Consider the following 72,089-nt stretch of genomic DNA (forward strand, 5'->3'; position numbering starts at 1 on the left):
ATATATGTATTAAAACATATTCTTGTACTCGAATAAATATATATATTATTATTAGTAATATAATTGTTATATTTATTACTTTATAAGTTTCATTATTTATTTATATATCTTCACTATCGTACATAAAAATTTTAATATAATTAAGTTGTGTATATAAAAGATATCTTTATATATATAATCTTCAATCTTTATACTTACATTCTTATCCATACCTTTTAAACTTTTATTTTCCTAATTATAATTAGTTTATTAATAATAGTATAGAATGTACTGATAATAATAAAAATGATAGTTTTTAAGGATTACAAAAATATAATTTTTGTATAACTAATATAAATGATAATAACTTTTAGTGGTAACAATACCTATAATGAAAATTCATAATAATAATATAAATGATATTATTTACAATAATAATGATACGAGCAGTAATAATACAATAATAGTAGCACTAATAATAATATTATTAGTAATGATAATACTAGTAATTTTTAAGATTTTAACAAAATTTATACTTATTGATTTTTATATAAATAACAATAATAGTAATAACAATATTAACGAATAACAATACATTTAATCGTAATCATGTTAATAATAATAATAATACATAAAAATGATAAGATTATGACGATAATAATTTTAGTAATAACATTAATAATAATAATAGTCATGTTTATAATGATAATTATGATAATAACAATAAATGATAACTACTACTTATTTTTGTAGAAAAAATAATAATAATTTTGATAATTGTACTGGTAACACTAACAATCATTAATAATAACAATAACAATAACAATAACAATGATAATGATGATAATAATAATAATAATAATAATAATAATAATAATAATAATAATAATAATAATAATAATAATAATAAAATTAAAAATAAAAAGGTATACCCTTAAGAGCTTTGTGTAAAAAGATTTGCCATGGACTGGACTCGAACTCGAGACCTCTCGAAACCCAACACCATCCCTTAACCATTTCTCCAGCCTAGTGTTTCTGATTTAATACGCGTATAACTTTATTTATTCCTATTCTCATGTTCTATCTTCTTCATCATCATCATCAAATAATTTCAACCATTTAGCCACAATAACAACTAATAATGAATCTATGATTGTGTTTAAGACTCGTAAATAAATAGATAACAATAACATGTGTTCTTGATTAACAAAAAAATAAAAACAGCTCCTGCCTTTCGTCGCTGAATATATAAAAAAAATTTGATTTTCGCGATATATAATGATATAGCTAAAGGTTATAACATGAAGTAGTTTGTAAATCATTAATAGAAACTACTGAAATCGTCCATTTAAATCAAATCATCACAGAAATTATTAATTTGATCATAGAACACAGTTTGACTTTTTTTGTTTCAAAACTTTGACTTCGAAATTCAAATTCGTTTTGAGAAATTAAAGATTGAGAATTTACAGAGAGATTGAAGAGATGATTCCTAAGACATCTGCATTTAAAGATTTTAAAAATTGGTTTGAAATCGAATTTTGGCCAAAAAAAGAAAAAATTGTGGAACCGTCGGTTTAAAAAAAATTTAAAAAAAATAAAATCCCTTCTCTAGTTCTGATTGTAGATGGCAATGATATAGAAATATTGTAGTCGACATTTCCAAATAGAAGAGAACAAAGTTTAAAAAGCTAAAAGGGAAAGATGACAAAATTTTTACAAATTTTAACTTATTAAAATTTATAATTAATAATAATAATTCCTTTAATAATAAATAATAATAATTCAGAATATTGTTAATAATAATGACATAATAATATTGTTTATAATAATTATCATAATATGTAGCATATTGATATTAATAGTTATAGCAATGTTTTCAATGATATTATTAATGATAATATTAATAATAATACTACTAATATTAATACTACTAATTATATTATTAATAATAATAATAATAATAATATTAATAATATTAATAATATTATTTATATATATCAGATTTTATAAAAAATATTAAAAATATTAATATTAGAAGTGGTAATAATATTACCATAGTAACTATATAAATTTTAATATCTTTGTAATGTAATATATAACATATACTGAATATTTAATATTTACACCTTTTGTATATATATATATATATATATATATATATATATATATATATATATATATATACACACACACACACATTTAATTACCAATAATTGTTCGTGAATCGTCGAGCACAGTCAGAGATTAACTAACAATAAAAATATTTTCATGACGAATATGAGTTGATAAATTGAGTTTTATCATCATTGAGTAATACTGATAAAATAATTCGATTATTCGAAGAGCACGAATGACGCTAACACAAAAGATTGAAATAGAAAAAGTAAAGGTTTGTCTTAACTTTTGACGTGGGGGTTGAATTCTGGAATTCAAGGGGTTTAAAGAAAATCTTCGAAATTCGAAAGATTTGATTTTCGGCGAATAAGGAAATTAAGATCTCTATAATTAAATACGGTGATCTGCCTCGGTTACTCTATCTGATATTCCCATTATAAATTAAACTCTTCCGTTCCATTATTCTCACCATTCCTATACTTTTCTTCTTGTTTCATACTTCCAAAAGATTCTGAAAATGCTTAATCCAGTTCTGATCCTTGTCCTCATCCTTACTATCGCAACAATCATTCTCCTTTTCCAACTTCCATCAGAGGAATCTGCTTTCTTCTACTTCGCCCTTGGGATTATAATGTTTTTAATTCTCCTGTGTCTTTATGTTGCGATAAACTTTAATATACACGGTTTGTAATTTATGTGTTGTTATCGGGCTTTATATTCTCCCTTATATTTCATAGCTCTATGCTTTTGTTTTTCTCTTTCCGACTTCAAGTTAAGCGAATAATGGTCCAGAATTTGTAGATATAGAGTTTCGAATGATTATAATGTTCTAAGCAGGAAGGGACGTGATAGCACAATTTGATTTTCAAATTTATCAATATCACGGAAGATAGAACCATCAAGAATACATTTTCTAAATTTGTTCAGGAGTTAAGTAGAATGAAAGAGTTATGTAACATGGCACATGATGACGTTATGATCTGTCAATCATCACGTCCCATTAGAAACTCAGCATGACTTACTGTAATATAATCACGTTGATCAAGTGTCATTATATTATACTAACTCATGCATCAATTCCTAACACTACTTCAAAACATTCATAATTTAAACTCGAAGATTTTACATAAGTTTCCAATATAATGAAACATAGGAAGCACGAAGAGGTATATAATTTCGAATGAGAATATTTATGAAAATATCCTAAGAAATATCGAAGATATTTCTTAGGATATTTTAGAATTTCCAAGTTTGAAGGTTGATGAAGAAAAATTTTCCGCAAGATCTTAACATGACTTCGGAGCAAGATATTCTCTAAAGATTTTAACGGATCCAGAATTACCTGGATTCTTTGAATATAGGGTATGGTCCTTGTATTTGTCCTTGGTCTCCTTCATGATTAGCTCAATTCGTTTTCCAGTTCCAACTTTTCTGAGTTTTTCCAACATACTATTCTTTATCATCAAACTTCTGATGATTAAGGTCATTTATGGTTGTCTACGGTTTCTTTTGCTTCATTCAACTTTTCAAAATTCAGAGTATTAATTCGCAAACTGGGTGCTTTTCAGAATTTCAGAATGGAAGATCATAGTTCTAAGAGATAAATATTATATGGATACATATAACTGTTGGTGTGGAAACATTGCGAGACTCACAATACAGATTTGCTGATTCCCGGTAATTGATATGGCAATTCTTGTTACAAGATGCGGATAAGTACATGATAGGGTTTTAATGAACAAATATAATGATTCTTCGAAGAACTTAAGTCGATGAGTAATGAAGTTGCTGATAAGTTTCTGTTAATGTGGTGAAATTTAAACAGTTCCCCGGTAACGATGACGAAAGGCAGGCTTATAAATCAAGTTATAATAAGTTTAATCCGAACGAAAGTCAAAGTTGATTTGTTGGAGCTATGACAAAATTGGCTAATTGGGAAAGGAATTGTAAAGTTATTTTCGATAGTAACAATGCCAAAGGAGCTAGCACAGATACGTGTTAAACGTTTACTCAGGTTCTGAGTGTTTTCAGGTGCATAACTATATGCATCAATCTTTTCTTTCGTTGATGAAGTGCGGTTGGTTCATCCTCTCGATTGAGGTGTTTTCAAGAATCATGATAGGTTTGAACGCAGATTGGAATCGTCAAAATACAAATGAGGTTTAGGATTAAATCAAGTGGCAAACTTGAAGAATTGTTTAGTTTCATATGTTATAATCGATATTTTAATTCATTTTAATTGTCCAATGTTATTAGTCCTCAGTCGATAGTCCACAGTTGACAGTCCAATAATTCATATATAGTTTAATATATAATATTCGAATTAATTAATACGTATCGTGACCCGTGTACATGTCTCAGACTCGATCACAACTCAAATTATATATATTATTGTAGAATCAACCTCAACCCTGTATAGAGAACTCGATCATTACTGCATATAGAGTGTCTATGGTTATTCCAAATAATATATATAAATGCGTCGATATGATATGTCAAAACCTTATATACGTGTCCCGATATTTAAAGTGCGTAAAATAAATAACAGAAATTAAATAACGATAAATAAAGTGCGTAAAGTAAATAACAGAAATTAAATGACGATAAATAAAATTGGGAGAATGTAAATTGCGATAATTAAATTACGATAAATAAAATGTAATCAGTTAGCTAGGAACAATTAGCTAGGAACAGTTAGCGTGGATTCTTAACAAAATTTCTCATAGTTAATTTGTTTGTTTCTAACAAATTTTATTTTGTCAAATGTTTTCTTCATTATGCCACTTGTTGGATTCTGATAAATCAAAATCCAAATATGAAATTGAATGAATATAGTTATTCTGTGGTGAACGGATACGTATATCGGTGGATGTAAATAGGATAATAAATGACTGTTAAATCAGATTTGAAAGAATGTACAGTGTAACTTTTTAATGTGAAATATAAATGTTCCTCGGGTATTACCTACCCGTTAAAATGTTTTCACCATTAACAGCCTGTACAAAAGAATTTTTAATTACAATCTTTATGAAAATATATATACATATATATTTCTTCAGATGTAATCATGGATTTAATGAGTTAATATGATATTAAACTCATATGATTTTCGGTTTGAGCTAGAATAAGTAATCTCTAAAACTATTAGGAACCACATATTCTTCGCAGAATATTAATGAAGTTATGGATCAATACTTCATCGTTAATTGTTGTTGGTACTCCTTGGTATCTATGGTGTGTATGATGTTGATGTTCGTGGGTCAGATTGTGATGTTGAGGCATGGATTATTGATGGTACTGGTGCTGTTATTGATGGTACTGTTGGTGCCGGTGATGTTGCTGAAGCTGGTAAATTTTACACCATATTCTCCAAATTGATTACTCGAGCGCGAAGTTCGTTGACTTTTTCTATCATTCCGGGATGATTGTCAGTCGGAACGAGCGGATAAATAAGGTTTAGAATCTGAGTTATGATATAGTCGTGGCGAAATATTCGGGAAATGAGGGTGAAAATGGTGTTTCGGATAGGTTCGCCGGTAAGTGCTTCGGGTTCTTCACCAAGAGGTGAATTAGGTTGGTGGAAAGGATCGCCTTCTTCTTGTCTCCAATGATTTAGTAGACTACAAACCCATCAGATGAATTGGGAATGGCTGATTGGTTGATCCATTCCGGTCACACTGCTTTCGGAGCTCGAGTGAAAATTCATATCGGAATAGCTGTCGGAATCCGAGGAATTCGAACTGGTTGAGGGATTCATCTCGTACGATCAGATGAAGGATTTTCGATAAGAAATAGATTATAGAATGTAGATTAGTACCCTGCAATACATAATTTACATATGCATATATAATACTAAAATCCCATAAGTTACGGAGGAATCTACGAAATCTGTCAGGCAAAGGTAACAATAACAGATACGCTAAGATATGAATTAGTAGATATGCTAAGATATGAATTTTGTCTATACACTATTCATGCAGTCAATGCAGTATAACGTGTCTAGACTAAGAATGATAAGCAAGTAATTTTCGACACAAAATGATAAGAAAAACTTTTTGACATGCAGACACGGTCGAAGTCCAGACTCACTAATGCATCTAAACAACTATCAGTTAGACACACTAATGCAAGACCTGGTTCGCTAAGACCACCGCTCGGATACCAACTGTAGAGACCCGTCCTAATCCATCCGGACGAAGTCCATATCGATTATAAACGATTCACAACAGTTGATTACATCGTGAGGTACTTGACCTCTATATGATACATTTTACACACATTGCATTCATTTTTGAAAAGACAATCTTTCAGTTCATCGAAAGTTGACGACATGCATACCATTTCATAATATATCTAACTATAATTTACTTAATAATAATCTTGATGAACTCAACGACTCGAATGCAACGTCTTTTGAAATATGCCATGAATGACTCCAAGTAATATCTCTAAGATGAGCAAATGCACAGTGGAAGATTTCTTTCATACCTGAGAATAAACATGCTTTAAAGTGTCAACCAAAAAGTTGGTGAGTTCATTAGTTTAATATAAATAATCATTTCCATCATTTTAATAGACCACAAGATTTTCATTTCTCATAAATATACGTCCCATGCATAGAGACAAAATATCATTCATATGGATTGAACACCTGGTAACCGACATTCACAATATGCATATAAGAATATCCCCATCATTCCGGGATCCTCCTTCGGACATGATATAAATTTCGAAGTACTAAAGCATCCGGTACTTTGGATGGGGCTTGTTGGGCCTGATAGATCTATCTTTAGGATTCGCGTCAATTAGGGTGTCTGTTCCCTAATTCTTAGATTACCAGACTTAATAAAAAAAAGGGCAGATTCGATTTCGATAATTCAACCATAGAATGTAGTTTCACGTACTTGTGTCTATTTTGTAAATCATTTATAAAACCTACATGTATTCTCAGCCCAAAAATATAAAGGGTAAAAAGGCAAATGAAAACTCACCTAATGTATTTTGTAGTAAAAATACATACGACGACATTAAACAACTAAACAATGCAGAGTTGGCCTCGGATTCTCGAACCTATATCATTCATATATGTATTAAAACATATTCTTGTACTCGAATAAATATATATATTATTATTAGTAATATAATTGTTATATTTATTTCTTTATAAGTTTCATTATTTATTTATATATCTTCACTATCGTACATAAAAATTTTAATATAATTAAGTTGTGTATATAAAAGATATCTTTATATATATAATCTTCAATCTTTATACTTACATTCTTATCCATACCTTTTAAACTTTTATTTTCCTAATTATAATTAGTTTATTAATAATAGTATAGATATTACTGATAATAATAAAAATGATAGTTTTTAAGGATTACAAAAATATAATTTTTGTATAACTAATATAAATGATAATAACTTTTAGTGGTAACAATACCTATAATGAAAATTCATAATAATAATATAAATGATATTATTTACAATAATAATGATACGACCAGTAATAATACAATAATAGTAGCACTAATAATAATATTATTAGTAATGATAATACTAGTAATTTTTAAGATTTTAACAAAATTTATACTTATTGATTTCTATATAAATAACAATAATAGTAATAACAATATTAACGAATAACAATACATTTAATCGTAATCATGTTAATAATAATAATAATAATACATAAAAATGATAAGATTATGACGATAATAATTTTAGTAATAACATTAATAATAATAATAATAATAATAGTCATGTTTATAATGATAATTATGATAATAACAATAAATGATAACTACTACTTATTTTTGTAAAAATAATAATAATAATTTTGATAATTGTACTGGTAAAACTAACAATCATTAATAATAACAATAATAATAATAATAATAATAATAATAATAATAATAATAATAATAATAATAATAATAATAATAATAATAATAATAATAATAATAATAATAATAATAATAATAATAATAATAATAATAATAATAATAATAATAATAATAATAATAAAATTAAAAATAAAAAAGTATACCCTTAAAAGCTTTGTGTAAAAAGATTTGCCATGGACTGGACTCGAACTCGAGACCTCTCGAAACCCAACACCATCCCTTAACCATTCCTCCAGCCTAGTGTTTCTGATTTAATACGCGTATAACTTTATTTATTCCTATTCTCATGTTCTATCTTCTTCATCATCATCATCAAATAATTTCAACCATTTAGGCACAATAACAACTAATAATGAATCTATGATTGTGTTTAAGACTCGTAAATAAATAGATAACAATAACATGTGTTCTTGATTAACAAAAAAATAAAAACAGCTCCTGCCTTTCGTCGCTGAATATATAAAAAAAATTTGATTTTCGCGATATATAATGATATAGCTAAAGGTTATAACATGAAGTAGTTTGTAAATCATTAATAGAAACTACTGAAATCATCCATTTAAATCAAATCATCACAGAAATTATTAATTTGATCATAGAACACAGTTTGACTTTTTTTGTTTCAAAACTTTGACTTCGAAATTCAAATTCGTTTTGAGGAATTAAAGATTGAGAATTTACAGAGAGATTGAAGAGATGATTCCTAAGACATCTGCATTTAAAGATTTTAAAAATTGGTTTGAAATCGAATTTTGGCCAAAAAAAGAAAAAATTGTGGAACCGTCGGTTTAAAAAAAAATTAAAAAAAATAAAATTCCTTCTCTAGTTCTGATGTAGAATGATATAGAAATATTGTAGTCGACATTTCCAAATAGAAGAGAACAAAGTTTAAAAAGCTAAAAGGGAAAGATGACCAAATTTGTACGAATTTTAACTTATTAAAATTTATAATTAATAATAATAATTCCTTTAATAATAAATAATAATAAATAATAATAATTCAGAATATTGTTAATAATAATGACATAATAATATTGTTTATAATAGTTATCATAATATGTAGCATAATGATATTAATAGTTATAGTAATGTTTTCAATGATATTATTAATGATAATATTAATAATAATAATACTAATATTAATACTACTAATTATATTATTAATAATAATAATAATAATAATAATAATAATATTAATAATATTAATAATATTATTTATATATATCAGATTTTATAAAAAAAAATATTAAAAATATTAATATTAGAAGTGGTAATAATATTACCATAGTAACTATATAAATTTTAATATCTTTGTAATGTAATATATAACATATACTGAATATTTAATATTTACACCTTTTGTGTGTATATATATATATATATACACATTTAATTACCAATAATTGTTCGTGAATCGTCGAGCTCAGTCAGAGATTAACTGACTACATGAATATAGTTTCAAAACTTTTTGAGACTCAACATTACAGACTTTGCTTATCGTGTCGAAATCATATAAAGCTTAAGTTTAAATTTGATCGGAAATTCCCGGGTCATCACATTTGAAACATTGTTATAACTCAAATGAACTAGTTTGAGTCTAGTTTGAACATAATAATCCTTGTTACAATTTTGACTTGCTTGAACTAATCACATTTACATACATGCAATGGTATATAAAACTAATAGGAGAGCAACTCTTTAGTTGGGACTTCAATGACCATTATTAGTATGTTTAAATGACATTATGTACTATGATAAAAAGATATAACACTTGTGTGTTTAATCTAAATCTGGCTTAAAATGTCATTAAGATGTCATTAGGTGTGATTAGTAAAAATTAAGATCTTTTGGTTCAAAACTCCTTTGAGATCAAAGAGGGCAACTATTATAAGTATGTTTAAAAAGGTTTTATAAATTATAGATGCCTCAAAGTGGTCTAACTTAAAGTGGATGAATTTGGTAACAGAGAAAACTGCGGTCCAGCTGCGGTCGACCACGAGGTTAGCCGTAGATTAATAGTTTTAGAAAAAATTGAATTCATTGGTACAGGACACACACGGTTGGTTTCACGGTCGACCGTGGTGCAGCCGCGTACCATTTTTACCAAGATGATTTCTTATGCATTGGTATTTTGCTAGAGATAGTTTAGGCTTACGAACTCATGTCGTCTTACATATGATTAACCACTTATCTCTTTTGTGTCATCATCAAAACAAAGTGATTAACTTTTGAATATTATGATTGGAATCTTAACCAACACTGGCCATTTTCTGCAGGCGCAGGAAACGTAAAGTTCTTAATTGTTGCAATCGACTACTTCACCAAGTGGGTGGAAGCGAAAGCATTGCGCACAATCACAGGAGTGCAAGTGGGAAACTTTGTTTGGGAATATATCATTTGTTGATTTGGTATTCCCTACAAAATTGTAAGTGATAATGGGGCGCAGATAGCAATAGACCCCTTTAAAAGTTGGTGCGAAGAAATGAACATTGTGCAGAAATTTACATCAGTTGCACCCGCAAGCCAATGCGCTATGAGAAGTTACTAACCGCGATATTGTTTGTGGCATTAAAAAGCGCTTAAATGAAAAACGCACTGGATGGGTCGATGAATTATCCAATGTGTTATGGGCACATCGCACAACATTTAAGAAAAGTACTGGTGAAACACCCTTTAGTCTTGTGTATGGCTCAGAGGCAATGATCTCATCAGAAATACTTGTGCCGACACATAGGGTGGCCAATTTTGATGAAACTGCGAATAATGACGCTTTCTGCGAAAATTTAAATTTTGTGGAGGAACGCAGATTAATGGTTGCGATAAAAAAAGCGAATAATAAGCAACAGATTGCGAAATATTATAATAAAAAGGTGCGTGCTTTAGCCTTTGATGTTGGCGAGTGGGTTTTGCGTAATAATGAAACAAGTCACGCGGAAAATGTTGGTAAATTGGGACCTAACTGGGAAGTTCCGTACCAAATAATAGCAATAAACGCGGTTGGTTCCTACAAGCTCGTAGACATCGAAGGAAGAGTCTTACCTAATGCATGGCACGCTACACTGTTAAAAAGATATTACGCATAAGTTGTTAATTGCGCAATGATTTACACGCAGAAAAGTTCAGAAAGGTTGCAATTCTGCAAAATGAAATGTATATGCAATTTGTTGTAAAATAAATAACAACTCTTTACTTCTTTGAAATGGAACGATAATTTGTTGGCAGTTTAATGCTTTTATTTGCAAAATGGTTAAAGTCCATACAAAATATTAAACACATAATATTTGTAATAGCGAAGGAAAAGACCGCTATCATGGAACATATTTTATAATTAAAGTGTTAGCGAAATGATGGAACCTGAATGTATTATTTTCCTAGGTTCTGAATTTGCACAACTTAGATGCTTCGCTGTAACACATTTGGCGTATTTTAAACGCACTTTTGTTGCCTAAGGATCGTTTCTGCGGACTTAGAAGATTCGTAATATATATTGATTATACGATAAAAAGATTGTTTCGCGAAAGTAAATATTTGTTATGTGCACAATAATGAATATTGAAATTGCAAAGGACAAGTCTAGCGATTACGAATATAAACTGAAACAAAGCGCTATAAAAATAAACAATTGCAATTAAATATGATTAATGGAACTTTATTTTTATTAATAAAACGCAGAAGCAGCTACGTGAACTGTTACAAAATAATAATAATAATAATAATAATAATAATAATAATAATAATAATAATAATAATAATAATAATAATAATAATAATAATAATAATAATAATAATAATAATAATAATAATAATAATAATAATAATAATAATAATAATAATAATAATAATAATAATAATAATAATAATAATAAAAGCGCGAGATTACTGTGCTTGTTCCTCATCATTTTTGCTAAGGTCAAGTTTCATGATAACCTCAGCGGTTGCATCCCTATTCTTGCTAATATCAACAACTTGGGGGATGGGAATCTCAGTAATCTCCGCCATGGCTTGTTCATACATTTCATCAGCCTCTTTGCGGCTGCAAATCATATTCACTATATCATCTGGCAGCAGATCTTGTATCTCGTAGATGATGTGTGCAGAGGTGTATACGAAATACTATTATTTTTATTACGAAATACTATTAAATACGATACAATTTACACAAGTTATTTATTTATTTATTGAATGGATATACCTAAACCTTGCTACAACACTTATAGGCAGTGTACCTAATCGTAGAGTAGTGTAGTTTTTAGTAAGTCCGGTTCGTTCCACAGGGATCTGCTGAGTTTAACGCTATATTTTTAAACACTATATTTGTATAAATATATACATATATATATAAGTAGTATTATTATTATTATAAAAGGGGGGTTTTACCGTTTAATGACTGTTTGTCGATTTTAAAACTTAAATCACAATTAAAACCTAATGTAAAATATTAAATATAAATATAACTTAATTTAAAGCGTAAAGTAAATGACGATAAATAAAAATGCGATAAAATAAAAGTACGATAATTAAAAGTGCAATATTTAAAGTACGATAAATAAAATGACGATAAATAAAAGTGCGATGAGATATAAAATAAAGGAATTATGCTTATTTAAACTTCCGTAATCATGATGTTTGACGTGTTGATTTTAATTTATTATCATGGGTTAATTGTCCTTTGTCCTGGATTATTCGATATGTCCATATGGTTTTGTCCATAATAGTTCATCGGTCATAATTATAAAGTGCGAGAGTCTTCGTCAAATTACCCTTATACCCGAAGTCAAATATTCCAACTAATTGGGGACTTAAACTGTAACAAGGTCTTAATACTTTGTTTAATGAGTACACCAGGTTATCGACTGCGTGTAATCCAAGGTTTTAATACTTTGTTAACAATTACACCAATTACCCTTGAATGTAATCCACCCCGTTTTATTGAGTCTATTGACTATTAATCCATTCCCGTGTCCGATCAAATGAACAATTATTAGTATTTATAAATATCCCCCCACCGTACTCAGTCAAACGTATGTGGTTATATATAGATACGTCAAATTATAAATCTCTATATTAAATCAACGAGATATCATTTAATTAATATAAAGCCCATTAATATCCCAAAGTCCAATTTTTACAAGTGTCTGTCTTTTGTCCAAACCCCAATTATGGTCCAAAGCCCAATAACCCAGTCTTAATATTTAGTCCAACATCACGATTACTTCGGCTTAAATAAGCATAATAATAACTTAGCTACGAGACATTAATTTAAAAAGGTTGAACATAACTTACAATGAGTATTAATCGCGTAGTGTTATACGGACAGAGTTTCGACTTACAAAACTTTAAAACATTCGCTATAATAACCCAATTATTATTAAACTTAAATTAAAATTAAAATTATAATTATAATATATATATTATGTTTACAGAGAAGAGAAGAGAAAAGGTGTATATAATTCGTCGAATTCGTTGGCTATTTATAGGAGAAACTGGGTCCTGGTGTGCTCCGCGATTGCGATAGATTTGTTCCTCACAGCTCCGCAGTCGCGGAGCTTTGGTTTCCAGCTCATCACACAATTCCAAAACGTGGGCTGCTGAATATTTTATAATATAATATATTTATAATTAATTATATATTATATTATATTCTTGTGCATAGTTGACTTGTATTTTAAGCTCCGTTGAGTCGTAAGTTGATAGTTGGTTCATGTCTCGGTTCCGGATTTTCGAACGCCTTTTCGTATAATTTATTATCTTGTACTTTGCGTTTTGCGGCTTGTACTCTTGTAATTTTGAGACGTTTCTCATCAATAAATTGAACCACTTGGATTGTACTTTGTACTTTTTAGCTTTTTGGTCATTTGCGTCTTCAAATCGTCGAATCTGTCTTTTGTCTTCACCTTTTATTATTTAAACGAATATTACTTGGAAATAGAACAATTGCAACTAAAAGCTTGTCTTTCTTGAAGGATAATGCTATGAAATATATGTTCGTTTTTAGCATTAGCAGTAGACTTCGGCAAGGTGAGCTAAAAACTTCACGCATTCACGTTGCTGCACGTTGCTGAAGTGAAGCAACGTAAATATCAAAACGCTCAGAAACAGGATGAGAATCCATAACGTTTTACGCAAACACAGGCAAGTGTTGGCGCAGCCTTGTAAATTCAAGTTGAGAAGCAACTTTAGCGAAAGTGGCTTCATCGCGCTCAAAAGTGCGCTCGTCAAGATCTTTTTTGGCGTCTTCAAGGGCCGCCATCAGTTTTTTCTCTTCAATTGTCTTTGCAGACAATTGTTTTTTAAGCTCTTCTACAGTCTTGTTGGCAATCTTGAGGTCTGTGGAAAGGGTAGAACATTGCTTCTGAACATGGGCTGCTCTCTTACGCTCCTCTTCAACTTTGAGCTTCTCGCTCCTTAAAACGCTATAAAATTGCTCTTGGCGAGCAATCATATCAGTGGCCGAGTTGAAGGCCATGTAGAAGTTTTGTACAAAACAATTATGTGTATCGGCAGAATTAAGCTTTAAAAATTCGTGGCGCAGATCGCCTGGACTCGCCAGCTTCATTTTCTGATATTGCTCCTTCGCAGCAGATGGAGAAGCGCACACATAACCAGGAAACCCATCAATTTTAACTGAGCTGATTGGGTTATGAGGAGTGCGAAATGTATCATCAATTTTGGCGAGAGATAAGTGGCTGGACTCTAAGGGAGTACTCGTTTGCTCAGCTGTAAAAGATATAATTAAAGACAAATCATTAGTTCATATCAAAATTGTGCAGAAAAGAATTATGGAATTAATCAAAAAAGATGTGGTTCAATTAGACTTACAAGTTTTTACTTCAGGTGTATATTCTTAAGTAATTAGAGTCTCGGTCAATTCCTTTGTGCTTGATCGAGTGCGTTTAGACTCCGAAGCAGCTGAAGAAACATACTTGCGTTTCTTCTCTGTATCTGTGGCTGAAGTAGCCACCGTAGCCTTTTTAGTGGAAGAGGAAGACGTTTTAGCTTATGGGCTTCTAAGCCGTGAAGCAATGAAGTTTTTGGGGTTGTCCTTCTGGCTAAGTTCTTGGATTTTCATGGTTAACAATTGCAAAAGTTGCAAAGATTGCTAAAAAGAAAGGATGTTTTAATTGATGATTGATGTGTTAAGAATGCGAGAGAAAATAAGATGGCAATATGAATTTTGCTAAAAGGAGATTCACTGATATTTATAAGTAGAATTTAGAGTGCAATGATTCAATATAACGGTCATAAACGCATAAAATGCTTCGAGGAGATATATAGCCGTTGTTCTGCTGCAAGTATAACGGTAATATTATTAATGCGAAAAATCCCATTGCGGTATAAAAGTTTGCGAAACAAAGTTAAAAGCATTTTGGAACTACCTTTTTTAGAGTTTATTATGTTATATTTCCTGCGTAAATATAACACAATAAACTGTGGGGACTTGATCATATATATAGTCATATATATGTATATTTCAAGTGCAAAAGGCAACTCAAGTACAAGTGCAAACATAACCGCGCAGATAAACAAGTAACTGCATACCGTGCTATGACATTGCGGATCCGCGCATAAATTAAAATTGCGAAGATGTCCCACATAAACATTGCGGATCCGCTACCTCTGCGCGAGCATTGATTCTGCAAATATCCTAATCCTATAAATAGGGAGTTTGGTCTCTCATTTTAGGTTGTTGATTCTGTGCAATTGCTCTGGTCTTTGTGATTCACTTGTGACCACGCTCAAATATCAATCATAATCAAGCAAAGGTAATGCAATCAAGACTGAGACATGATGATTCACTTGAACCTAAGTGAAAAACGATCATAAGGTCCCAAAAACATTATCAACACCACCATCCACCCCTCATTGCACTCAATTCCTAAATTAGATTCTTAAACATTTAATTTAGGATTGATCAGCAGGCAGGTGGTGTGGCTAACCAATTGGGCGACCTCTCTTTGAATGATGCGATTGTTTCTTAAACTTGTATTTTGTTGCAACTGATGGAATTTGAAGGTTTGCGGTGAGATTTTGCTTTATCTAGTTTGCATAGCTAAACTTATAAGAGATTGACTTTGATTTTGTGTTCTGGATAATGTTTGGTTTCAACGTTTGTTGGATTTGATAGATTGCCGGTTGTGTTTGCGATTTTGAGGTTTTATATATTTTTTGGCTTCGATAGATTGCTAGTCAGTTTAACAACAAGCATACATACAAATATTTAAACTCATATATAGCTTTGGATGTGTGTGTTTTATCGCACATATTCCTTAATACTAGACTTAAAAATTACTCGTATCATATTAATGTGTATGATGAGAATTGAATCCTTGATCAGCATAGGCTATAGAAAGCTACTAATGACACTCAAATAGATTCTTATAATCGACTAAACACAATGTGCAAAGGTTGATATAATCTTGTATTGTATTGTCAAATGACCTAGCTATACCACGGCTTCTTTCATTTCAAGTAATGCATCTTCGAAACATTCTGCTAAATTTTCAGGGTCGGGAATAAGATCTTTAGCAACTAAAATTTGCATATCTGCCTTACCTGCATAACTCACCATATGCATTGTAATACCCTGCAATTCAAGGTCCAAAACAGCTATTAACTAATTTTAAGTACCCACTTAGATTGTTGTAAATTTAATGTTGATGCTGTTTGTACTCTAAGTTCAGAGAAATGTACGTACATGTGATAAACTTGATGAAGTCGTTCTGATGTACGTAACAGGTATGCCAGCAATAGTGAACTCTTCTCTCGGGCCAACAATATTTGAAACCGTGAAAGAAGTGTTACAAACTACCTTGTAATTAAGCAAACTTGCATACTAAAAGTACAAAAATGAAAATAAGATCATTAGTCAAAACTCAACCAGATACTACTCCATATCTAATGAAATGCAATGATCAATAAAACTACTCAATTAGGATGGTGTAATATGATCATACCTTTGCTCCAATATATTTCATAACAAAGTATCCGATCTGGTATGATAAAAAAGCCTCCAAAGACAACTTTTTTCTATCAAGCATCATTTTGGCTCTCCTTAAATATTGAAGAGGATCAGACCCATTTTTATGATAGTAAACTGGTAGGAGCATAATACCAAATTTATTTCCCCAACCTGATCCTGCATTTTTCTTCATCAACTCTTTCATATCCTGATAAAAATAAGAATGATTTAATACTTAAACCGGTATATATTACTATTAGTTACTAACTTACTATGATATATATTTGACATTAGTAACCTGAAGTCCTGGTGATGGTCTAAGATTAACTAAAACGACGCCGGTGATTTGAAGTCCATCTTCAATAGCTAGATCGAATAGACAAGATAATTCGGTTATTAAACATGGAGAATAAATTCGAATTATTAATAGTTAGAATGTATGCTGAGATAAACTAAAAATCTTACAATCTGGTGAACGATGATCCAAATATTTTGATAGACCCAATGATATGACTCCAAACAGAACATCATTTATCGTCTGAATTCAATAATATGAAATGCATTGTCGTATCAAAGATCAATAGACAATAGATCATTACATGCTATATGCATGAACAAACACATTACACGCATAAGATAGGTAAACTTCCATACTTTTCATCCCAATTCTTCCCATTTGATACAAAAAACTTCAATATTAACTAACAAATCAGTCCGCTGTGCCGTTTTTACATGTTCAGTTCTTTTAACAGAGTAGTATTGAAATTTCATCTATTTATTTATATATATTGAAAACTTGAAATTTCATCCCGAACAGAAAAAACCTTCTACCTTTTTACTAATTGAATATGTGTCCTCGGGATTTCTACGTATGGGCCAACACGCACTCCTTCCGTAAAAGGAAGTACAAGCAAACTGCAAACATCACTATTACTACTTATTTTTTAGATATATAATAATTATATGATATTCCCTCCGACCGATCACAAGTATTCACATTACTATTTTAGGATGTCGCATTTCAAGTATTTATTTCGTACTTCAACAAATTACAAGAGATTATTCAGAAAATAAAAAAAATTCTGATTAGTGAAAAATGAAATTAGTGAAATTGTTATACAAGAAGTAAGTACACACTTATAAATGAAATGGAGATAATAATAAGATGTATCATTAATTAATCTTTAACTTATCACTATTAATTTTCGAAAAAGCTATACAATATTAAGCTAGAAAAAGGAGCCCGCGCGATGCCGCAGGGTCTTTGGGTTGCGTATTCATAGTTAACGGAGCGTATTATAGGTGTGCATATGTATTGAATATAGTCCGATGTATTGAGCGTTTTTTTTTTTTGAAGTGTCCGTTTCGCGTATAGTTAGTCCCGTTGTGTTCGAAGATTTTTTTGAGTTGAACGGTGGGCTCGGAAAAATTTAACTCGCACCGAGCGAGAAGATAGGACCTGCTAAAAATTCGGGTGGAATTTGTTTCTTTTATTTTAATAAAATTGTATATTTACATTTTTTACCCCTGAGAAAATGTAAATTTGAGGGGTCGTTGTGTAAATTGAGCCAAAGGTGAGGGGGCGATTGCAGTGTGAACGTAAAGTCAAAACTACAATTCTAAACAATTGAAACTACAAAATTCTCCATGGCTTTTAGTATGCAGGGATACAATAATATGACGCATATACAACACGTAGCAAGACGAATTTATCGTGTAAACATGGTCTCCGTGTTTTGGTAGTATGTAGTTGGCCAACTAACTAGGACGATTTTCAACCACCTACATCTAATAACACCAAACACTAAAATATACAACCAGTTGCAACTAATCCGTAGCGTGAACGTTGTTGTAACGACAAAATGTCACTACGGATGATGATGCAAATTAATGTGTTACATTAGTATTCGTATACCAAATAGATGCGTATTCAAAACGCACATTAATCAAATACCAAAATTAAAACACTACAAACAAACATAAATTTAACCTACGTGGAAAATAAAAAACATAATCATACATATTGTTAAAAAGTACAATTAAAAAGTAACATATCCCATTCGCCATCCTTTTCCAACGACATATCATATACATAGATGCTTTCTTCGCTACAAGTAAGATAGCTAACCGCCTAAGGTTCAAAAATTTAAAAAAACTTAAAATTTTAAATATGTAAATATTTTTCTCAAAATATTTAATATTGAATTAAATTAAATAAAAAATTATCAATTACAGTTAAAATACATTTTGTAATAGTTAAATACAATGTAAGTTATAAATAGATAAATTGGAGTATTATTTTTTTATGCGTAGTAAAAAAATGTAACATATTTTTATTTTCGTCTAAGGCCTTTAAATTGTTGAGACGACCATATTCCCTCCATATCGCGATGTCGTAACATAATTCATATATGACGATGTTGTCACCGATGTAAGGACCTGATAACCGAAGTTGCCATTTTTTCCATCAAAAACGCTGACGAATCCATCATTTTGGAAACCATCGTCGATTCCTTCAACAACATTTCGTCGAATACTTGATACTTATTACTGATACATTTTTGGATTCAACGTGGTGTACAAATCGATTGTGAAAGGAGAAATAATTTAGGATTAAGTTGTGAAAATCTCCGAACCTAAATTTACTATCTATGTGTTTAATTTGAGCGTCAAAATGAGTCGCCCAATTTCAATAATATTGTTTGTACTTTATATATTTAGGGTGTGTTTGGTTGGGAGTATTAGAGGCTAGGGAATAATAATGATTATCATTAACTAGGCTTGGTATTTGTTAAGGAAAGGAATCAATACTAATTAGTGGGAAATGTTGCATTACCCTCTAACTTGAGGGTATTGAATATAGGGTTATTCCGTAATGGAATAACTATGCTCCGTAATTCATAACTGTCACCACCACGTACCTTCGTGCTTATACGAAGTTAATATATATATTTTACTGTTTTGCTATCATTAAAAAAATCTCAAATGTTATTTTTTTTCTTCAATTAATTCATATATATACATCAAATAATACCGTGATTCTTTCTTATTGTAAACGTAAAGAGAGTAACAGGAAGAATAAATCAAAGAAATACACGATGATGATACATTAAAAAATATAATTTTTACAATATAGTGATTTTGATTGAATTTATTTTCAACTAGTTTTCACGAATTTTGAGATATTGCGTTAAGTGCTTTATATTTTTAGCAAGTTATCCACTATGGACACTTTAGATATAAATTAATCTTCTTCAAATATATTCAGTTCGATGTTCTCGTTTTATTATAGCGTGAATATTTTAAAGTTTACCAAGCACTATTAATGGAATAATAATACACATGTCATTCCTTTAGTATTCCCATTCCATTATCATTACCATTGTCATTACCATTCCGTCAAACTTACCAAGCACGCCCTTAATTTGTTCTTAGACCTCTCTACAATAAATAATAAATAGTTCTCATTCGAGGGACGGGGGCTTGGGTTCGTTTATTTCTTCGGCAATTCACACAGGGTTAGCTTGGCATGGCATTCAAAAAGCAGGCCTTGACATTGAAAAGCATGGAGTTAATTTTCTTAATTCTTTTGAAAGATCGATTGGCAGTGGGAGGGATATATCTTTTTGGCACGACACTTGGCTTAATAACATGAAATTGTGTGAGCTTTTTGGAAGATTATACAGGTTAGAAACTAACAAGCGATGATAGATCGAATAAAAAAAGATGGTAATTTGATGGTCACCAACTGGCAATGGAGTGGTGTTCCAACTGGCCGAACTGAAGATGAATTACAGCAGCTTAATATGATGATTAACTCGTTTACTTTCTCAAATGTGGAATCAGATACATGGTCTTGGTCTTTAAGCAGCAACGGTTTATTCACGACACGCTTGCTATCGGAATCCATTGGAAATCAGTTGCTTCAACCCGCCTTCACTACAAAAGAAACTGTTAGAACACTATCCTCACGTGGTCACAAAGGAGCAGCTGGATAACAAACTATCCACATTACTTGGTCCACTCTGTTGTCAATATTAGATCCTATTAGTTTGGTAATTTGTTGTGACTATTTGTAAATTAGTTTCTATATATTGTGTACCTCTGTACTCGTTGATTCATTCAATTAATTTGAATTAAAGTCTTCATATGGTAACAGAGCTCTAAAGGCTTTAACCCGCCATACAAATTTTTTTTTCTCGATCCTAACCTGCATCAGCTTCCATGGCTACTACCACTGAAATTACTCAACTCCAAGCACCAACCCATCTGCCTACCAAACTCACTAATCTCAACTTTGCTGTTTGGAGGAGACAACTCCATTCTACACTTATTGGTTTTGATCTCCTATACATTGATGGAACAACAGTTGCACCTCCCAAAACCCTTGCTGACAAACCCAATCCCGCATACACCATTTGGTTTCGACAAGATCAAATAATCCTCAATGCCATTCTCGGTAGCTGCTCCTCAAACATTCAACCACATATCTCACCGGTCACCACGTCCAAACAGGCACGGGATCGTCTCACAGTCCTATATGCCAACAAGTCGCGTACCAGAATTATTTCTCTCAAACAACGATTACTCGAAAACTCTCCTGAAGACAAGTCGATTGCCACATATCTCCAAGAAATGCGAAGTATTGCTGACGATCTTGCTCTTGTCGACAGTAAGATCGAAGAGGACGACCTTGTCCCTCATATTCTTCATCGGCTAGGTGCAGAATTCAAAGAAATAGCTGATCAATCCTTAATTAGCGATGTTACTTAATTACGGATTGAGTGCAATAAGAATGTAATGGAGGATGGAATGTTTGATGATTATTTTGGGCCCCGATGATCGTCTTTCACTTTAACTATCAAGTGATCAACCACCCCGGCCCGGTCTTGATTGTTAATTAGCTTAATTCACCTTTGCGCGGTGTAAAAATCCCTTGGGCAAGATCACAAGTGGAAATTACAAAGGCTTAGGCAAAATGGCAGAGAATCAACAACCTGTAAATGAGAGGCCAAGCTCTCTATTTATAGTGTTCGAGATAACTGCGATCCGCGGATTGCTTATCCTTCCGCGAAAACTCAGCGGATTGAACCGCAGTCCCCGATTAGTGCGGAAATACAGCTGCTATGCTTATTTTCAGCGGATACTTCATAACTTTGCATTATAATCCGCATAACTCTGCTCTTGACTTTTGACAAATAAAATATACATATACAATGCTATGTATATGATCAAGTCCCCCCAGTTTATTATGATACATTTTCGCGGAGCCAATGCATCATGATAAACTCTAAAAATAAAGAAGTGTTTCTTAAAATATTTCGCAAACAATATTTTATATTTCTTGCCGCCCACTTATTACCGTTGTTTTTATTAAGCTCAACGCGTAATTACAACGGTAAGTTTCGCCAATCTGTCTAATCAGCACGCTGTAACGGCTAGAAAATTACCGTTTACACGTTGCGGTAATTTCAAGCATTTAAATGCAATGATATCTTTTCAACTTGCTCGCCCTAATTCTTATTATAAATAGCTGGTTATTCCGCATAAAAACTTTACACCTTTCTCTCCCAATTTCGCATTCAATCGTATTCTGCCAATCACAATCGTACTTTGCAATTAGCCAATTGAACCTTCAATTTCATCAATTCAACCTCCGATTTAGCTTTTCTTATCATCAATGGCTTCCTCTTCATCTATGCACACTCCAGGAGGCTATGTTTCCTATATGACGGAAACAAAACTTCAAACCCTACAAGAATGGTATCCGCCACTTGCCCAATTTGTTCCTACCGCGCCTGCGGCAGAACAGCGAGCCGATACTCCCCCTAAAGGGATGATTTCTGTTTACAAGGCTGCCATTTCTCAAGGCAACCTTCGATTTCCACTTACCCCCTTTTTCCGCAGTGTTTGCGAATACTATAAGATTGCCATGGCACAGTTGCATCCGAACGCGATTAATAAAATTGTGCTGTTCGAGATGTACTGCAATGCCACCGGTCAACCACTGCTGCTGAACGTGTTTCGTATGTGCAATAGCCTGGTGCTATACGATGTGGGGTGGTTTTCTTTCCGCAGTAAACTTGGCATAATGACTTCGCCAAAAGATCCAATTGGCAATTGGCGCAGTTCCTTCTTTTATATTAACGACACCGCCTATTTGGACAGTGCTATTCCTAAAGCTTGGTGTACAGAGCTTAATCCCGAGCTCAATGAGAGGCCTGTACTCGATGATCTTGAGAATGACACTCTCAAGACACTAAAAAACGCAGGCCTAATTCTACGAGCTTATTCGAATGTACCACTGTACATTGGCAGAGTGTCAATTCAATGGCCATGGAGCGACCATGATGCGCTTTTGGTTGACCAATCAAAAAATAGTATGCCGCTGAAATTTATCGCAATATATTAACGTAATACACTTACATTTTTCGCAATATTTTCGCTTTACATAACACTATGCGCTTTTATTTTTACAGTGGTTGCACTTGACCTTATCATGAGGTCCACTGATATAAGCAGGATTAGCCCTGCCCGTCGCCTAAAGAATGGCGACGGCGACATTATTCTTATTGATGAACCGATCATCAATACATGTTATATTGCTGGAGGCGAGGACCGCGACAAGCGTAAGGTTGCGGAAACTACTCCTACTCCACGCAAGAAACGTCTGCGCTCTCATTCTGAACAAGAAGCAAGTAAGCAAATGCTATTTCGCAGTATTTATTTTATTACGCATTGTTTGTTTTAGCATAAACTTGCTATATTTGCTTATCTGTTTACAGCTATTCTTCCAGAGTCATCCGCTGAAGCTACACCGCTTTACAACATTAGAGGGAGAATCCCTACAAATGTTCTTAATGAACCCGGAAATGAAGATTTATCTCTTCCATCTGACGCAGAAACGTCCAACCAGGAAGAGGAAGGAGAAGCTGATGCGGAAGAAACTGCAGCAGCAAATCGGGCCTTTAGACTATACCAAAGGCTTTATAAATTTGTTCCTGAAGAAACAAGGGAGCAATATCGCAAATTGTCTTATCCCGAGGCTGCCAGACAACGACTACATAATTGCTACAATGCAATTTATCTGACAGTCGACAGCATGGAACGTTTCACCGAGATGTCAGACGAGTATGATAAAGAAGTGAAAGCCGCCAATGCACAAGAGAGAAGGGCGCAAAGGGCTGAGACGCGTCTTGAAAAGGTGATGGAAGAGAACGCCAAACTCAAAAGAAGGGCAAAAGTCGCGGAACATGAGTTCGCACAGCTAGTCAAGTATCTCCCAACATTCGCGGATAAAGTGATTGACTCCGAGCCAGTCACTGAAAAATTTCAAACATACGCTCAAGCAGCAAAGCTTGCCACTCGCTGCGAGTGGTATGATTTATTATGCAAACTTGGTGATCTTTCGCAACCTCTTCCTTCTGACATGGCGAAAGAAATATGCGCCACCGATGATGCTCGTGAAATACTCGAGAGGGCGAAGAAGGAGGTTGAGAAAATTAGCATACCTGTCCATGAGGAGCTCAGCCAGCGTGAAGGTGTTTCATTTGCAGATATTAAAGCATTAGAACTTTAGTTTTGCCTTAACTAATTTGTTTTTGAATGTATTTTCGCAATTACGAATTGCGTTTGTTGTAAGAATCCGCGTTGCGTACACGCTTAATATTAATCACTTATTCACAGTTCGCGATTGCAACTTCTTTTATTTGTATAGCGCTTTATTATCAATATTCATAACACGGATTTGTCCTTTAAGATTTCCAACTTTTATTATTGTGCACATAATAAATGTGTACTTTTGCGAAACAATCTGTATGCGTATATACTTATACGTTATGAATCTTCTAAGTCCGCCATAACGATCCTTAGGCAAATTTAGCATTGCGAAGCATCTAAGTATTGGCAAGATCAAATACTTAGGAAGTGTTATCCTTTCACAATTATTTTCAAATTAACACAAGTGGGCAATTTCATCACTTGGTTTTTAGCAAACTATTCCGCAATGCAGTGTTGCATTTTCATAACACTTAAGCAGGCTATGCTTTGCGAAAATCATGCCACCTTACTTAAAATATCCGCAGAACAAACATTAACTTAGTGTTGTTAAAGACAAGTAATCGCATTCTGCGAAATAAACACTACGCGTGGCCACACGCAGTGTTTTCGCTTTGTAAAGAAACAATTACTAACACTGAAATTAACTTTGCTTTATTCATTACTATTTCGCATTCGAAACATAAACACAACTATGATATTCGCATCTTAATACCATGCATTTATGAATTTTGCCTTAGCATCTTATTACAACTTTTTAAATTTTCATACTACTCAGGATTAACTGAACGTCCTTCAATACTCGAATTCGCATTTGCCATAATCATGGCGCAGAATGACTCCACTTCTGCAGAAATCAGTGTGCCAATGCCCTTGTTGGCAGAAAATTTTAGCATACCGTGTATGGTATATAGTATAGCGCCAAACATGCGCAAAGCTGTGCGCCCAAGTATCATATTGAATCGCGATTGATTTCGCATTATGTACAGATTCAATAAAGCTTGGCGCCTTAGCGACTCATCGCTGTCATCAACTAACTCTATTTGTAATTCCAACTGGCCAACGGGCCAGGATGACTCTCCTGAGAACCCGGCAAGTGAAACCGCAGTAGGTTTCATCAAAGCTTGAATGTTCGCGGGCAACTTGCTAAAGCATTGTTCGTACATGACGTCGACACTGCTACCCGTGTCCACATGTACCTTCATTATCATTATTCCAGTATTTGCAACGCGACATGAAACCACTACAGGTTTACCATCATCCGCGGTCAAACTTGTAGGAGGAAACGTAATAGAAGGACATTTCCCACTGACAATCTGTTCTGAAATTTGCATTACCGACGTTTCGCCCTGCACTTCTACCACATTGATTACCTGTATTCCGCGCTGATTTTCTTTTTTGCTCACCATTTTTACTCCCAGATTTTTTACTGCGGGAGCCTTTCGCTCAACCGCGTTTGACGCATTCGAGGTGTTAGCTTCTGTAGGCATTATAATCGCATTCGCGGTGTTTTGTGCGATTAAATGGTCCAGTTTGCCTTGCTCGTACGCTTCTGCGATGAATTCCGCCAAATCTCTGCAACGATTGGTGTCATGACCGTAATCGTCATGGAAAACACAAAATTTTGATCTATCGCGCCTGCTATTTTCTCCCAAAGGCTGCGGATCAGGAAAAGACTTAGCAACTCTTTCTTGCAACAAAATTTCCTTGGGCGTTTTTGTTAACGTCTGAATGATGTTGAATGATTCATTGCTCCACTTTCGCGTAGAATAGCGATCACGGCGGCCATATCCATGGTTATCAATTTAGCCTTGAAACCTGTCATTTTGCGGATATCCACCGCCGCCATTTCTTCGCGAAAAACCTGATCCGCGGTAATTATCACTGTTACCATCGCGAAAAGAGTCATTGTCATCTCGCCAACTTTTGTCTCTACCCCATCCACACGCGGGGGTTATATTGCTATCCTCTCCACCGCGAAGATAATCATATGTTTCCTGTTGAACTTTTGCAAAAGTTGGCGGAACGTCTCTTCGCAATCTCCGCACAAGAGTAGGATGTCGCTGTGGGTTAATAGCATGCAAAAAACCAGAAATTTTCTGATCTTCATTCAATCGTGGAATTTTTTTGCACTCATAAATGTACTGTGTGAGTAATGCGTTCAAAGTCTCCTTGTTGCCCTGCTTAATATCGTGACATTCTATGTGCGTCTTTTTCTGCGGTAATAGATTTTGAAACTGCAGCAAAAAAATTTCGCGCAAATCTACAAAGCCAATGATACTGCGAGATTGCAAACTATGAAACCATTCCCTTGCTGACCCTTGCAAGGCCATGGGGAATACCCTACACGCGACTGGTTCATCCCAGTTATAAGTGCTTACTACGCCTTCGAAGCGTTGCAGAAAATCCAAAGGATCAGTTAGACCCGAATAAACTCCCAGAGTTGCCGGCACGATCGGCGGAGAAACAATTGGATAGTCAGAAATATGCTGGGCAAACTTGTCCGCAGCAGTAGTGATTTCTGTTGCCTTCTTTGTGCGAGTATCTGCATTCTCCGCACAAAACTTGGCAAGCATGTCTTGCAAAAAGTTTGGCTGATCAAACTTATGTTGCATGGACTTTGGCGCAATGCTTCTAAAAGCATTCGCCAAAAAATTCTGAGCATTCTCTCTGCGAGCAGCGTCAGATGTGTCAACTTCTTCCCCATAGCGAGGTAAAGGTGTTGGTGGTCGCTTTCGCTTAATTTGTGGATTTTTAACAAACTCTTCTACGCTGTCCGAATCATCAGAAAATTCGCTCTCTTCTCTTGGTGCTTTTGCCATTTTTGATTTGTACGTAGAATTCAAATGAATGCGATCTTCTGCATTGTCGCTGTCGCTATCATTATGCTCAAGAACTAGACGATCAACTTGTGATCCTGAATCATTCAATGGCCATAAGTAAGTGCGCGGTAAGCGAGATTCACAATTACGCTTAGCATCTCTCTTAGCTTGCTCGATTGCAGTACCAACAATTTTGTCAGTTCGCAGACTAGATTTTCTGTGACAACCCGGAAATTTCCAACCAAATTTAAACTTTATCTTTATATTATTCCGACACGATAAGCAAAGTTTGTTAAGTTAAATCTCAAGAATTTTAAATTGTGTTCATACATTCATTATAACCTCGACCAAATTCCGACGATTCACGAACCGTTATATATAAATAAATATGTATATATATGTATATATATATTATAACTTGAGAATATTAATAAAGTATTAAACGTATAATACTTTACATTAACGTATTTGTTTCAATATGTTTATCGATGGAATTAGAAGATAATATCAAATGATTGATTTATTAGATACATTATGATATGATTACGGGTCTATGTTATGAGGTCCACTGTGATTTAAGAAATCTATTCTTTTTTACAACATTCGGAAAATGGTAAAGTGATTTATAAGTAAGAACGTGAAGTGTAAATAACTTAGATGTTGGATATCGACAAGTTAAGTAACTCGACATTTTTCATTAAGATGATTTCATACGTTTATTTAACCTTTGAACTTTATCCCATGCTTCACCAACAAACTGTAATTTAAAAACTTGAAACCTATTATGAATATATATGATTCTACTTTTCTAAAACATTTTATGATATAACGATTTCCATTATTTTAACCTTTAAACAAAATGATTCTTAAAAATATATTTGGTTTTGGAAAACAAAATTATTATATTTATTTGATTTAGTTTCAAACGTACAAAAACGTTTTCAGTTTAAAAAGAACTTTATTATTAAAACGTATATAACTTTTATAAATATCTAGAACCACTTTTGACAACTCATTACTTAACCAGTATGATAAAGATAACGATATTTATATTTTATTTTATTAAATATATATAACGATTTAAATTAATATTATATATATTTATACGCGTATTATACGTACATAGTTTTATACTTTTACTATACTTAAACTTTACATTTACTTTATTTTTACTTTACTTTAACTTTAATAATTCACTTTAATAATTCATACTTTAATAATTCACTTTAATAATTCATACTTTAATAATTCACTTTAATAATTCATACTTTAATAATTCATTTTAATAATTCATACTTTAATAATTCACTTTAATAATTCATACTTTAATAATTCACTTTAATAATTAAAAAAATCTATTATAAATAGAATTCAATAGGTTTCATTATTTCATAGAAACTTGAAAATATTTTTCTCTAAACTCTCTCAATCGATTTACATATATATATTTACTCCGTATTATTTCAAGATATTATTAGTATACATAAAATATTACGTCAGAGTGCTGTCCGAGTAATTTCGAAATTGTTTTTCGAGTGGGATTGGATTAAGGAAATTATGGGTTATAGCTATGGAGGTGATTGGGTATGGTTCATGGGTATGCTCGTGAGGTCAATATAGTGTTTATCATCTCCGTTGCGTCTACGTACCTTTCTTGCAATATTGAATCTCAATATTGATACGTGAGTACTCATAATTTAACTTTTACATACTAATAGTGTATCCCTGACTAGTGCTTGAGTATATAGGATTATGCATGTTTGTACTTTTGATATTGCCTTTAGTTAGGTTATGTTGAATCCTGAATTAGTTATATATGCGACTGAGATAAGGTATAAGATATGCATGTCGTTGAAAAGCTAGCGAAAAAATTAAGAACTTTTCATTTAGATATCGAATGATTTCGATGAATGGATTTGAAGTTATAGTCCATCGAATTTTTGTATTATTATTAAAAATGATTATTATTATCGTCGTTATTATCGTCGTTCTAGTTTTATCTTATTATTATTATTATTATCTTTATCAATAAAAGGATTTATCATTAAAAAAAATTGTTATTTTTTTTTATTATTACTATCATTATTATCGTTAAAGTTATAATTAGTATTATTATTATTATCCAATTATTATTATTATTATTATTATTATTATTATTATTATTATTATTATTATTATTAATATATATATCATTATTTAAAAAATGGTTATTGTTATTGTTAATATTATTATTACTATATTATCATTAAGATAATTATTAGTATTATCGTTAATAATGTTATAGTAACTATCATTATTAATATTAGTGTAATTAAAACAAATATTTGTAACACCAAATTATTTTGATTACTATTATTATCATTATTACGAACACGATATAAAAGACGATTAAAAGCAATTAAACGAAACGATTAGGAAATAATGGGTAAGAGTATCATGATGAAATTAAAATATTATAAGATATTGATTTAGATAAAATTATCGTTCTTATTATTTTTATCATTACTATTATTATTAAAATTATCGTTAGTATTAAAACTATCATTTTAACAAAAATTATCATTTTAATAGAAATGTCATTGTTATTATAAAATATCATTATTATTATTATTTTAAATAGAATTATTATTTTAAAGATAATATTAAAAATTATCGTAAATATTAAAGTTATCATAATTAGAATTATCGTTTTATCATAATGTCATCTTAGTAATTATAAATATTGATATTTTTATAATAATAATTATTATTACAAAATAATACAACTTTTACTTACTATCATTATAGATATTATTTTATCAAATAAATATTTGATACAAACATATTTTACTACGTGTAATAACTTACTTTAATAATACCTATCATATTATCTTTATAATATTAAATGAACCCTATAAATTTTATTACTTAATATATATAAAAGTATATTTTATTATATAAATATAATATAAAATTTTATTTATTAATAAATAAATTATATTATTTACTCTAATAAATCTTTAAAAAATATTTAAAAATATAAAACGACAATATTTAAACTATATATTAATCATGTATAGATTTTTGGAAATTATTTTGAGTCAAATTTACTTTTGTTGACTTTTGTATATTAGTCTCGAGCATTAGGATTGTGGTACACTATGGCTTGACCTAATTTGTTAGACAAATATTGACCAACACATAAATATATATAATTAATTTTGGTTCGTGAATCCGAGACCAACCTTGCACTTGTTCAATGACGTTATATGTATTTTTACTACGAAATACAGTATGGTGAGTTTCATTTACCTTTTTACCCTTTATATTTTTGGGACTGAGAATACATACGTTTTTATAAATGTTTGACGAAATAGACACAAGTAATTGAAACTACATTCTATGGTTGAATTATCGAAATCGAATATGCCCCTTTTTATTAAAGTCTGGTAATCTAAGAATTAGGGAACAGACACCCTAATTGACGCGAATCCTAAAGATAGATCTATTGGGCCTAACAAACCCCATCCAAAGTACCGGATGCTTTAGTACTTCGAAATTATATCATGTCCGAAGGAGGATCCCGGAATGATAGGGGATATTCTTATATGTATCTAGTTAATGTCGGTTACCAGGTGTTCACCATATGAATGATTATTTTTGTCTCTATGCATGGGACGTATATTTATGAGAACTGGAAATGAAATTCTTGTGGTCTATTAAAATGATGGAAATAAATGATTATGATAAACTAATGAACTCACCAACCTTTTGGTTGACACTTTAAAGCATGTTTATTCTCAGGTGTTAAAGAAATCTTCCGCTGTGCATTTGCTCATTTTAAAGATATTACCTGGAGTCTTTCATAGCATATTTCGAAGAACGTTGCATTCGAGTCATTGAGTTCATCAAAGATTATTGTTAAATCAATTTATAGTTGGATAGTGGATATTATGAAATGGTATGCATGCCTGTCAATTTTTGATGTAAAGAAAGATTGTCTTTTAAAAACGAATGCAATGTTTGTAAAATGTATCATATAGAGGTCAAATACCTCGCAATGTAATCAACTACTGTGAATCGTTTATAATGTATATGAACGGGTCCTTTCATTTTCCAGACAAAGCTTTTGGTCGCTTCCCATCAGCGATTATTTCATTGCGATTTTGCAGCAAAGTTCTTCGCGCAATCATTTTTTCAGCAGCAACTTCTGGCTGCAAATCACTAGCATTGTTTTCAGCAGGTGTTTTAGCGATCGGTTCCTGAATCGATTTTCCCGCGGTTATACTAGCATTTGTCTGCAATGGAAATATCACAACGTTCTGCGAATCACCGGGCAGTGCATCAGCATTCGCAGAAACGCCAGCTTGCTTTGCATTTGTCATCGCGATTGTCGGGCAGATCGACTGATTGCGTATTCCAAAAGCACCTTCAAATCATCACAACAAAAAGAACACGATTGAAATTAAACCGTCGAATTAATTGTTTAACGGCATAAAACAAAAAAAATTCAGTTTAATTCATAAAACGGGTCCCACGGATGGCGCCAATTGATCAATCCTTAATTAGCGATGTTACTTAATTACGGATTGAGTGCAATAAGAATGTAAAGGAGGATGGAATGTTTGATGATTATTTTGGGCCCAGATGATCGTCTTTTACTTTAACTATCAAGTGATCAACCACCCCGACCCGGTCTTGATTGTTAATTAGCTTAATTCACCTTTGCGCGGTGTAAAAATCTCTTGGGCAAGATCACAAGTGGAAATTACAAAGGCTTAGGCAAAATGGCAGAGAATCAACAACCTATAAATGAGAGGCCAAGCTCTCTATTTATAGTGTTCGAGATAACTACGATCCACGGATTGCTTATCCTTCCGCGAAAACTCAGCGGATTGAACCGCAGTCCCTGATTAGTGCGGAAATACAGCTGCTATGCTTATTTTCAGCGGATACTTCATAACTTTGCATTATAATCCGCATAACTCTGCTCTTGACTTTTGGAAAATAAAATATACATATACAATGCTATGTATATGATCAATAGCAGCAGCTATTCGGGCTAGGGACACCTCTATTACATTTGATGAACTCCACGACAAGCTTGTGGATTTCGAAATGCAACAAAATAAGGCAGTCACACCCACTCCAGCTGTGATTCCAACAGCTAATTACACACAACGTGGCTACAGGCAATCATCAAATCGCAACAATTATTCACGGGGAGGCAACAACAACAATAATCGACACAGAAACTCCACTTCACTGCCGAAGCAATCCAGCTCCACCACAACAATGAATGACAAAGATAATTACTGTAATTTTTGTCGTCGACCTGGAAATTCTACCAAAGAGTGTCGCTCCCTAGCAAGGTTCTTGAAGGAGAATGAAATCACTCCAATCGCAAACTTCACCACAGCCTCTTCTTCATACACACCATCGTGGATACTAGACATGGGGGCATCCCACCATGTCACCTCCAACACTTCCAACCTCCAATCCTTCTCGGAGTACGGGGGACCAGAAGAAATAATTCTTGGTGATGGTTCAGGTTTACCGATATCTCATCTTGGCAATACTTCAATTACCACACCATCTTGCATATTTAAACTTAATGATATCTTATGTGTGCCTACTACACGCACAAACCTTATATCTGTTGCACGTTTTTGTCGTACTAATAATGTTTCTTTGGAATTTTTTCCGTGGCATTTTTTGGTGAAGGATCTGAAAACGGGAGCACAACCGCATCGGGGAGCTTGCAAAAATGATTTATATCATCTTCATCAAATAAGCAGACCACAAATAAACTTGGTGACCACCAACAACATGTGGCACAACCGACTCGGGCATCCGTCTTCTCGCGTGTTATCATTTATTTTAAAAAGTGCAAAATTGTCTACTAATTCTTCTAGTACTTTTCACTGTAACTCATGTTTATGTAATAAAAGCAAACGATTACCATTTGGTGAATCATCTATTACTAGTAGTCGACCTCTTGAATATGTCTATTCGGATGTGTGGGGTCCCACCGAGTTGTCCCATGATCAGTTTCGGTACTATGTTACTTTTATTGATCATTATACCAAGTACATATGGCTATATCCTCTTCGCAAAAAGTCGGATGTATCGACTATCTTTCCACAGTTTAAATTACTTGTGGAAAAATCATGTCAATAACCACTTAAAGCATTATATTCCGACAATGGGGGTGAATACATTGGTCTTGCATCATATTTAAATACACATGGCATCTCTCATTATACAACACCACCGCACACTCCCGAGCACAACGGCTTTGCTGAAAGACGCCATCACACTCTTATGACCACAGCTCTTGCACTTCTTCAACAAGCTAAAATGCCACTGAATTTTTGGTCTTATGCGGTCACCACAGCCGCGTATCTTATAAATCAGTTGCCAACCCCAACACTTCAAAACAAATATCCTCTTGAAGCTTTATTTCAACGGAAACCAAACTATAATCGTCTCAAAGTATTTGGTTGCTTATGCTACCCGTGGTTACGTCCATACACCACATCAAAGCTTCAACAAAACTCAACTGGATGCATTTTTCTTGGATACTCTTTATCTCAATCGGCATACAAATGTTATGATCCGCAAAGTCACAAAATGTACTTATCTCGGCATGTTCCTTTTTGTGAAAATGAATTCCCACTTCAGCAAGCTTCGGTGGACTACTCAAAATTACCAGGTATTCGTTCAAGAGCACCTCCCACTGTTATAAATTCATCACTAGACACACCACATGATGACACACCACTTACTGATTCCTCACCGTTATCTACTACTATGCCTATTACTACACCAATTATTTCAACCTCACCCTCCTCATCTAATACTAATTCACCAACATCAACCAACCCCATAAACACACCTCATAATCCATCACCTACAACTACTCAAAACACAACTTCCATCTCCACCACTGATAACACACCTATACCAAATCCATCCTCATCAACTCAACCTTCTTCAACAAATTCTACACTACAAGATCCGCCACCATCACCTCAAACCGTACCACCCAGCTCACCTAGACCAAACAGAAATCGAAAACCAAATCCGAAATATTTCAACCCACTCTTTATTAATCACGTTACAGCACATCCGATGCCATCCACCATTGAACCAACATGTGTGTCTCAAGCCCTCAAACAAAAAGAATGGCGAGATGCTATGTCTATGGAATTTAATGCTCTTCTTCAAAACAGTACGTGGGAACTTGTACCGAGAACTGATCAAAACATACTTGGAAATAAATGGGTCTTTCGAGTCAAACGTCATCCCGATGGCTCGATTCAAAAGTACAAATCCCGACTTGTTGCAAAAGGCTTTCATCAACGACCCGGTCTTGATTACAATGAAACATTTAGTCCGGTTACTAAACCGGTCACCATTCGAGTCATCATGTGTCTTGCATTAGCCAAAGGTTGGCCACTTCGCCAACTTGACATCAACAACGCCTTCTTAAATGGGAAGCTTACCGAAGAAGTTTACATGTCTCAACCCCCAGGTTTTGTGCACCCTCAATATCCTAACTATGTATGTAAACTTCACAAAGCTATTTACGGCCTCAAACAAGCTCCAAGAGCTTGGTACTTGGCACTTAAAAGCTTCCTGTTGGCTGTAGGTTTCAAAACATCCATCACCGATCACTCTCTCTTTATACTCAAGAATGGCGACACAGTCATCTACTTTCTTGTATATGTAGACGACATAATTATTACCGGCAACGATTCCACCTTCATTGCAAAATTCATTCATCAACTTCATGACAAATTTGCACTAAAAGATCTTGGTGCACTTCATAATTTTCTAGGCGTTGAAGTTGTCTCAACCCCAAGTGGTCTCTTCCTTTCACATCATAAACACATTCAAGAAATTCTACTTAGTCACCATATGGATGGGGCAAAAGTAGTTACCACACCTATGAGCAGCTATGAGGTTCTCACTCTCAATGATTCCAATCATCAAAGTGATGCTCCTATTTTTCGCCAAATTGTTGGTCAATTGCAATATCTTGCAATGACTCGTCCCGATATTTCGTTTGCTACAAACAAGCTGTCACAATACATGCATAACCCCTCTCCCAAACACTGGCAGGCTCTCAAAAGGCTCTTGCGTTATCTCAAAGGTACAATTCATTATGGATTATACTTAAAACGCGGACAAAACTTATCACTCACGGCCTTTAGCGATTCGGATTGGGGTGGAACCAAAGAAAATGGCCGGTCAACAACCGGCTATATTATGTACCTTGGTGGTAATGTTATCTCGTGGAAATCCACTCGTCAAAAATCAGTCTCACGTTCATCTACCGAGGCCGAATATAAGGCCATTGCAAATGCAACATCGGAACTACTGTGGCTTAAAATCTCATGACTGAACTTGGCATTCCAATCACCTCGCCTCCCATTCTATACTGCGACAACATTGGAGCTACGTATCTATGTGCGAACCCTGTATTTCATAGTCGCATGAAACATATAGTTCTCGACTATCACTTCGTTCGAGAAAAAATACAGGATGGTACATTACGGGTTCAACATATCAGCTCCGATGACCAGTTAGCCGATACTCTCACTAAACCTCTATCCAGAGTACCATTCCTCAAATTCAGATCCAAGATCGGAGTCACTGACGGTACCTCCGTCTTGCGGGGGCATGTTAGAACACTATCCTCACGTGGTCACAAAGGAGCAGCTGGATAACAAATTATCCACATTACTTGGTCCACTCTGTTGTCAATATTAGATCATATTAGTTTGGTAGTTTGTTGTGACTATTTGTAAATTAGTTTCTATATATTGTGTACCTCTGTACTCGTTGATTCATTCAATTAATTTAAATTCAAGTCTTCATAGAAACATTGTGCAATAATCTTATTCCTAAAAAACTGGGCATTCTTATTTGGCGGGTAAGATTAAAGAGGCTACCGGTGCGGGAAGAACTCGACAAACGGGGGATTGATTTGGATTCAGTAAGGTGTCCAATGTGTGATAATGCAATCGAGGGTGTTGACCACGCTTTTCTCTCGTGTCATATCGTGAAAGACTTATGGCATAGAATCTTTAAGTGGTGGAACATTGGCATCCCACATTACTCCAACCCGATGATATATTTCAAGGCAAAATCTCTTCTTCAAGTCGGTCTACTTCCAAGCTTTGGCAAGCGATAGAATGGGTCGGTGGTTATGTTATTTGGAAAAAGCGAAACCTCAAAGTTTTCGAGAAAAAAGATACGACGGTTCCAATGATGGTAAGAGAAATCCAAGAAAAAAGCTTCCTATGGATTAACTCAAGATCGAGAAATTTTCAACTTGAATGGTCCCGATGGTTGTCAAACCCGAGAAGTTTCGAAGAGCATGGCTAAATCCACAAGTTTTAATTTTATCTCCGGCTCATTTTTTTCTCATTGGTTTTTTGAATTCTTGTATATTTTTAGGCATCTAGCTTGCATCTAGCATGTTGGCATGTTATCCAGTTTGCTCTCAATGCATATGCTCAATGCATAGCTCCTGTTGTTTTCTGTATCTTATCTTCTATTAATGAAATTGTCTTTCAAAAAAAAATTATCTCATCCATTCAATTTCAATATATAATCAATATATAAACGCTATTACGGAGTGCCATTTTATAGATTAAAACAAATGTCCAATAACATTTAGAACACTAGGTGTGATTGTTCATTTTTAGCGTTTCAAAAATAGACATTAAAATTCACGGTCCTTCGACACCACCTTAGTGTCCATTTCGATGTCTATTTTTCTGAGTCTGGTAACCTACGTTGTGTTTCATGATTTGTTTTATTTACTTATTCCAATTTCTTATTGGTCCACATCATATTTCTTTTCACCAAAACTTTAAGAGATAGAAACCAAACTAATTTGCATTCTATCAAATTCAAAATCTTTACAAAATTAACTTAGAAATATATACCGAATACACCATCAAAACACCTCGTGCTATCATTGAAATGGCTAAAAGGCCAACGTTACATTAAAAGTCAAAATTTAAATTTCCTAGAATTCTAGTTAAATGTTTTTCTGTTTGTGCATCATTTAATGCCTTACGCCCTTACGTAATCGTCTCTATTCATTACTAGTATTATATTTTTAGTGTCATCATATTAGTAAAGGAAGAAAGGATCAAAAAACATACCGCGTTAGCAACAGAATTCTTCACCGTTCTCATATCATCGATGCTAAATTTCGCAGTAGCGAGTTTTCTCGGCCACATCTCCACTCCTTCTCCACCACCAACCACCGTCCTCTCATCTTTCATCCAAGCCACTCTCATCGTAAACTCGAACATATAAATCAAAGTAAACCAAATCATCTTCAAAAATCTCATAATTTTATCAATCGTTCGTAATTCACGACGTTTACTGATTGACGAACTTATTAAAGGTTCGATCGTAGGCGTTTGTTCCGGATCATCGAGTTTTCTACATAAAGTTAACATCAACGACATAAGCGAAATACCATCACCAAGCGCGTGGTGTACACGTAACACCAGACACTTATGAGCGGGTAATAAATGAATCTCCCATAACGGTTTATCGGTGTTTAACGGAGTTGAAACCGCCAGGTCAGCTAAATAATCATTGATCGCGGTCTCGTTATCGTTGACTTCACCAAAAGGATGAGGATGAAGGATGATGTGACGATCGATGTCGATATCAATTTTACGCCAAAACTCACGCCCTTGATTATCGGTGACTAAAAGGCTGGAAAACCTAGGGTGTTTGATCATCAGAGAATTGGAAACAACGGTTCGAACCGCATCGTATTCGATTGGACGGTCGAGACCGAGAGCGCAGTTGATGATTTGGTGAGTCGCGGGTTGTGTGAATAATCGACCGGCTGGGGTTAATGGTTCATCGTTGTTAATAGTCATGTTGTATCTGGGGAGATTAATAGGTGATCGGTTGGAGTTGTATGAACGTTTTATTAGTCTGTATTTGCTTTTTAATTTTTATTTTTTTATACTAAAATGTGGAGTACGTAATACGGAGTAGTTTCGTATTAACACGAAATTCCTAATTCTATTGGAGTATTTGTCGTTTTTAAATAATTCATAAATGCTCATAAGACCAGCTGCTACGAGACGCCAAATGGGCGTGAATTTCTTACTTGGCAAATTTTGACGTGTTTGTTACGGGAGCGTTAAAATTGACTCGATTGGAGCGGGTTTAGTTTTAAACGGGTCAAATGGTAGCGTTTAGTTATACGTGACGATTGTTAGGCCACATACAATCATTCCATTCTTTCACTGAACTTCTCTCATCCACATTAACGCCACATCAGCACAAATCCTTTAACATTTCTTTCACATTCCTTTCATTAAACACTCACAATCATACACTCCATTTCCAACTTTAACCAATTTTAAATTATTACTTAAATACAATAAATAAATACATATAACATTTTATTAAATAAAATTAAAACATTATATTATTAAAATTTTAAAACATTACATAATTAAATAAATAAAAGACAATACATAAATAAATAAAAATACAATAAATAACGCTAATTGTTTCGAACAATATAATCATCCGAGAGTGTCCAAATGTGTTCGATCAAATTGTTACGAAGGAAATGATGCGCTCTTCGATCTCGCATCTCTTGATCCACCCGATCTTGGATCTCAACTCTTTCCTGCCAAGTATGTCGCAGCATGTTTTCTAGATTTCGGAGATAATCCTCTTCGAGGTCACATATGTTGCGCTCGTTGTCTTCGGTGATCATGTTGTGAAGTATAACACAAGTATACATGATTCGACGTATTTTATTGATACTATAAGGTCTTGCTGGGTGTTTTAGTATTGCCCAACGACCTTGAAGAACACCGAAAACTCGTTCCACGTCTTTTCTCGCGGCTTCTTGAAAACGTTTAAACTTTATATTTTTTTGGCTCAAGTGGACATTTAAACGACTTGATAATCCTCTCACTTCCATTTGAATTTTTTTTTTTTTTGTGTGTTTGTGAAATATGAACTGATAGTAGTGTTGGGTAAATAATGGAATCAGAATGTATGTATATATATAGAGAAAATGTAGTGTATTATTGGTTTAAAAGAAGAAAAAAAAATATATTAAAGAAAGAGCCGTTGGAGGAGAAAAAGAAAAAAAATAATAATTATGGTGGGCCCCACAAATTCACCGTTAAAAAGGTGAGGGGATGGTTGGCGGTCCTGGTGGCGGATCGGTGGTGGTAGGGGTGAAACGGGTGGCGGTCGGTGGTGGTTCTTTTCACGAGCCACTACATGTGGCCTTATTTGATTATTAGAAGTATAGAACATAGGCGTTATTTAAATGATCATTTTTTAGATCTTTTTTCAACAATAAATACAATCACAATTTATTCATTAATTCACATTCACATTCACACATTTCTTCTAACTCTCTCAATATCCAAATGCTCAAATCATCTATCACAAAATATAAATGGAATTTTACGATATAATTTTTGCATTTCATTATTATTATGAAGACACCGCAACTATATATTGCGTTCAGCGATACGTGGTCAGTTCCCACAACCTCGAATCTACATTCCGAGAGAGTGTTAAGTTGCCGCAAATCGTTTATGAGAGGATAATTTTTGGAGACGCCTAAATATCCGTCAAATATTTTTATTTAATATTTTTGTATGCGTTGTCAGTTGTTCCTCTGAATTCACAAGGTATATCTCAATATTTTGAAGATTCAATTCACAAGCATTTTCAATTTGTCAAAGAAAGTTATGATGCGACAATTTTCAACTACACTACAAAAGTGTTCATATGCCAATTTAATTACAGTAACCGATCTGCATATATCAAGTTGAATTGAATGTTAATTTCAGTAACCGATTCGACCGAGATTTGACCGATTTTTGGCCGAGAAACTCCATTTATCGGTCGTTGAACGATTAAACCGGTCGTTGACCGATTCCAAAATGAGAACTCGGCAGCAACTCCAAAACGATTTCTCGGCGAGAACTCGGCCGATTTTTCAGATTTTTGCAACCTTGTATGTAGGAAATAATTCTTCACGTTAAATCAATTTTAATCACATATGATTAAACATCAAAGCCATTAGTGATATGTGATAATTAGTGACAACAAATATGAATTTGAAACTTATTTATAACTATTTATTTGAATGTATATTAAATTTCAGTTTTGAAAAAATTAATTTAGAACACAAACTAATAAATAATCATCATTAAATACAATTATATTTCTTTAAAATCTGACAGAGATACAAAATAAAATTTATTTTGTTTAAAGTATAGCGTGTTTAAAGCCTTCATGATGTTGATCATATTGTGAGTGCGGCATTAGTATAAGGAATTTAGTATAAGGAATCTAACATGATTAGTGATCCCAATCATAAAGGTAATAGTATTGCCGAATTTGAATAAAGAAAACTTGGTAACCATTCGTTTCAAAGTTGACTAGTTGGAGTAGTTGCCCTATTAGAGTTTTCCACTTTCATCCTCACAAAATTACATAACATAAAATTAACGTCGAAGTTGGTGTAGATACTTTCAACTTGAAGATCATTATCAACGTCGAAATTGCTTTGTCACTTTAGCGACATGTATACGTCAGATGAACCCGATGGAATGAAGCCTGGGACTGATCGTGTTAGGCCACTTGCAACCGTCCGCCACCCAAGGCCGTTAACGGCCGCCACCCGACACTACCATCGTCAGCAAGTCGCCAACGAGCCCGCCAGCAGGGCCGGATATTGAGGCGTGCAAGCCGTGCGGTCGCACATGGCCCAACATCTATAAGGGCCCCTAAAAAATATCCTAACATTACATATATAGGCTCATTTTTACATATTTTGGTACATTTTATAATAAACAAATCAAAAAATAAGATACATAATCAATGTCGAATACTCCGTAATCCAATATTATACTCCAATACTCCACGTTCATGCTCCAATACTTAATTGTCGAATCTTAGTATTATGTTATATAAGAAAAATTTTTGTATACAAAAGGCTCACTTTTATTTTTCGAACAGGGCCCATAAAATTAACGGGACGGCCCTGCCCGCCAGTTGGGCCTGCAAGGAGAGTAACGGCTAGAAATGTGGGGCCCACTTGTTTTTTTTTTCTCAACGGCTACCTACACTTTTTTGTTTTTTGTTTTTTTCCTTTTAATACATATTATTACTTATTACAGTATTACTTATTCTATATATACACACTACACTAAACATAACTACACACTCATACACTCTCAATCTTTATTCAATATCAAACACTCAATATCACACACTCATACATGTAGTGACCCGAACTTTTCCATGTTTATATATATTAAATGAAATGGTTATTTACATGATTAAGTGTTTCCAACATGTTAAGCAATCAAACTTGTTAAAACATGATTAATTGAAATAGGTTTCATATAGACAATTGACCACCCAAGTTGACCGGTGATTCACGAACGTTAAAACTTGCAAAACCTATATGATGACATATATATGGATATATATATATAGTTATATTAAGATATATTATATTAAGATATATTAATACATCATAATATCTTGATAATGTAATAATTTAACATCTCATTAGATATAATAAACAATGGGTTAACAACATTTAACAAGATCGTTAACCTAAAGGTTTCAAAACAACACTTACATGTAACGACTAACGATGACTTAACGACTCAGTTAAAATGTATATACATGTAGTGTTTTAATATGTATTCATACACTTTTGAAAGACTTCAAGACACTTATCAAAGTACTTCTACTTAACAAAAATACTTACAATTACATCCTCATTCATTTTCATCAACAATTCTACTCGTATACACTCGTATTTGTACTCGTACAATATACAGCTTCTAAATGTATTTACTATTGGTATATATACTCCAATGATCAGCTCTTAGCAGCCCATGTGAGTCACTTAACCATGTGGGAACCATCATTTAACATCTAGCATGAAATATGTCACAAAATAACAAACTAATGGAGCCTAAATGGGAACCCCATATTCACGTGAAAGAGCTCACACACAAACACATTTTCATTTCAACTTTCATGCATCAAACTCATCTCTCTCAAGTGTTCTTACATTTTTCCAAGTGTTCTTCATCATCTTCATCAAAATCTAGCTCAATCTAGTTCATAAATCCATACATAAACCAAGATACAAAACAACTACTCAAGAACACACCAACAACACTTCCAAGTTTGCTAGCTTGCTTTCAATCTTGCAAATCTATTTCAAGTGATCATCCAAACTCAATAAATCTTTCTTATATACAGTAAGATATCTCTCTAATACAAGGTAGTACTCATATTCAAACTTTGATTCAATTTCTATAACTATAACAATCTTATTTCGAGTGAAAATCTTACTTGAATTTGTTTTCATGTCATGATTTTGCTTCAAGAACTTTCAAGCCATCCAAGGATCCTTTGAAGCTAGATCTATTTTTCTCATTTCCAGTAGGTTTATCCACAAAACCTGAGGTAGTAATGATGTTCATAACATCATTCGATTCATATATATAAAACTACCTTATTCGAAGGTTTAAACTTGTAATCACTAGAACATAGTTTAGTTAATTCTAAACTTGTTCGCAAATAAAAGTTAATCCTTCTAACTTGACTTTTAAAATCAACTAAACACATGTTCTATATCTATATGATATGCTAACTTAATGATTTAAAACCTGAAAACACGAAAAACACCGTAAAACCGGATATACGCCGGCGTAGTAACACCGCGGGCTGTTTTGGGTTAGTTAATTAAAAACTATGATAAACTTTGATTTAAAAGTTGTTCTTCTGGGAAAATGATTTTTCTTATGAACATGAAACTATATCCAAAAATCATGGTTAAACTCAAAGTGGAAGTATGTTTTCCAAAATGGTCATCTAGACGTCGTTCTTTCGACTGAAATGACTACCTTTACAAAAATGACTTGTAATCTGTATTTCCGACTATAAACTTATACTTTTTCTGTTTAGATTCATAAACTTAAGTTCAATATGAAACCATAGCAACTTGAATCACTCAAAACGGATTTAAAACGAAGAAGTTATGGATAAAACAAGATTGGATAATTTTTCTTGTTGTAGCTACATGAAAATTAGTAACAAATCTATATTAATCATATCCTAGCTAACTCATATTGTATTATACATGTATTCTAATATATTATGTAATCTTGGGATACCATAGACACGAATACAATGTTTTGACATATCATATCGACCCATCTATATATATATTTCGGAACAACCATAGACACTCTATATACAGTAATGTTGGAGTTAGCTATACAGGGTTGAGATTAATTCCAAAATATTATATATACTTTGAGTTGTGATCTAGCCTGAGGCTTGTATACACGAGGTCGTGGATTGATTCGAGATAATATATATTGCTTTATTTTTTTCTGTACATCTAACTGTGGACAACTAGTTGTAGGTTACTAACGAGGACAGCTGACTTAATAAAATTAAATCAAGCAAAACGTATTAAAAATGTTCTAAATATATTTTGAACATACTTTGACATATATGTACATATTTGTTATAGGTTCGTGAATCGACCAGTGGCCAAGTCTTACTTCCCGACGAAGTAAAAATCTGTGAAAGTGAGTTATAGTCCCACTTTTAAAAATCTAATATTTTGGGATGAGAATACATGCAGTTTTGAAAATGATTTACAAAATAGACACAAGTATTGAAACTACATTCTATGTTGAATTGTTATACCGGATATCGTCCTTGTTGAACTTGGTAACCTAAGAATTGGTGTTTATTATAATTGCCACCAATTGACGCGAATTCTAAAGATATATCTATGGGCCATTGACAAGCTCCAGTCAGAGAATTTGAAATGCTTTAGTACTTCGATATTTATATATGGGGATATTCTAGATGCATTTGTTAATGTCGGTTACCATGTGTTCAACCATACGAATAATTTTTATGCAGATTGCATGTTATTGAAAGATGAAATCTTGTGGTCTATTATTACAATTTGATATATAGGTTAAACCTATAACTCACCAACATTTTTATTGACGTTTAAAGCATGTTTATTCTCAGGTGATTATTAAGAGCTTCCGCTGTTGCATGCTAATATATGGATAAGATTTGATGTCAGCATGCTTGTATAATATTGTTTAAAACTGCATTCGAGATTTACTTTGTTGTAACATATTAACATTGTAAACCAATATGTGTATTGGTAGTGTGTAAGTGTGATATTTTTAGATTATCATTTCTGATAATCTAGGTGGTGTCCTTTTAACCTTGTCGATAAAATAAAGGTTATGGTTTGTTTTAAAAACGAATGCAGTCTTTGAAAAACGTCTCATATAGAGGTTAAAACCTCGCAACGAAATCAATTAATATGGAACGTTTATAATCAATATGAACGGGACATTTCAGTTGGTATCAGTGCGTTGGTCTTAAAGAACCAGAAATTTGTATTAGTGTGTCTTATCGAGTTTGTTAGGATACATTAGTGAGTCTGGACTTCGACCGTGTTTTCTTTAAAAATGATTGCTTAGCACTTTTGTTGGAAACTATATATTATTAACATGTAAATATTATGTGATATATTAACCTCTTAATGTGTTTGATATTGTGTGAAAGATGTCTACCACTAGTACCAATCCCATCGACTCACCTAATAATAATGAAGAGTCGAATATATTTTGGAAAGATTCACAAATTCTCGAAGAAGAACCGGAAGAGAAGGAACCAGAAGAAGAGGAACCGAAAGAAGAGGAACTGGAAGAGGAAGAACCGGAAGAAGAAGAGGTTTCAGAGGAAGAAATATTGATACCTACAGTAAATCGATTAAATAAAAGAAAATCCTCAACCAACGAACCAAAGTCAATAATGGTCAATGGTGTTTCCGCCGAGGAAGCAAAATATTGGGAAGATTACCAATTTTCCGATGAATCGGATCCCGATGAGAATTCCGATGATGTTATAGAAATTACCTCGACCCAATTTAATATAGCAAAAGAAAATAATAAGGGAAAAGGTATAAAAATAGAGAAACCTGATTCCAACCCCGATGAGCTTTATATGTATCGACAATGTTCGTATTTCCTAAAATGTAACAATAACCCGGGAACCTCTAAACCACTAGGTTTTTCTAAACCATTGTGGAAAACGACGGCTCGTATTAGAGGAACACCATATATCCCTAGAAAATTAGAAAAACGAACCAAGTTCGAAGAAGAAGAAACCAGTGATTCAGATTAGAGGGTTGTAATTATGTTGTGTATTATATGTATTGTAGTGTGCTTGTACTTTTATGTTCTATGTAAAAATTGCTTGTATTGATTGATAATTTTTTTTTTACGAATCTAATCCTTATCTATTTTACAGTATAAAAATAAAATGGACGTTAAGGGTAGACAACCGAATATTTTAAAAGACCTACCAGAGGATATGATTGAGAAAATCTTGTCTAGAGTCGGTCAGAATTCATCAGCACAATTAGTTATGGCGAAATTAACTTGTCAAACATTTGAAAGACTTTCCAGAAATGCCTTAGTTTATAAAAGGTTTTCCTTTGATAGGTGGGGTATATCACATTGGGGAGATCGTACGTTACGCCGTGTTTTCTTTAAAGCGTTAAATGCGGGGAACCCAAATGCAATTTTACGCTACGGGTTAAGAACATATTTTGACTCAACATATCCCAACATAGGATTTCGTGAGTTAGAAAGAGCTTCTAACATGCAACATAAAGAAGCATGTTATACTTGCGGGTTAGTGATGTTCGCTTCGTACCAAAATGAGAAAAAGAACATCTGATTACAACTTTTAAATAAAACCTTTGTAGTGACCCGAACTTTTCCATGTTTATATATATTAAATGAAATTGTTATTTACATGATTAAGTGTTTTCAACATGTTAAGCAATCAAACTTATTAAGACTTGATTAATTGAAATAGGTTTCATATAGACAATTGACCACCCAAGTTGACCGATGATTCACGAACGTTAAAACTTGTAAAAACTATATGATGACATATATATGGTTATATATATAGTTAACATGATATTATGATAAGTAAGTATCTCATTAGGTATTTTAACAATGAGTTATATACATAAAATTGAGTTTATTGAATTAAGAAACTCGAAACGATATATATAACGATTATCGTTATAACAACGTCTTACTAAGTACATATGAATCATATTAAGATATTGATACACTTGGTTAATTATGTTAAATGATAAGTAAATATATCATTAAGTGTATTAACAATGAACTACATATGTAAAAATAAGACTACTAACTTAATGATTTCGAATCGAGACATATACGTAACGATTATCGTTATAACGACATTTAACTGTATATATGATGTGTCGCGAGGTGTATATAAAATAGCTATTAATTTTAGCAGGAAATACTATTAAATAGGATACAATTTTACACAAGATATTTATTTATTTAGAGAATGGATATACTTAAACCTTGCTACAACACTTATAGGCAGTGTACCTAATCGTACAGTAGTGTAGTTTTTAGTAAGTCCGGTTCGTTCCACAGGGAAAATCTTTAAACAAATCTTAACGCTATATTAGTTTACTTTTATAAAAATACAAATATATATATATATATATAAGTAATATTATTATTATAAAGGGGGGTTTTTACCGTTTAATGACCGGTTTGTCGATTTTAAAACTTTAGTCGCAGTTAAAACCAAATGTAAAATATTAAAAATAAATACAAGACTTAAATTAAAGCGTAAAGTAAATAACGATAATGAAATTGCGAATAATAAAAGTGCGATAAAATAAACTTGCGATAATTAAAAAGTACGATAATTAAAAGTGCAATTAAATACAATAAAAATGCGATAATTAGAAGTGCAATTAAATATAAAATAAAGGAAATTAAATATGAAATAAAAGAATTATGCTTATTTAAACTTCCGTAATCATGATGTTTGACGTGTTGATTTTAGTTTTATGCCCATGGGTTAATTGTCCTTTGTCCTGGATTATTTAATATGTCCGTCTGGTTTTTGTCCATAACAGTCCATCAGTCATAAATATAAAGTGCGAGTGTCCTCGTCAAATTATCCTTATACCCGAAGTTAAATATTCCAACTAATTGGGGACTTAAACTGTAACAAGATTTTAATACTTTGTTTAATAATTACACCAGGATGTCGACTGAGTGTAACCCAAGGTTTTAATATTTTGTTATCAATTATACCAAGTGTCCTTGTACATAATTTCACCCCTGTTTTAATTATTCTAGTGGCTATTAATCCATTCCCGTATCCGGTTAAATGAACGATTATTCGTACATATAAATACCCCGCCCATCGTGTCCGATCGAGTGTATATGGTAATTTATAGGGACGCCCAATTGTAAATCTTTATATTAACATTAACAAACTATCATTTAGTTAAACAAATATAAAGCCCATTAATAGCCCATGGTCTAATTTCCACAAGTGTCGTTCTTTTGTCCAAACCCCAATTATGGTACAAAGCCCAATTACCCAATTTTATTAATTAGCCCAACATCATGATTACTTCGGATTAAATAAGCATAATAATAACTTAGCTACGAGACATTAAATTAAAAAGGTTGAACATAACTTACAATGATTAAAAATAGCGTAGCGTTACACGGACAGAATTTCGACTTACACCCTTACAACATTCGCTAACATACCCTTATTATTAGAATTATAATTAAAATTAAAATTAAAATATAAATTATAAATATATATATTACGATATAGATAGAGAGATGGATGGATATATGTTATGAAAAATGATCAGAATTCGGTTGGCTTTATAGGGAGTTTCAGAATTTGGGGCTCCGCGACTCGCGACCCTTTTTGCCTTCAAACTCCGCGAGTCGCGGAGTTTGTAAATACAGCTCACAAACTTTGGAGTCTTTCTTGCCGACGGATTTTTATTATTTATATAATATATAAATAATTATAAGAATTATTTAAATATTATATTATATTTATGTGCATAGTTGACTTGTAATTTTTAGGCCGTTGCGTCGAGCGTTGAGAGTTGACTCATGTCCCGGTTCCGGATTTTCGAACGTCCTTGCGTACAATTTTATATTTTGTACTTTGCGTTTTGAATCTTGTACTCTTGTAATTTCGAGACGTTTCTTATCAATAATTGGAACCTCTTTGATTGTATTTTGTACTTTTGAGCTTTTTGGTCGTTTGCGTCTTCAATTCGTCGAATCTGTCTTTTGTCTTCACCTTTTATTATTTAAACGAATATCACTTTTAAATAGAACAATTGCAACTAAAAGCTTGTCTTTCTTGAGGAATAATGCTATGAAATATATGTTCGTTTTTAGCATTATCAATATATATCATACTAAGATATTGATAATGCTAAAAAAGAACATATATTTCATAGCATTATCCCTCAAGAAAGACAAGCTTTTAGTTGCGATTGTTCTATTTACAAGTGATATTCGTTTAAATAATAAAAGGTGAAGACAAAAGACAGATTCGACGAATTGAAGACGCAAATGACCAAAAAGCTCAAAAGTACAAAATACAATCAAAGAGGTTTCAATTATTGATAAGAAACATCTCAGAATTACAAGAGTACAAGATTCAAAACGCAAAGTACAAGATATTAAATTGTACGCAAGGACGTTCGAAAATCCGGAACCGGGACCAGAGTCAACTCTCAACGCTCGACGCAACGGACTAAAAATTACAAGTCAACTATGCACATGAATATAATATAATATATAATTAATTCTTAAAATTAATATATATATTATATTATATTTAAAAACCGTCGGCATAAAAAAACAAAGACTTTTGAGCCTCCCCAGCTGGCCATGCGATCGCATGGCCTGGAGGAAGAAACTCCATGCGATCGCATGAGCATCTTTTCCAGTTCACAAGGCCTATAAAATCGAGTGTTTGGTGCATCATTCAAGGGATACCCATCCTCTCTATATCTATACGTAATATTTATATTTATAATTTATATTTTAATTTTAATTTTAATTTTAATTCTAATAATAAGGGTATGTTAGCGAATGTTGTAAGGGTGTAAGTTGAAATTCTGTCCGTGTAACGCTACGCTATTTTTAATCATTGTAAGTTATGTTCAACCTTTTTAATTTAATGTCTCGCAGCTAAGTTATTATTATGCTTATTTAAAACAAAGTAATCATTATGTTTGGGCTAATTACTAAAATTGGGTAATTGGGCTTTGTACCATAATTGGGGTTTGGACAAAAGAACGACACTTGTGGAAATTAGACTATGGGCTATTAATGGGCTTTATATTTGTTTAACTAAATGATAATTTGTTAATTTTAATATAAAGATTTACAATTGGACGTCCCTATAAATAACCATATACACTCGATCGGACACGATGGGCGGGGTATTTATATGTACGAATAATCGTTCATTTAACCGGACACGGGAATGGATTAATAGTCTATGGAATTATTAAAACAGGGGTGAAATTATGTACAAGGACACTTGGCATAATTGATAACAAAGTATTAAAACCTTGTTACAGTTTAAGTCCCCAATTAGTTGGAATATTTAACTTCGGGTATAAGGATAATTTGACGAGGACACTCGGACTTTATATTTATGACTGATGGACTGTTATGGACAAAAACCAGACGGACATATTAAATAATCCAGGACAAAGGACAATTAACCCATCGGCATAAAACTAAAATCAACACGTCAAACATCATGATTACGGAAGTTTAAATAAGCATAATTCTTTTATTTCATATTTAATTTCCTTTATTTTATATTTAATTGCACTTCTAATTATCGCACTTTTAATTATTATTATTGTATTTAATTGCACTTTTAATTATCTTACTTTTTAATTATCGCAATTTTATTTTATCGCACTTTTATTTATCGCAATTTCATTATCATTATTTATTTTACGCTTTAAATTAAGTTGTATTTATTTTTACATTAGGTTTTAACTGCAACTAAAGTTTTAAAATCGACAAACCGGTCATTAAAAGGTAAAAACCCCCTTTAAAATAATAATATTACTTTTATATATATTTGTATTTTTATAAATTAAAACTAATATAGCGTTAAGCTTTGTTTAAAGATTTTCCCTGTGGAACGAACCGGACTTACTAAAAACTACACTACTGTACGATTAGGTACACTGCCTATAAGTGTTGTAGCAAGGTTTAAGTATATTCCATGCATTCTTCTATCATGTCGTGAAAAATCGCCATAATGCACCTTTGAAAGGTTGCAGGGGCGTTGCAAAGTCCAAATGGCATGCGTTTGTAAGCAAAAGTACCATAAGGGTACGTGAATGTGGTTTTCTCTTGATCTTCGGGTGCTATTGGAATTTGAAAGTATCCGAAAAAACCATCTAGAAAACAATAGTAACTATTTCCGGCTAATCTTTCCAACATTTGATCAATGAAAGGTAAGGGAAAGTGATCTTTTCTGGTGGCGTCATTTAATTTTCTATAATCAATACAAACACGCCATCCTGTTACAGTCCTAGTAGGAATAAGTTCATTTTTCTCATTTGTAATGACAGTCATGCCACTCTTCTTAGGCACGCATTGAACTGGGCTTACCCATGGACTATCAGAAATTGGATAAATTAAACCTGCATCTAGCAGTTTAATTATTTCTTTTTTAACAACATCTTGCATATTAGGATTTAGTCTTCGTTGGCGTTGAACATACATTTTATGACCTTCTTCCATAAGGATTTTATGTTTACAATACGAAGGACTTATTCCTTTAATATCATGAATCTTCCATGCAATGGCTGGTTTATGAGCTTTCAACACAGAAATGAGTTGAGATTTTTCATTTTCAGTAAGAGAAGACGATATTATTACAAGTAATTCAGATTCACCATGTAAATAAGCGTATTCCAAATGGTTTGGAAGTGGCTTTAACTCTAATTTCAGAGGTTCTTCTATCGATGATTTATATCGATATCTGTCTTCTTCTTTTAGCATTTGAATTTCTTCTGTTGTTGGTTCATATCCATTAGCCATTAGTGTAGCTAACATTTCAGCTTCATCAATTGGTTCAGTTCCTTCTCCTAAAAAACATTCTCCTGTTCCTTGTAATTCTGGAAATTCTTCTAACAATTCTGCATGTGAGTCTATAGTTTGAATATAATAGCATGTATCATCTGCAGATTGCGGTTGTTGCATTGCTCTATCAACTGAAAAGGTAACACTCTCATCCTCTATACTTAGGGTCAGTTTCTTACCAAACACGTCTATCATTGCTTTAGCCGTGTTTAAGAATGGTCTTCCTAATATGAGAGGAACTTGAGAATCTTCTTCCATGTCCAGAACAACAAAATCTACTGGAAATACTAAAGTACCAACTTTAACTAGCATGTTCTCCATTATCCCTCTAGGATATTTTATTGATCGATCGGCTAGTTGTATACTTATTCATGTTGGTTTCAATTCTCCAAGGTCTAGTTTAGTGTATAGTGAATACGGCATTAAATTTATACTAGCACCTAAGTCTGCTAATGCTTCTATTGAACTAAGACTACCCAGAAAACATGGAATTGTGAAACTTCCTGGATCAGATAATTTTTCTGGTATCTTATTCAACAGCACTGCTGAACAATTAGCATTCATAGTAACAGCCGAGAGTTCTTCCATTTTCTTTCTATTTGAGATTAGATCTTTCAAGAATTTAGCATATCTAGGCATTCCTGAAATCACATCAATGTAAGGAAGATTGACATTTATTTGTTTAAACATATCCAAGAATTTGGATTGCTCGGCTTCAAGTTTCTCTTTTTTCATTTTACTCGGGTAAGGAAGTGGTGGTTGGTATGGTTTAACATAAGGTTTAGCCTTAACTGTGTTATCTTCATTAACCTTTTCAACTACCGGTTCTTTTTCCTTATCTTGATCAGGTTGTGGTTCTTGTGGAGTAGGAATAGCTTCATCAGAAGTTACAGGTATTTCAGATGGTTTAAGTGTTGTACCACTTCTTGTGGTAATGGCTTTAGCTGTTTCATTCCGGGGGTTAGCATTTGTATCACTAGGTAAACTTCCCGGTTTTCTTTCACCTATTAACCTTGCTAGGTTACTTACTTCTTGTTCCAGATTTTGAATAGAAGCTTGTTGATTTCTAAATGCTTGAGCATTTTGTTCATTGGTTTGTTTCTGAGATGTGAAAAACTGCGTTTGAGTTTCAACTAGGTTCGTCATCATATCTTCTAAATTCGGCTTTTTATCATCGGTTTGTGGTGGTTTGTTTTGAAAATTAGGTATTTGCTGGTTGTAAGTATTATTGGATACTTGTTGATTGCTAGGACCTTGTTGGTTGTTGTATGGAACATTTCTGTTATAATTCCGGTTTTGATTGTAAATCGGTCTTGGCGGTTGATAATTATTCTGATAATTTTTTCCAGGCCTTTGGTTTATGTATGAAATATTCTCTCTTTGTTCCATTGTTAGTTCAATACTGAGACAATCTTTTGTCAAATGTGGTCCTCCACACTGCTCACAACTAATTCGTATTGAGTGGATATCTTTAGTCATCTTTTCCATTCGTCTCTCGACAGCATCTATCTTTGCAGAAATGGAATCTAAGTCATGGCTAGAATCGGCTCTAGCTGCTTTAGATGATCTAACGATATCTTTTTCTTGGTGCCACTCATGTGAGTGGGAAGCAGTGTTATCAATAATTTTGTAAGCATCAGTTTCGGTTTTCTTCATAATAGAACCACCAGCTGCTATATCGATGTCTTTCCTTGTAGTGATGTCGCATCCTTGGTAGAATATTTGTACTATTTGACAGGTGTCTAAACCATGTTGCGGACATCCTCTTAATAACTTTCCAAATCTTGTCCACGCCTCATATAGAGTTTCATTCGGTTTCTGTGTGAACGTAACAATTTCTCCTTGAAGTCTTACGGCTTTAGATGCCGGAAAGAATTGTTTAAGAAATTTTTCAACTAAAACGTCCCATGTATCAATCGCCCCTTCAGGTAACGATTCCAACCAATCTTTGGCTTCTCCCTTTAAAGTCCAGGGAAATAACATGAGATATATCTGTTCATCCTCCACTTCTCTTATTTTAAATAGTGTGCAGATCCTATTAAAGGTACGATGATGTTCGTTTGGATCTTCCTTCGGCGCACCACTAAATTGGCATTGATTAGTCACCATATGTAGAATTTGTCCTTTGATTTCATAATCTGGCGCATTAATGTCTGGATGAGTAATTGCGTGACCTTGGCCAGTGCGTTTAGCTCTCATTCGGTTTTCCATGCTTAAAGGTTCCAGATTTTCCATAATTGAATTTGTTGAATCTGAATCACTAGAAGATTCTGATTTAATGGTTCGTTCCTCAACAATCTCTGTTTGAATGATTGGTGGTTCCGGAGGAAAAATTAATGGTTCAGGATCTATGAATTGTCCCTGAATATTCTCCGGATTCTCAATTGTGAGGTCAGGTTCAAAAAATGGATTATCGGAAATTTGAATTGGAGTACTTGGTCGACTGGATGACGATTCTAAAGAAAAATCAACGGCGGTAATATTTGCTAGATGTCTTGATCTGGTTACAGGTGGTGAACGTACAAAAGGTGGTGAACGTCTTGCTCGGTGCATTCACTGAATATCCTATTAGTTTTTAAAAGGAAAGAAAAATTATATAAGTTATCCAATTAATAGACTTTTCTGATTTTGCCCACGTTTCAAATAGCCAAAAGATGCAGCAGAGGGGCAGGATTCGTTTGGTCTCAATATAATTGAGTACTGTTTGGCTCCAATAACCCGGTCCACGTACAAATCCAACTATTACTACGAACCAGAAAATTTTGATGTCTATCAATTTAACCACTTAAAATAAATTTTCGTAATTTTAAGAAATTTAGATAAGAAGTAGAATAAAAATCTATGTCCTAAAACTAGAATAGCGAGAAATAAGAAAGAAAAAGAGCGAGTCGAAAAAGGTCGAAAAAGAAAAGAAAAAGAAAAGAAAAAGAGCGACTTATAAAATTTTAAAAACACTCGACTAACCCAACCTTATTACTATCACTAACTTAAAATTAAAATTGCAAATTGAGATTACTAATTGGAGTGATAATTGATACATAGGTACAAGGCGTCGAAAAATAAAAATAAGAAAGTAGCGCGTTGAAACTTAAAAAGGAACTAAAAATTAAAAGTTGCGTCTAAAAATATTAAAGCTTAAAAGTAAAACTATATCCCAAATGGCAATAAATTAAAAAGAAACTAAAACTTAAAAAGGCATCGCAAAATTCTAAAGCACCTAAATCTTAGTCTAAAGAAAAAGCACTTAAGGGATTTTACGGCAAAACCTAAAATTCTAGATATAAAAATAACTATGGCAAAAATTATATCTTAAAACTAAATACGAGCAAAAAATACAAAAATTACGCTAAAACAATTAAAAAGGGACAAAATATAAAAATATACTAAAAGTTGTAAAAAGTACAATTTTTATAAAAATATTATTTTTATATTATTTATTTTATAAAAGTATTAATTTTATAAATTATTAAAACTAATTAAACATAAAAATACAAATTAAATAAACTAAACTAAATTAACTAATAAAATACTAAACCCTAATTAGGGTTTAAGTATAATTAATAATAATACTCCGTAATGATTACTGAATTGGTCAACCCTGGCGTGTCTGCAGGGCTCATGCGATCGCATGAGTCCTATGTTACCCAGCCATGCGATCGCATGGGCTAGGGTTTCGAGCCACAGAGTGGGCTGCTACAGTACGGGCCGATTAAATTTTTTTTTTTTCAGTTTTGTTTTTGCTGTATTTATTTTTTTCTGTTTTAAATATTTATATAATATATTTATATAAATTAAATAAAACTTATATTTTTGTAAAATAAAGATAAAGAAAATTTTTATATAACTTACAAACTCTTAAAAATATTTATATTTTTTTTCGAATATTTAAAACGTATTTTTACAAAAGTGTATTTTTTTATAAAAGTAAACTAAAAATAAAAATCTTTTTTTTTTTATATTAGCGTTGCGCTTCCGGCTTTTAAGCTAGATGTTCCTCGGCAGCGGCGCCAAAAATACTTGATGTTTTCGCTAAGGGGTATAAAATACTATTAAATTTTACAACGAAATATTATTAAATGCGATACAATTTTACACAAGATATTTATTTATTTATAGAATGGATATACTTAAACCTTGCTACAACACTTATAGGCAGTGTACCTAATCGTACAGTAGTGTAGTTTTAAGTAAGTCCGATTCAATGCGTGCCTAAGAAGGGTGGCATGACTGTCATTACAAATGAGAAAAATGAACTTATTCCTACTAGGACTGTAACAGGATGGCGTGTTTGTATTGATTATAGAAAATTAAATGACGCCACCAGAAAAGATCACTTTCCCTTACCTTTCATTGATCAAATGTTGGAAAGATTGGCCGGAAATAGTTACTATTGTTTTCTAGATGGTTTTTCCGGATACTTTTAAATTCCAATAGCACTCAAAGATCAAGAGAAAACCACATTCACGTGCCCTTATGGTACTTTTGCTTACAAACGCATGCCATTTGGACTTTGCAACGCCCCTGCAACCTTTCAAAGGTGCATGATGGCGATTTTTCACGACATGATAGAAGAATGCATGGAAGTTTTCATGGATGACTTTTCAGTCTTCGGTGATACATTTGAATAATGTCTAGTTAATCTGGAATGAATGCTTATTAGATGCGAACAATCAAATCTAGTACTTAATTGGGAGAAATGCCATTTCATGGTTAAAGAAGGCATCGTTCTTGGACATAAAATTTCAAAAGAAGGAATTGAAGTGGATAGAGCAAAAGTAGATGTAATTGCTAAACTTCCACATCCCACCAATGTTAGAGGAGTTAGGAGTTTTCTAGGGCATGCCGGTTTTTACCGACGTTTCATAAAAGACTTTTCTAAAATTGCCACTCCTATGAATAAACTCCTAGAAAAAGATGCTCCATTCATCTTTTCAGATGAATGCATCAAATCTTTTAATATTCTTAAAGAGAAACTCACTAATGCGCCGATCATGATAACACCAAATTGGAATCTACCGTTTGAACTAATGTGCGATGCAAGTGATTTTGCAATGGAAGCCGTTTTAGGACAAAGGATTGAAAAACGATTTCAACCTATATATTATGCTAGTAAGACGTTACAAGGAGCACAAACAAATTACACAACTACTGAAAAAGAACTCCTTGCTATTGTCTTTGCTTTTGACAAATTTCGTTCATATATCGTTCTAGCAAAAACGGTGGTCTATACCGACCATTCTGCTCTTAGATACCTATTTTTGAAACAAGATGCCAAACCAAGATTAATCCATTGGATCTTACTCTTACAAGAGTTCGATATTGAAATCCGAGATAAAAGAGGAGCAGAAAATCTCGCCGCTGATCATCTTTCTCGTCTTGAAAATCCCGACTTAGAAGTTCTAAATGAATCGGCCATACAAGACAACTTTCCTGATGAATATCTATTGAAGATAGATTATAATAAAATTCCATGGTTTGCAGACTATGCAAACTACTTAGTATGTGGATTCCTTGAAAAAGGATTGTCGTACCAAAAACGAAAGAAATTCTTTAGTGATATAAAACACTATTTCTGGGAAGATCCACATCTGTTTAAAAGTTTTCCAGATGGAATAATACGCCGATGTGTATTCGGAGATGAAGCTAGTAAAATTTTAAACCATTGTCACACAGGACCAACAAGAGGGCATTATGGGCCTCAACTAACAGCAAGAAAAGTTTATGATGCTGGATTCTATTGGCCTACAATTTACAAAGACGCACACCTTCTTTGCAAATCCTGTGATGCTTGTCAAAGGGCCGGAAAAATAAGTCAACGTGATGAAATGCCACAAAATGTCATTCAAGTATGTGAAGTATTTGACATTTGGGGTATTGACTTTATGGGTCCATTTCCAAAATCTCATAATAATCTCTATATTCTCGTAGCCATTGATTATGTATCTAAATGGGCGGAAGCACAAGCTCTCCCAACTAACGATGCACGAGTTGTAGTCAACTTTTTAAAACGTCTTTTTGCAAGGTTTGGAACACCGAAAGCTTTAATAAGTGATCGGGGAACTCATTTCTGTAATAATCAACTTGAGAAAGTTCTTAAAAGATATGGAGTAACTCATAAAATCTCCACTGCATATCATCCACAAACAAGTGGACAAGTTAAAAATACCAACCGAGCTTTAAAACGTATTCTAGAAAAAACCGTAGGATCAAATCCGAATGAATGGTCCATTAAATTGGAGGATGCACTCTAGGCTTTTAGAACAGCCTACAAAACTCCAATTGAAACCACACCTTTCAGACTCGTTTATGGAAAAGCATGTCATCTTCCAGTAGAAATTGAACACAAAGCATTTTGGGCTTTGAAGACATGTAATCTTGATTTACATGAAGATGGACGTCTACGGTTAAGTCAACTAAACGAATTAGAAGAATTAAGACATGAAGCATACGAAAATTCGTTAATCTATAAAGAAAGAACAAAGAAATGGCATGATAAAAGAATCAGAAGTTTAAAAGAATTTAAAGAAGGAGACAGAGTTCTTCTTTTCAATTCACGATTCAAGCTATTTCCTGGAAAATTGAAATCAAGATGGTCTGGACCATTCATAGTCAAAAGAGTTTTCCCATACGGAACGATAGAATTAATAAATTTAAATGGAATTGAATTTAAAGTTAATGGTCACAGAGTTAAACATTACATAGATAGTCCGATGGAAGTCGACAACGAAGTTAATCACAATTTCGATACCACAGCTAACTAAGTGTGGGGAGAATCAAGTCTTTAAAGGATAATATGTATTTCTGTTAGAGTTAGATTTTCTGTTTTCGTGTAGTTCTCGAAAATGGAACCCGAATGGTCTTTCCCTAGCAGACCCTAAAGAACTAGTCTTCTCCCCCCATTCTGAATTTTTATTTTTTTAGGAAATGAAGACTTCCTGTGAACTAAACCATGGTCTAATGCTACACGCTTTGATCACTAAACGTAATAATGACACACTTCCGAGTGAACTAGTATCAGTAATCAGAGAAAGATTGGACGGAGTAAGAAAAGAATCCAGATGCGAAGATAATAAGTTACAATTTGGTAAAGAAAAATCAAAATCCGCAGCGAAAAGAAGAGCACGACACCTAGAAAGATGTCACAAATGCGGAAAATGGTCACATGGAGGTAAATGTTCAAATAATCAAACCTATTCAAACACCGAATTTGTTACTTTATGCAGAGACGGACCGTTCATATGTTTAGAAGAAAAAACACTGAATGCTCGAGGTTACGCCTATGTAGCTATGGAAAACCAATTAAACCGACTATCTTATGAGTAGGATAGATCGTATCACTAAGAATACTATCTCACAGGTAAGTCTGTACAGTTTTTATTTTTTTATTTTTATTTTTAACCTTTTGATAATAAACGCTAATTTGTTCGCTATAAAGTATTAAATTGGTATTCGATGAAATTAGGTTTGGCGACCGAAATTATTGATATCATTCAAAAATTTATTACATCACTGCGAAATTTAACGTTTATTCTTAAGGTATAAATATCTTTAATCAATCAACCCAAAATATTTCAAAAATTCGTCATGAGTTAAATTAGGTCATGGAACCGAAATTACTTTACCGAAAAGAGGGGCGCATATTTTTGATAATATTTGATTGATTAAAGTGGGATAAAAGCCAAAAAGATTTTTAATTTTATTTTTACTTTATTTTTAAAATTAATATTAAAATAATATTGTAAACTTGTTTAAATTAAATCAATATATTTAAAATTGTAAATATTTAAAAATTAATATAATTAATATAAGTTTGTATGTATAAAAATAATAATATAATATAAGTTTGGTGTGAATTTATAATATGAATTTTTATTTAAGTTTGGTGTGAATTTTTAATTTTATGCATTTTTAAATTTAAGTTGTGTGAATTTAAAAACAAAAATTTACTTTATTTTGCTAAGTTAAAAATATGATTTTTAAAATTCGTCGCGAGTTGAAGACTAGGTCGTTGAACCGAAATTGCTTTACCCGAGGGAGGGACGAGAACTTTTATTATCATTATTTTTAATCTTATTGAACTAAAGTATGCCAAAAACATTAAAAAAAAAAAAAACCCAAAAATCTCTAGTTTTAAAACCGCGCTTTGATTTGACAAATTTTAAAATTTTGTCGAGGGACAGACTAGGACAACGATCCGAAACGCCCTCGCTCCTAAAAGAAAACAAAATTTTTAGAATTTTATTAATTCTATGTTTTATAAAGTATAAGGTTTTACAAAAAAAAAAAAAAAAAAATAAATGCTGAAAGTACTGTAGCCGGCACCCCATGTGATCGCATGGGGTTTGCACTTGGAACCCATGCGATCGCATGGGGACCAAATGCCGGCCAGACTCAAAACAGACAGCGGAGCTGTCTTCTCCACACAACACACACAAACACGAAACTCTCTCAAATCTTCACCAAATTTCGCCAATTTTCCACCGTAATTCGTCATTTTTCTTGCTCTAATCATGCCTAGATTCTCATTCTTCAGCAAAATGGTAAAAATTACACCCCTAAACTCTATAAATTCCTAGTTTTTGTGATAATTACCAATTTTTTTACCTAATGAAATTTTGTTAATTTCTAGTGTAATTAGTGTTAAATTGTTAGTATTTTATACATGTATAACCTAGATTGATGCTATTTAACATGGTTTGAAGCCAAAAACTTCAAAATTTTTAGAAACATAGGGTTTGTGTTCTTGAGCAATTTGGGGCTTTTTGATATAAACAGGTTATGGCCGATTTTCGTCATGAATTATTGCTAAATTGAGTAGTGTAACATGTTTAGGTAGTTAAATGATCCAAACATTGATCCTAAACATGATTTTTAGAGATTAAAGTGGACTTTTTAAGTCCAAAATTCATGAACTTGATTAATTTGATGTAATTGCCATTTGAGACTTGTTTAATTATTAGTAATGACTATTTTGACATATTATTTGAGTTAAAAGCTTATGTGATGACCCGAAATTTTTTATGACTTATTTAAACCAATTCTCTATACGATTTATTATTTTAAAACGTTAAACAAAGTCTGTTAGATTGAGTCTCAAAATTTTAGAACTGTTTCATATATACAATTACCTTTGATTACTCTCGACGATTCATGAACAATTATATGTATGTATATATATATATATGTACAAGTAAAAATGACTTTCCTACAGTAAAACCCTATTTGCTACAGTAAAAATGACTTTGCTACAGTAAAACACTATTTGCTACATTAAAACACTATTTGCTGCAGTGAAACCGTATTTTGCTACAGTGCTACAGTGAAACCGTATTTGCTACAGTGAAACCGTATTTGCTATAGTGAAACCGTATTTGCTACAGTGATTTGCTACATTAAACACTATTTGCTACACTAAACACTATTTCCTACAGTAAAATACTATTTGCTACAGTAAACACTATTTGCTACAGTAAACACTATTTGCTACAGTAAAACACTATTTGATGTCGACGAACTAGCAAACAAAAACGGAAAAGGCGGCCATGCGATCGCATGGCAAAAACACTGAAAACTCATGCGATCGCATGAGCTACAGTAAATGCAAAAGTATTATAAAAGGTCAGTTTGCTCGACGTAAATCCTCACACTTTTTCTTCTTCTATAATCTTTATTTATATTTATATTATAATTATAATTTTAAATTTAAATTTAATAATAATAAGGTATATACGGGGGTGTTTTTAATTCGGGTTTCAAACCGCTTTAAGCTAAAGAAATATTGGGTATTGTTCGGGGTATTGTTCTTGAATCCAAGGCCAACCATACAGTCGTCTACCATCATTACGTCTACGCAATTTGCCTACAATATTGAGTCTCAATATTGAACTGTGAGTTTATAGTCTCCCTTTTTATATACTTTAAATATTTTTGGGCTGAGAATACATGCAATTTATTTTAAACGCGATAAGACACAAGTACATACTAAATTCTACACTGAGTTAAACCGAAAATCCCTTAGCTTTGGTAACTAGTAGCTGCCAGTACATAGGATATGGACTTGTGGGCGCGAATAATTGTATATGGATCCATAGGGCTTGACATCCCCGTCCGAGCTAGAGCGCTAGCCTTTTAACGGACGTATGTTATTTGAGTTTAAGACACGTTGGTTTGCGTGTATTAAAACGAATGGGGTAATTATCACTATAGCGTTAAGTTTAGTTACCAGGGTGCTCTTGATAAACTTTTGATGAAATCTTGTGGTCTATCTTTATATATGTTTATGACTCGAGCAATTAAACCTATAACTCACCAACATTAGTGTTGACTTTTTAGCATGTTTTATTCTCAGGTCCTTAGAATGCTTCCGCTGTGATGTGCTTGTTGCCTGCATGGAGTCTCTCATGCTTTGTACAAAGTTTATTGCATTCAAAATAAAACTACGTTGTGTAATAAATAATTGGACTGTGATGTCAACCTGTAAATTAAAGACTTATGTATTTCGGGGTTTTGCTTATACCTAAGCACTCGCCCACATGTTTATAACTTTCTATGTTTAGAAAGTCACTTATTTTAATGAATGCAATATTTTATCAAAACGTATCATATAGAGGTCAAAACCTCACTGTGGAATCAATGATTAACGTGCCGCGTCAATAGCGATTTTGACGGGTCGTTACAGCTTATGAACTTTGTATACATTTTCATATGTGCTTATTTGAAAAGTGTAGAATTGTGAAAAATTGTGAAAATGTGTATAAGTTTAATTTTGATTTAACATGTTATAGTGATTGTTTTAAGTTGTTATTTTGCTAACACTAATGCATATTTGGATGCACAAATTTTGTGTTTAATGTGTTTTGCAGAAAGCCGATACTGGAGGTTCAGGAGCATCATCATCTAGACGACCAGCACCAGCACCAGAACCAGAACCAGAAATGCAACACGAACAAGAACCACAACAAGAACCACAACAACAGCCTGATCAGCACATACCTTATTATGATCCGGTACAGTTTGTTGATGAATTCATAGTATTCCCAATGAGGCCGCCAGTAGAATTCCCAACGATTCCTGAGCACACTCTGCATCCTAATCTGATATTTGATAGGAGATGGAGAGATTACGAGACATATCAAAGGAACAAATTCAAATTGGTAACAAAAAATGTAGAGGTGCCAAGGGTAATCGATTGGGTTCCTTTGGAAACGGTCCATCTACCTGACCGTGTTAGACATCTTTTAGTTCAAAGGTATGGCAGTTCTTCTTTTACAGATTGGGAACGTCTTTTCACCATTCGTAGACCTGTATATAAGGAATGGTGTGTTGAGTTGATGAGTACTGTATCACTTGATACAAATATAGTTAGAATAGATGATAGAAGATTTCTTAGGTTTATCCTTGGCGGTAGGATGTACAGAATGTCCATGCTGGACATGGCCAGGGCTTTACAGATATATACTCCTGGTGAGTTGCTACTACCCGATTGTACAAACTTGATTCATTATGGTGAAAGGGTAGATAGTAACTTTGACGCTGACACCATTTGGAGGCGTATGTCACATTTTGATGTTTTTACACGAGCAGGAGGACACTCCTATACACATATTGACAGAGCCGAGCTTCGTATTATTCATAGATTTTTGGCTAACTCGATTACACAGAGAGGTCATAATAAAGAAAAAATTACCTTACGTGATTTATTCTACCTAAAGTGTATTCGGGATCCTAGAAGCTTTGTCAATATCCCTTATTGTGTTGCTTTTTATTTATCTAAAATGGTAGAGGGAATGCAGGACGGGAGTATAATAGGAGGAGGTATTTTTGTTACTCTCATTGGAGAGTATTTAGGTGTTGATAGGAACCAGGGAGGTCCATTACAGCTTTGTAGAGAACAGGTTGAGCCCTTAGGATTGAAAGTTTATGTGGGTGCTAAGGTATTAAAAAGTAGACGTAACCAGGTAGTACCCTATGAGGGATCTCATCCTCAGGTAGAGAGAGGCTCAGACGAGGAAATGGAGGAGGCGGAAGACATTAGGGATGTCTTTCGAGATGCTATTCTTGACGTCCACGTTCGTATAGATGAGGAAGCAATGACGAACGCGGCCAGACATAGTATGTATGAGCAGTGGAACTCCGAGCGAGTATACGAGGATTATAGGCGACGCCAACACGATAGCTGGTTAGTTCATCATCACCAAATCATGAGCCAGCTATCATATCAGGTACCAAATAACTATGTACCTACTCGACCTGCTCATTTTCCGCCACACAGCCCCGATATCCTACCACCCTTTAACCGGTATGACTATAACCAAGCCTATCAGAACACCTATAACCAACAATGGAACCCACCTGATGAGATGAACTGGAACCCCTATCCAGACTGATTTGGTTCCATTTGGTTATTTATATGATTTTTATGTTTTTATCTTTTTACTTATTCATGTTTAAACTTATGTTATTGAATATACTTATGTAATCTTTATCATTTTTATTATTATTGTGTACTAATATTTCACATTTAGGATTTGAAAGTGGGATATTAAGTCCCATTTCAAATTGCCATGCATGTTTATATTTGTATGTATGTATATTGTAAATTGTACAAAACAGGGTAAAACAGCGCATTTTCAAAGACTGGCAGTAAGTTCGGCAAAAGCTACTAATTTTGACGACAAGATGACAAATAAATGTGATGTAACAACAGACGGAATGAACAAATGATATGCATCATTTATCATTCAGCAAACAAACGCCAATATGTTTGGAAACTTTGGTAAAATTTAATCATTTTTACGCTAATCACCCTCAATAATTTAAATTGTTACTGATTTCTTGTAAATGAGGGCATTGCAAGATCTTAAGAGTGAGAAGGGGTTAAATTCTTTCGGATTTTAAAATTTTTACTTTATACACTTGGTTACCATTAGAAATACTAGTAAAGTAGTAGTTGTATTAGAATCTAGTGCTCTCTGATAATAAAGAACAGCCCTAGTCTTATATACTGACTACCCAATTCTAGTAAAAATTTTCAAAATTTTCAATTAAATGAACTCAAAATCATGTTTATACATATTTATGAACGATAAAACCAGGTGTTAACACCGAAATTATTGTTACCTCGGAAAGGACATAAATTGAGAAACAAACCAAAATGTTAAAATTCATTTAAAATGGAATAGAGGACAATAAAAATGAAAATAAAAGCCAAGTGTGGGAAAAATTACCAAGTTATCTTAAACATATGTCACATATTTCTGTAACAAATAATTGAAGATACTTTTGCTTTGGACTAAACTAAACTGTTTTACCCGATGAAAGAAAAGAAGAGATGGATCTACACGATGAATCAATTCCATCGTTAAAAGGAAGTAAAGTCTTTCGAAAAAGAAACGCGCTTCTTGATTTAGGTCATGAAGTTGTCGTCCAGACCAGCTGTAGGTTGATGAAAAATCTAGAAAAATCATCTCTAAAATCAGCAGGAAATCCACGGACCTCAGCATAAAACAGGGTCGCCAAGTGGTCAGATTTATCCTAACCATGAGAAGGATTTATCTCATACAATGGGGGGCACCGTGCAAATTAGCTTGATAAGACTAATGAATCAGACCCCCAGAAAGGATAATCTCCTTAAAAGATCAAAAATCAGCTTTTAAGCCTGATATTACTCAATCCTAGAGATTGACCTTAAAGATTGAGAAGTACAAACTCATGGAATTCAATGATATCTAAACTCGAGCTTGAACGAGAAAATATTTTGATCAAAATTACAAACCGATTTGTTTTCTGAAAACCCATTTTTCAATGCGTTCATTACCATTGAACGTAAAATCCTAAGAATTCACCTGGAATTCATTAGGTCACCTGAACCAAATCGGGTGTCAACCGTAAGAACCGTGGTTGCATAGCATGGTCAAAGACAGGACCTTGTGCCAGACCGAAAAATCATAAGGGTGAGCTTTACTATTGCTCCTACCAAGGATAGTAATTGCGTCCGATACGTTATAGACCATAATTAAAAGAATGTCAGGGGACATTGCCTTAACAGTTGCTTGTTCAACGCTTTCCTTTACAACCGGACGGTAGTTTACCGAAAGGTAATATTCGGAACAAGTAAACTGGACGTGTTGCTTTCCCAATACAAGGTTAGCAAGTGGGTGACACAAAACCGCAAGTTTTGAGCTAAAATTTTCAAATCTGAAACCCACCAAACCCACAAAAATATTTTGCAAACACCGTTGAAGGGTTATTCCAGAAAACTTATCTAGGGTAAAAGCTAGATTTAATTTTCAAAAAGATCAAATGTTTTCATAAAGATCCAATTTCCTTAATGGATCTAAATTTTATAGTCATGTGGGACTGTAAACCACATCGTTACTACCATTGTTTATACCGCCGTAAAGAAATCACTGATGTACAAAGTGTGAAGAATAAAGAAGTGATTCTAGTATTTCAAGACTATATTGCTTTAGGACAAGCAACGCTCAAGTGTGGGAATATTTGATAATGCTAAAAACGAACATATATTTCATAGCATTATCCCTCAAGAAAGACAAGCTTTTAGTTGCGATTGTTCTATTTACAAGTGATAATCGTTTAAATAATAAAAGGTGAAGACAAAAGACAGATTCGACGAATTGAAGACGCAAATGACCAAAAAGCTCAAAAGTACAAAATACAATCAAAGAGGTTCCAATTATTGATAAGAAACGTCTCAGAATTACAAGAGTACAAGATTCAAAACGCAAAGTACAAGATATTAAATTGTACGCAAGGACGTTCGAAAATCCGGAACCGGGACCAGAGTCAACTCTCAACGCTCGACGCAACGGACTAAAAATTACAAGTCAACTATGCACATGAATATAATATAATATATAATTAATTCTTAAAATTAATATATATATTATATTATATTTAAAAACCGTCGGCATAAAAAAACAAAGACTTTTGAGCCTCCCCAGCTGGCCATGCGATCGCATGGCCTGGAGGAAGAAACTCCATGCGATCGCATGAGCATCTTTTCCAGTTCACAAGGCCTATAAAATCGAGTGTTTGGTGCATCATTCAAGGGATATCCATCCTCTCTATATCTATACGTAATATTTATATTTATAATTTATATTTTAATTTTAATTTTAATTTTAATTCTAATAATAAGAGTATGTTAGCGAATGTTGTAAGGGTGTAAGTTGAAATTCTGTCCGTGTAACGCTACGCTATTTTTAATCATTGTAATTTATGTTCAACCTTTTTAATTTAATGTCTCGCAGCTAAGTTATTATTATGCTTATTTAAAACGAAGTAATCATGATGTTTGGGCTAATTACTAAAATTGAGTAATTGGGCTTTGTACCATAATTGGGGTTTGGACAAAAGAACGACACTTTTGGAAATTAGACTATGGGCTATTAATGGGCTTTATATTTGTTTAACTAAATGATAATTTGTTAATTTTAATATAAAGATTTACAATTGGACGTCCCTATAAATAACCATATACACTCGATCGGACACGATGGGCGGGGTATTTATATGTACGAATAATCGTTCATTTAACCGGACACGGGAATGGATTAATAGTCTATGGAATTATTAAAACAGGGTTGAAATTATGTACAAGGACACTTGGCATAGTTGATAACAAAGTATTAAAACCTTGTTACAGTTTAAGTCCCCAATTAGTTGGAATATTTAACTTCGGGTATAAGGATAATTTGACGAGGACACTCGGACTTTATATTTATAACTGATGGACTGTTATGGACAAAAACCAGACGGACATATTAAATAATCCAGGACAAAGGACAATTAACCCATGGGCATAAAACTAAAATCAACACGTCAAACATCATGATTACGGAAGTTTAAATAAGCATAATTCTTTTATTTCATATTTAATTTCCTTTATTTTATATTTAATTGCACTTCTAATTATCGCACTTTTAATTATTGTTATTGTATTTAATTGCACTTTTAATTATCGTACTTTTTAATTATCGCAATTTTATTTTATCACACTTTTATTTATCGCAATTTCATTATCATTATTTATTTTACGCTTTAAATTAAGTTGTATTTATTTTTACATTAGATTTTAACTGCAACTAAAGTTTTAAAATCGACAAACCGGTCATTAAACGGTAAAAACCCCCTTTAAAATAATAATATTATTTTTATATATATTTGTATTTTTATAAATTAAAACTAATATAGCGTTAAGCTTTGTTTAAAGATTTTTCCCTGTGGAACGAACCGGACTTACTAAAAACTACACTACTTTACGATTAGGTACACTGCCTATAAGTGTTGTAGCAAGGTTTAAGTATATCCATTCTATAAATAAATAAATATCTTGTGTAAAATTGTATCGCATTTAATAATATTTCGTTGTAAAATTTAATAGTATTTTATACCCCTTAGCGAAAACATCAGATATATTATATATCATAATATCATGATAATGTAACAATTTAACATCTCTTTAAATATAATAAATAATGGGTTAACAACATTTAACAAGATCGTTAACCTAAAGGTTTTAAAACAACATTTACATGTAACGACTAACGATGACTTAACGACTCAGTTAAAATGTATATACATGTAGTGTTTTAATATGTATTCATACACTTTTGAAAGACTTCAAGACACTTATCAAAATACTTCTACTTAACAAAAATGCTTACAATTACATCCTCGTTCAGTTTCATCAACAATTCTACTCGTATGCACCCGTATTCGTACTCGTACAATACACAGCTTTTAGATGTATGTACTATTGGTATATACACTCCAATGACCGGCTCTTAGAAGCCCATGTGAGTCACCTAACACATGTGGAAACCATCATTTGGCAACTAGCATGAAATATCTCATAAAATTACAAAAATATTAGTAATCATTCATGACTTATTTACATGTAAACAAAATTACACATCCTTTATATCTAATCCATATACCAACGACCAAAAACACCTACAAACACTTTCATTCTTCAATTTTCTTCATCAAATTGATCTCTCTCAAGTAATATCTTCAAGTTCTAAGTGTTCTTCATAAATTCTATAAGTTCTAGTTTCATAAAATCAAGAATACTTCCAAGTTTGCTAGCTTACTTCCAATCTTGTAGAGTGATCATCCAAACTCAAGAAATCTTTCTTATTTACAGTAAGATATCTTTCTAATACAAGGTAATACTCATATTCAAACTTTGATTCAATTTCTATAACTATAACAATCTTATTTCGAGTGGAAATCTTACTTGAACTTGTTTTCGTGTCATGATTCTGCTTCAAGAACTTTCAAGCCATCCAAGGATCCTTTGAAGCTAGATCTATTTTTCTCATTTCCAGTAGGTTTATCCACAAAACCTGAGGTAGTAACGATGTTCATAACATCATTCGATTCATATATATAAAACTACCTTATTCGAAGGTTTAAACTTGAAATCACTAGAACATAGTTTAGTTAATTCTAAACTTGTTAGCAAACAAAAGTTAATCCTTATAAATTGACTTTTAAAATCAACTATACACATGTTCTATATCTATATGATATGCTAACTTAATGATTTAAAACCTGAAAACACGAAAAACACCGTAAAACTGGATATACGCCATCGTAGTAACACCGCGGGCTGTTTTGGGTTAGTTAATTAAAAATTATGATAAACTTTGATTTAAAAGTTGTTCTTCTGGGAAAATTATTTTTCTTATGAACATGAAACTATATCCAAAAATCATGATTAAACTCAAAGTGGAAGTATGTTTTCCAAAATGGTCATCTGGACGTCGTTATTTCAACTGAAATGAATACCGTTACAAAAATGACTTGTAACCTGTATTTCTGAATATAAACTTATACCTTTTCTGTATAGATTCATAAACTTAACTTCAATATGAAACCATAGCAATTGGATTCACTCAAAACGGATTTAAAACGAAGAAGTTATAGGTAAAACAAGATTGGATATTTTTACTTGTTGTAGCTACGTGAAAATTGGTAACAAATCTATATTAATCATATCCTAGCTAACTTATATTGTATAATACATATATTCTAATATATTATGTAATCTTGGGATACCATAGACACATATGCAAATGTTTTGACATATCATATCGACCCATCTATATATATTATTTGGAACAACCATAGACACTCTATATGCAGTAATGTTGGAGTTAGCTATACAGGGTTGATGTTGATTCCAAAAATATATATACTTTGAGTTGTGATCTAGCCTGAAACGTGTATACACTGGGTCGTGGATTGGGTCAAGATAATATATATCAATTTATTTCTGAACATCTAACTATGGACAACTAGTTGTAGATTACTAACGAGGACAGCTGACTTAATAAACTTAAAACATTAAAACGTATTAGAAATGTTGTAAATATATTTTGAACATACTTTGATATATATGTACATATTTGTTATAGGTTCGTGAATCGACCAGTGGCCAAGTCTTACTTCCCGACGAAGTAAAAATCTGTAAAAGTGAGTTATAATCCCACTTTTAAAATCTTATATTTCTGGGATGAGAATACATGCAGCTTTATAAATGTTTTACAAAATAGACACAAGTACATGAAACTACTTTCTATGGTTGAACGATCGAAGCCGAATATGCCCCTTTTACTTGGTAACCTAAGAATTAGTAAACCAGTCTACTAATTCACGCGAATCCTAAAGATAGATCTATTGGGCCCAACAAACCCCATCCGTTGTAGCGGATGCTTTAGTACTTCGAGTTTTTATATCATGTCCGATGGATGTCCCGGAATGATGGGGATATTCTTATATGCATCTTGTTAATGTCGGTTACCAGGTATTCACCGTATGAATGATTTTTATCTCTATGTATGGGATGTATTGAAATATGAAATCTTGTTGTCTATTATTATGATTTGATAATATATAGGTTAAACCTATAACTCACCAACATTTTTGTTGACGTTTTAAGCATGTTTATTCTCTGGTGATTATTAAGAGCTTCCGCTGTTGCATACTAAAATAAGGACAAGATTTGGAGTCCATGCTTGTATGATATTATGTAAAACTGCATTCAAGAAACTTATTTTTGATGTAATATATTCATATTGTAAACCATTATGTAATGGTCGTGTGTAAACAGTATATTTTAGATTATCATTATTTGATAATCTACGTAATGTTTTTTAAACCTTTATCGATAAAATAAAGGTTATGGTTGTTTTAAAAATGAATGCAGTCTTTGAAAAACGTCTCATATAGAGGTCAAAACCTCGCGACGAAATCAATTAATATGGAACGTTTATAATCAATATGAACGGGATATTTCAGTTGGTATCCGAGCGTTGGTCTTAGAGAACCAGAAATTTGCATTAGTGTGTCTTATCGAGTTTGTTAGGATACATTAGTGAGTCTAGACTTCGACCGTGTTTTCTTTAAAAACGATTGCTTAACACTTTTGTTGGATACTATATATTATTAACATGTAAATATTATGTGATATATTAACCTCTTAATCTGTTTGATATTGTGTGATAGATGTCTACCACTAGTACAAATCCCATCGATTCACCTAATAATAATGAAGAGTCGAATATATTTTGGGAAGATTCAAAAATTTTCAAAGAGGAACCGGAAGAAGAGGAACCGGAAGAGGAGGAACCAGAAGAGGAGGAACCGGAAGAAGAAGAGGTTCCGGAGGAAGAAATATTGATACCTATAGTAAATCGATTAAATAAAAGAAAATCCTCAACCAACGGACCAAAGTTAATAATGGTCAATGGTGTTTCCGCCGAGGAAGCAAAATATTGAGAAGATTATCAATTTTCCGATGAATCGGATCCCGATGAGGATTCCGATGATGTTATAGAAATTACCTCGACCCAATTTAATAAAGTGAAAGAAAATAATAAGGGAAAAGGTATAAAAATAGAGAAACCCGATTCCAACCCCGATGAACTTTATATGTATCGGCAACATCCGTATTTCCTAAAATGTAACAATGACCCGGGAACCTCTAAACCACCAGGTTTTTCTAAACCATTGTGGAAAACGACGGCTCGTATTAGAGGAACACCATATATTCCTAGAAAATTAGGAAAATGAACCAAGTCCGAAGAAGAAGAAACCAGTGATTCAGATTAGAGGGTTGTAATCATGTTGTGTATTATATGTATTGTAGTGTGCTTGTACTTTTATGTTCTATGTAAAAATTGCTTGTATTGTTTGTTAATTATCTTTTACGAATCTAACCCTTGTCTATTTTACAGTATAAAACCAAAATGGACGTTAAGGGTAGACAACCGAATATTTTAGAAGACCTACCAGAGGATATGATTGAGGAAATCTTGTCTAGAGTCGGTCAGAATTCATCAACACATTTAGTTATGGCGAAATTAACTTGTCAAACATTTGAAAGACTTTCCAGAAATGCCTTAGTTTATAAAAGGCTTTCCTTTGATAGGTGGGGTATATCACATTGGGGAGACCGTAAGTTACGCCGTGTTTTCTTTAAAGCGTTAAATACGGGGAACCTAAATGCAATTTTACGCTACGGGTTAAGAACCTATTTTGACTCAACATATTCCAACATAGGATTTCGTGAGTTAGAAAGAGCTTCTAACATGCAACACAAAGAATCATGTTA

General features: G+C 33.0%; 1 protein-coding gene across 1 annotated transcript; it reads right to left on the reverse strand.

Annotated features, from left to right (window-relative positions):
• Positions 1-16,211: 16,211 nt before the first annotated feature.
• On the reverse strand, positions 16,212-38,318 carry LOC139851289 (wax ester synthase/diacylglycerol acyltransferase 11-like). Its single transcript, XM_071840315.1, has 6 exons — positions 37,508-38,318; positions 17,431-17,503; positions 17,264-17,331; positions 16,961-17,173; positions 16,702-16,839; positions 16,212-16,590 (listed from the first exon to the last, which is right to left on the reverse strand). Exons 1-6 carry the CDS (start codon positions 38,243-38,245, stop codon positions 16,450-16,452), a joined length of 1,371 nt encoding a protein of 456 aa, XP_071696416.1. The 5' UTR covers positions 38,246-38,318; the 3' UTR covers positions 16,212-16,449.
• Between the last annotated feature and the right edge of the window lie 33,771 nt (positions 38,319-72,089).

This window comes from Rutidosis leptorrhynchoides, chromosome 6 (genome assembly GCF_046630445.1).
Source record: "Rutidosis leptorrhynchoides isolate AG116_Rl617_1_P2 chromosome 6, CSIRO_AGI_Rlap_v1, whole genome shotgun sequence".
Classification (NCBI taxonomy): Eukaryota; Viridiplantae; Streptophyta; class Magnoliopsida; order Asterales; family Asteraceae; genus Rutidosis; species Rutidosis leptorrhynchoides.

Coding starts and splice junctions, on each gene's coding strand:
- LOC139851289 (XM_071840315.1), bottom strand. CDS start 38,245: ATGACTATTAACAACGATGAACCATTAACCCCAGCCGGTCGATTATTC. Junction 17,504..37,507: donor AGAATTCTGTTGCTAACGCG/GTATGTTTTTTG, acceptor TATTGAATTCAG/ACGATAAATGATGTTCTGTT. Junction 16,840..16,960: donor TGAAATATATTGGAGCAAAG/GTATGATCATAT, acceptor TTGTACTTTTAG/TATGCAAGTTTGCTTAATTA.